Source organism: Myodes glareolus, chromosome 20, assembly GCF_982192425.1.
Source record: "Myodes glareolus chromosome 20, mMyoGla1.1, whole genome shotgun sequence".
NCBI lineage: Eukaryota > Metazoa > Chordata > Mammalia > Rodentia > Cricetidae > Myodes > Myodes glareolus.
Genome location: NC_142045.1, coordinates 4,179,808 through 4,251,896, shown reverse-complemented (window position 1 = coordinate 4,251,896; position 72,089 = coordinate 4,179,808). Strand labels below are relative to the sequence as shown.

The 72,089-nt window shown below is 38.7% G+C and overlaps 1 protein-coding gene, 1 long non-coding RNA gene and 1 other non-coding gene across 7 annotated transcripts; 1 reads left to right on the top strand and 2 right to left on the bottom strand.

The window, feature by feature from the left end:
• The first annotated feature begins 15,647 nt into the window (after positions 1-15,647).
• Positions 15,648-15,806, top strand: LOC125394251 (U1 spliceosomal RNA). The gene has a single exon (XR_007230155.2). It is a non-coding gene; the product is annotated as a U1 spliceosomal RNA (small nuclear RNA).
• A 20,475-nt stretch (positions 15,807-36,281) lies between these two features.
• LOC125394083 (uncharacterized) lies at positions 36,282-51,839 on the bottom strand. 3 transcript variants are annotated; one of them, XR_007230085.3, is made up of 6 exons: positions 51,536-51,839; positions 50,181-50,266; positions 48,758-48,851; positions 42,738-42,771; positions 42,423-42,513; positions 36,282-37,597 (listed from the first exon to the last, which is right to left on the bottom strand). It is a non-coding gene; the product is annotated as an uncharacterized LOC125394083 (long non-coding RNA). The 3 variants fall into 3 exon arrangements; XR_007230086.3 differs by having other exon boundaries at positions 36,282-36,704; XR_015735738.1 differs by lacking the exon at positions 50,181-50,266 and having other exon boundaries at positions 36,282-36,704.
• Positions 51,840-55,863: 4,024 nt separating this feature from the next.
• On the bottom strand, positions 55,864-64,935 carry Cd1d (CD1d molecule). 3 transcript variants are annotated; one of them, XR_007230052.3, is made up of 6 exons: positions 64,768-64,934; positions 64,237-64,506; positions 63,677-63,955; positions 62,961-63,239; positions 62,211-62,315; positions 55,864-62,122 (listed from the first exon to the last, which is right to left on the bottom strand). XR_007230052.3 is itself a non-coding variant. In XM_048424714.3 (6 exons), the coding sequence occupies exons 1-6, from the start codon at positions 64,826-64,828 to the stop codon at positions 62,101-62,103; spliced, it is 1,011 nt and encodes a 336-aa protein (XP_048280671.3). In that variant the 5' UTR covers positions 64,829-64,933; the 3' UTR covers positions 55,864-62,100. The 3 variants fall into 3 exon arrangements, 2 of the variants coding, with proteins under 2 accessions (XP_048280671.3, XP_048280672.3); XM_048424714.3 differs by having other exon boundaries at positions 62,211-62,310; positions 64,768-64,933; XM_048424715.3 differs by lacking the exon at positions 64,237-64,506 and having other exon boundaries at positions 62,211-62,310; positions 64,768-64,935.
• Positions 64,936-72,089: the final 7,154 nt, after the last annotated feature.

Sequence of the window (72,089 nt, the reverse complement as noted above, 5' to 3'; positions counted from 1 at the left end):
TCAATTTTCTGTAGCCCAGGATGTGCTTGAACTAACAGAGGTCCATCTGCTTCTGTCTCCTGAATCCTGGAATTAAAGGTGTGCCACCAATCCCAGCCTCTAATGGCTTAACTCTGCACCCTGATCTTCAGGCAAGGTTTATTTGTCAATTACAAACAAAATATCACTACATTTCCCCTTTTTTGTCTAAAGTTAAAAAGAAGACTATAACTAATAAAAAGAAAAACGATATACAATAAGTATAATAACTATATACAGGCAATAAATACATCTAGTCTAATAAATAAAAATAGACTAATAAATACAATTTCTAGTCCATTTGCATTTGAAAAATTCAGAGAAAATACTTCATTATCTATTCTATCTTTGTGAGTCCAAAGTCTTGTACCTAATTCACTATCTATCCTAATTTGCATTACCATCTGAAACTCTCTTTTGGTATCTCTCAAACTTATATACTTTATACCTCTTTAGTGAGTTTTGTTTCTGCATCTGGTAAACAAGGAAAGCTATAACTATCTAGTCTTCAACTCCCTCAGAGACCTGAGAAGAAAATAATAACTAAGTAAGCAGAAAGTGTGAGCAAGCGACTTCCAAAAAAATGTGAGAAATGACAGAAACAACTCACTGTCTAGACAGTTACCCCCAAAAGTTCCTCTGTAAAATTGGGAAATTTATGTTCAGCCCTTCAGACCTAGAATATTCATCAGACTTTTCTATGAAGCAGGATTTTTGAAGGACTGTCCCACCTCTTCTTGGCAAGGTTTTGTAGTTACTCACCTTGTGTCCTGCTCATCCAATTAGCACAGCATACCATCAGCAGTCAAGGCAAGAACACTTTCTTGCCCAGTGGCTTACTTTGGCCACAAAGAAAGTAAACTCCAAGTGGAGCATTGTCAATGCCCATCTCCTTTCTGAAGTAGATTGGTGCTGCCAGGAGCAGACATGTCTCATTGTCATAGAAAAGAAACTATGTTATTAAAACATCTTAAATATCATATTTTGTAGATCTCTGTAGTATTAAAGATGACTTGTCTATTTAAAATATATCTATTTGACCTTGAAAACATACCTAATATGACTATAAGTTTGAATATAATAGGTGACTTATTACTAACCTGCATTTTGTTATTATCCTAAATAGTTGGTAAAAATAACTTTCAAGAACTAGAAAATTGCATTACTCTGTTAAAAGACTTGTACAGTAAAATACCTTGAATTAGATTAGAAATGTAAATACTTTATGCTTTAACAAAGTTAATCTCAAATTTGTATTAATATACAAAACTTGGATACAATATACATAAGTCCAATCCAATCTAAAATAGTTAAAACTAGTAATTTCTTTTTATGAGCAAATCAATAATCTACCTTTATCTTATCATATGTGTGTATTCTCCCTTTTTCCAAGAATAGATTCAATTATTTAGCTTTTATCCAATCATATGTGTATCCCCTTTTTTGGTTTCAAAACAAGAACCCCGAATCTAATCTCTTTTGTTTAGTTTAGCTTTTTCCTGACCATTGGTAATAACAACTTGTAACTAATCCCCCTAAACAATGTCAAATATCCATAACCCAATGAAAAATAAAAAAAAACACCCACCCCACCTCTTGGGAATGTGGGTGTCCTGTTCTTAAATTTACTTACTGCTGCCTCAGAGAGAAGGCATATTTAGGAAATTCTGAAAAGAAAAATTTGGGTTAACTGTTAAGTCCCGGAAGAGGTAGCTGTATCATTTGTTGTCCAGTCTCTGTGTAATGGGAAAGTACATGGTTTTTCTCAAGTCCTGGCAAGAGTTGTCTGTTAGGCAGCATCAACTCAGCTCCATTTTTAAATTGTTCTGAGCAGTTTATAGTGCAAAGCCAATCTTTAGGTTCTGCTTTTCAGCTTAGTGGTGTTATCATACTCCTAGTGGAATTGTTGTGAGGCCTCATCCTCCTTTTGGAGACTTCAAAGGTCACTCTCAGGTACGTTTATGGTTCATTGCAGAAAACTTATAGAGACTCAAACCTGAAATCATTTATAGGAAGGTAGATGAAGCCTTTTTCTATAATTGATTGGTGCTCCATATGACCATCAATATCGTGGCAAAAAGTTTAATATATATAATATATAATGTAATATATATAATAACTTATGTTAGAGAACCTGTCAGACCCATATAGGATTAGATGTGTGTTGTGTATATGGGATGATTCCTATTCTTGGTTATTTCTTGTAACTGAATAGACAGTAAAGTCAATTCTGTATCATCTGGCATAAATTCATATATATATATAATATGTATGTTAAAATTTTTGAAATGATATTTATACATTAAGAAAAGTTTTAAAGAGTAAAAATAGGATTATGAGATTAGTGACAATATAATAGTCCTTAAATTTTTGTTTTTTTTCTGTTCCATATTAGGTGGCTTTTCTGACATGAGACAGAAATTAAGCATGCTTGGGTTTAGAGAAGGAGAGAGTCACACTCCAACTCCAAAGCCAGGTTTAATCTTTAATTGAACTAGGACACAAAAAGACCATTTTCATTATATGTCTGTAGAGAAAAGCAGAAACAAATATTTGGGAAGATTTATGAAATTTTATCCTGTTGGAAATGTGATATACCAACAGGCCAATTTACTCTTTTTCTTGGTATATATTTTCTGGATGATTTGTTCTTTTTCTCCAGATGTTCCATTTTTTTCAGAGGTCTTTAGATTCCTTAGCTGGATGTCCTCATTCTCCTGAAAAGACAGAAGCAAACCCTTCCCTAGCCCTAATTTTGGGGAGATTTCCTTTTGACAAGTTATATCTCATAAAATGAAAAGCATTTGTTAGTTGTATAGGTTAGTTTAGGTTAAACAGCCAACCTGGTTGATAAACTATCATCTCTTCCAATTAAGAGATCTCTATTTCAAATCAGACCTTTATCAATTTTGATGGTATCCATAGCTTTTCTTCTTCTGTGGAAACAAAAGTAAAACCCCTTCTCCAATGTTAACACATGGCCTGGTTGGCATTATGAGGTCAACATCTTTAAAGTATACCAACTGATTTAATTCCATAGTTTTTTCTATTATTCAGTGTCTCTCTGCAGCTGTTTTTCCCTTCTAATTAGCATTTAGAAAATTCAGAGTTAATGTAGGATTATGCAATTTATTTCTGGGAGGTCTTTATCATCCCTTTCTGCTTATTTAGCGTATGCTTTAGAGTTTGGTTCAATCTTTCTGTTACTGCCTGTCCTGTAGGATTGTGTGGTATACTTATAATATGCTTTATATTAAAATAAGCGAAAAACTGTTTCATTTTCTTAGAGGCATATGTTTGTCTTTATTTGTACAGGTATACCCAAGATGGCCATAACTTCTAGCAAATGTGTGATTACCAAATCAGTCTTTTCCAGACTCAAAGCTGCTGCCCATTAAAAACCTGAATAGGTATCAATGGTGAGGTGTACATATTTTAGTTTTCCAAACCATACAAAATGGAACACATCAATTTGCCAGATTTCATTCATTTGAGTACCATTTTGGTTATTTCCTGCAGGTAATGAAGTTTGGTTATATAAAGAACAAGTAGAACATTTCCTTAAAATTCCCTTGGCTTCTTGCCATGTGATAGAAAAGTTTTTTTTTAAAGCATTGCTATTGACATGGTGTTTTTAAAAATAAAATTTGGAGGCCTCAAGCACATTTCCAATCAATATTCCATCAATTTCATCATTAACATATGTTAGAGAACCTGTCAGACCCACATGGGATTGGATGTGTGTTATATATGTGGTATAATTCCGATTCTTGGTTATTTCTTTTAACTGACTAAATAGTAAAGTCAATTCTGTATCATCTTGTATAAATTTAGTGGTTTCAATATGCAAAACAACTCTTTCTGCATCTTTGTGAATCAGTAACTATGATGAGAGTTTCTTTAAAAATCCATTAGTATCATGTGAACAACATATAATTCTGACTTTTGAACAAAATCATAAGAGTTTATATTCATGCTAAATTTTCTGATTTGTATCCTGGCTTTGCTGACTTATTTGTATCAGTGTAGAATGTAGGAGCTCCAATTATTTTTATGTATCATACAGTGCAAGGAAGAATCCAGATAGTTCTCTTTATAAGTTGAATTCTCTTGCTTTGGGGATATTTGTTATTAATCTCTCCCAAAACATTACTGCAAACTCTTTGTCAGGGTTCACTTTCTCCACATAATTTGTAAAATTCATCATTATTAAAAGGTACTACAATTTATCCTGGATCTATTCCTCCTAATTGACTAAATCTCAATTTTCCTTTAAGAACTAACTCAGAGACCTTTTCCACATAAGTTTTTAATTTTTTATGTAGTTTATGTGATTAAAAAAAGATCCACTCTAAGATAATATCTTCTCTTTGCACTAAAATTCCTGTAGGGGAATGCTCAGAGGGTAATATGATCAAAATGTAGTTATGTAGTTCAGATCCACATAATCCACATGTGCATTCTGTAATTTCTCTTCAATCAAAGCCAATTCTCTCTCAACTTGATAATTTCTTGGGACTTTTAAAGTCCTTGTCCCCTTCTAAGATTCTGAGCAAATTTCTCAGTTCTTCAGGACTTACTCCAGTAGTGGGTCATAGATAAAAATGTCTCCTAGCAATCTTTGAAAGTCATTTAGAGTCTGCAATCAATCTCTCCTATTTTGTACCTTTGGGGTCTAATTTTATGTAAACCTATTTATAGCTTAAATAATTAACAGAATCTCCTCTTTGTATTTTTAGAAGTAATTTGTAACCCCAAGACAAATTTTTCTTTACTTCTTCAAACATTCTTTCTAAAGTGTATACATTTAAATCAGCTAGTGAGATGTCTATGTAACAGTAAACTATAGATTGATGAAATTGTTTACATATCATTTCCACTGGCTGACTTATGAAATATTGACACAGGGTGGGACTGTTTAACATCCCCTGTGGGCGAGTCTTCCACTGATATCTCTTAGCAGGCTGAGAATTATTGTAAGTAGGCACTGTGATGGCAAGTTTTTCTCTATCTTTTTCTTGTAAAAGCATGGAGAAGAAACAATTTTTTAAATCAAGGCCATCCTTTAGAATGGAGAAGGCAAAGGACTTCCAGATTGTAGAGAACTCATTGGCTGAATCACCTTATTAACAGCTCTAAGATCTGTTACCATTTTCCATTCTCCAGATTTCCTTCTAACAACAAATACAGGAAAATTCCAAGAGCTTGTTCATTTTTTTAATATGTTGAGCATTTAGCTGTATTTGTATCAACTGTTCTAAAGTCTGCAGTTTCTCTGTTGTTAAAGGTCATTGCACAACCTATATAGGTCTGTCTGTCAATTAATTTAAAGGTAGGACTGTTGGTGCCTTTGAAAGATCAGCAGCTCTTGTGCCTTGTTCTTGTATAATATGGTCAGTGACTGTTATTTATAATATCTTGTAATATTTTCCCAGAAACATATGTTAATCTATGTTTTATTTCTAAGATCAGGGGAATGTTGATTTGAGTCTTCCATTGTTATAATAAATCATATCCTCACAAATTTATTGCTATGTTAGCCACATATGGCTTTAAATTTCCTCTCTGTCCTTCTAGCCCTATACATTCAACCCACCTTATTTTTTGTTTTACGTAAGGTAAAGTTTCAATCCCTAAAATCTGAGCATTTACCCCCTGAAGAGGCTAATTTGGATGCCAATACTCTGATGAAATTATTGTTACATCCACACCTGTGTCTAATAGACCTTCAGTGAATAATAGATCTTTTATTCATATTTTAAATTTTGGTCTTTGTTCATTTATAGAAGCTTGTCAAAATATTTGCCTTATGATTTGTCATGAATTTTTTTGTTCTCTCTTCTATAGCTGTTCTATCATCCCGAGCTATACATTTCTTGCGTTAGGCATTTGGTTCTTTCATTGGGAAGGAGTTTCCTCCATGATCACAGGAAACGACTGTACCAGATTTTATATGGGTGCCTGAGAAAGGCCCCTTAAGGAATTTCCTTATGGCAAAGGTTTAATTTGAATGTCCCTTGCTGATCTACATTCATTAGTCCAATGCCTGCCTTTGCCACACCTTCTACATAATCCAGAAGTGAAGAGTGGTCTGAATGGATTATACTTAGAAAAAAACATTGTTTCTGGGAGTGCCCTATTTACAGTCTCTTTTAAAGATAACCATGTTTCCACAACTGAAACACTTGACATTCTTATTTTTCCTTAAATCTATGAAAATCACCTCTTTTATCTAAGAATCATCATGGTCATGAGATTCAATATTGATTGTATTTTAGAGCCATTCCTCCAAGGGTGCTGATCTTGCCTTTAAAGGCCTAATTATCCTTTTGAATTGAGAATTAGCATTTTCAAAATTCAGAGATTCAATAATTATTTGTCTAGCTTCTGAATTTGGTATCATTCTGATGTCAATATTTGTAATAAATTAGTGAAGGTTTCTTTTGGGTCCTGTATAACTTTAGTAAATAACTCAATCTTCTTTTCTATTTCTTCAATTCTGTGCCAAGCATTCAAAGCTGCTACATGCCATAAAGGCAGAAGGTGGCCATCATATAGGGGTTGCCTTTCTATATTAGCATAATCTTCGTCTCCAAAAAGTTGGTGTTGGGATATCCATACCTCTAACTCTACTGCATTTTTCAATGGTCTTAGTCCCTTCTTTCAGCCAGGTCCTCCATTGTGGACCAGGCTCCAAGACTGCTGTAATCAAGTATCTCTATTCTTTTGGGATAATTCTATTACAAGTTGGCCACGAGTTTAATATTTGCTTCACAAAAGGTAAATGCATGCTACATGAGACTATTGCTTCCTTGAATCACCTTTAATCTTACTTTGTCACAGGAGTCCAATCAGCTCTTACAGAGCCTTGGGAATATCTATCATTTGGAAATTCCCATAAGGTTACTGAATATATTAAAGTTGGTTGTTTGAAAATCTTAGGCTGTTCCTCTCTATTCTTATAATGAAACACGGAAATTGGTTCTCCATTAAATTCCTCTGTCTGGATTTTAATATCTCTGTGGTCTGTTTTATTAAGTTTTTCTAAGACCTGTTTCTTGGCACTCATAGCAAACAACTTTTTAAAAGATAAACCAAGAACTATCAAAATGACAACAAGGATTATCAAAACAATAATTAACAGTATGTCAATTCTAGTTAAGTTGATTATCTCTTCATTAATTGTTCCATTTTATCATGCATTGCACAATAATAGAGACCTAAATTTCTCTATCATAATTGTGTTTCCCAACTTTTAACTGTATGTGGGGAAAAACTCTCTCTTTTAACAAATTATTCTCTTTAAGAATTATTTAATTTTCTGCTGCTGATAACAATTAAGACGTGAGGCTTACTGCTGCTGTCTAGAACAGTAAAAGCCTGGTTAGATTTTAAGGTAGTTACCTAGTTTGGCAACAACCCAAGAAGTGGGGTTCAGGGAAAGTCCATCAGGAGAGGAAAAAGGAAAACCTTACCAGCGTGGTTATGACTCTGACTGTGTGTAGCTCCGGTCTATGTAGCACGAATTCTAATTGTTCTTAATTAAAACCCAGAGTCAGATATTGGGGGTAAAGGCTAAAAGATCAGAGAAGTAGTGTATCCAGCTACTAGAGAGACCCTTTACCTCTACCAAATCCTCAGACTGAAAGAGCAATCCTGTTCTTAGACTACTTCCTCAGACTGCATCTGAGCTCCTGTCTCCTCCCGCCTTATATTCCTCTCTCCACCCAGCCATATTGCTCCTGTCTCTACCTCCCTAGTGCTAGGATTAAAGGTATGTGATCCCAAATGCTGAGAACACCTTTGTGAGAGCTTTCTCTTAAAGACTGGATCAGTTTCATGTAGCCCAGGTTGGACGTGAACTAATAGAAATCTGCCTGCCTCTGTTTCCAGAGTCCTGGAATTAAAAGTGTGTGCCACCATTCCCTGGCCTTTAGTGGCTTAGCTCTTCACTCTGATCTTCAGACAAACTTTATTTGCTAAATTACAAACAAAATGTCACTACACCTTTTCACATCTGTTCTTGATAGATGTCATGGTTTGCTCTTTCTCATCTGCCTCTTCCAGACAGCTGCAGAGATTTACAGTTTGCCTGTCCTGGGGTTTTGCTGTTTGTTTCTCTTTTAAATGCTAATAAAATTGTCCTATAGTTTCTTTCTGAGTCCATTCTTAGATTATTTTATTAACAAAACTCACAACCTTAGACGGAGACTCAAAAAATTTCCCCAGTAACATAGGATACTCCCAACAAACATCCCCAAATTCCCAGTAACATTTATATTTTGGGCTTTATTAAAATCCAAAATAGAGTAACTTATTTTAAAATCAATCATTATTTGAGTGTTTTCCTCTTTTCAGTAGCACATTCATTGTTTCTGCAAATGCTGAAGCAGACCGACTGTTCATATCACTGTAGGTGTCACATTGAGATAGTGTTGGGACTACTTAAAGAATAATGATTTTATGATGATTAATTAGTAGCTATGTTTCGATTAAAGAAACAGATTAAGACAAGGAAATATTAAGCAGCAGAGACTGAATTGCCATGTTGAGCAACCTCTAGAAAATGTTCATTTCAAGCCTTCAAAGCCTATTAATCACAAGGTAGTCTGTCTTCATTAACTAGAATTTAAAATGAATGCGTTTTAAATTTATAGTATGTTTATATACACATTAGCTGATTATTTCAGTTCAAATATTCTATACTCCCTTTCCATATTTGAATTATCCAAATGTTAAAATAATATATTTATCTTACTTATGGAAACAAAAATACTGTTCAGTTTTGTTCAGTACTGTTTAATAAATCTAAATTTATTTTACTATGATATATATATTTTTTTTAAAAAAAATAGTGTTACATTTCCACAATTCTGTCAACCTATCTGAAACAACAGATGAAGGTCTTGATTTGCTATACGTATGAAAGATTTTCCACATACACTTGTGTGTGTATATATATGCATATGCACATACATGTATGATGATAGCTTAACATTTATGTAAAGAGATTGCTATGGTTTAAATCTTAAATGTCCCCTGATGTCTCAAGTCTTAAAAGCCTCATGACCAACCTATGGCATAATTAGGAGGTCATGCAGCTTTCAGGTGGTTGGGCCCAGAGGAAGGAAGCTAGGTCACCAGGTATGTACCCTTCAAAAGGATCTTTTTGCCTTTTTCCTCCTCTTTGCTTTGTGGCCAGTGTGAGGTGACAAGCTTTGCCACATACTTCCTCCTGTCCATGCTGTTCTGCCCCAACACAGACTAAAACAATGGCACCAAACAATCACAGATGGGATCCTCAAAAATGCAAAAGCCAATATAACGTTTCCCTCCTTTTCCACTGTTTACTCTGGTGATTTGTCATAGCAGTGGAAAACCTACGCTCGATTGGATTTATCTTGGTGTCGCTAGTACTTTCATCTCTTTAGTTGGTAACACTATAAAATTTTATTTCTCTGTAACATAATTTTATTTAATATTATTATTCTGCCTAGAATTCCTTTCTCTAGTGCTAAGTACATGAACTCCTGGGGTATTTCCTGGTTTAAACTTAATCCAAGTCAGACCAAATGGCACAACCTGTACTGGCTAATCAGGAAGCTAAGGCAGGAGAATCACAGATTCAAGGTCTGCTTGGCTTTTAAAGTATTGTACTGCGGCCCTACATAACAGATATGTGGAAAATGGAGTCTGTTGAAGTCATTACAAGTAACTCTCTTTTCCATTCTTGCTTGTTAAGGGCTTGCTTAATTTCGTTAGCCTTCTTAATTCCTTTAATGGGACTCTGAGTCAGGTTATGTAAATGATAGGTATTACCATAAGTCACTATTAATAGCTCCTTTGTTCTTCCATAATGGCACTGAAATCACTTACTTCCTTCTCTATGCGGTTTACCAGCTTTGGAATGTAATTCTGCAGGAATTTTTTTGCTACTCTGCTTTTATTATTAAATTTATTCATTTTATTTCATGAGTGCTCTGTCTATATGAATGAATGTGAACCACCTGCATGCTTGGTGTCCAGGAAGGTTGGAAGAGGGCATTGGATCTCCACAACTGAAGTAACAGACGGTTGTGAACTATCATGTGGGCACCAAGGATCAAACCCAGGTCTTCTGCAAGAACAACAAGTGCCCTTAACTGGTGAGCCTACTCTCTAGCCCAGCGAGAAATTCTTAAAATAACCTAGAATGATACAGGAAAGCACACAGAAAAATGCCTTGATACATTTCTATATACAATCACTTTATTTTAGACTTAATTCAAGTGGTTTCTTTGACATTAGACTGTTGTTTGAATTGGTAGATAACATTAGACACCTTTTCTATTTTTCTAATATGTTCACAGAATCCCTGAAGTACAAATTTTATACATTGTAGAATATTATTTTAACTATGTAAAGGTGTTATATTTGCTTATGCTGTGGAATATTACTTTAGCTGTGTAAAGGTGCCCTACCTTTGTTTGTGCTTCATTTACTTAATGATGTAACGATGTGTGTTTAACTACATAAATATGTGTCTCATTTGTTTCACCTGCCTGTCTGAGACACCTGATTGGTCTAATAACTGGCTAACATGTAGTCAGAGAAAGGAGAGGTGGGGCTGGCATCCAGAGAGAATGAATAGGAGGAAGAATCTAGGTGAGGGGGGGGGGTGCAGAGAGGGGAGAGAGAGAACAAGGGGAACAAGAAGGAGGGGGAGAATGAGTGAGATGCCCAGGGCCAGCAGTCAGGCAGGTACCAGCCAGTCAGACATGAGAAGCAGTGAAAGTAAGATATGCAGAAGGGAAAAAAGTAAAAGTCCCAAGGCAAAAGATAAAGAGAAACAGATTAATTTAAGTTAACAGAGCTAATCAGAAATGAACATAAGCTAGGCCAAGCATTCAAAACTAGTAAGCCTCCGTGTCATGATTCAGGAGCTGGTTAGTGGCCCCAAAAAGAAAAAGCGTGGTACATACCCCAACTTGGGTTTTGTTAGTAGAATAAAACCACAGATCTCTCAATCTGTGACCCAAAATGTCAAGATTTTCAAATATATGATGCATAAAGTTGGGGGGTGCTAAGGATATAGCTCAAGGTAGAGGGCTAGCCTAGCATAGACAAAGCTTTGGGTTTAGTTCCCAGTACCACAAATAAGAAGAAAGGACACAGTGGGGCAGGAGAAAAGGAAGGAAGGGGGAAATTCATCCATGTCTAATATGAAATAAAAGTACATTTTGGCATCTGGAAGAAGGAATTACTGAAAAGGTTGCTGGTGATTTATTTTTAAGCACAGTTTTACCCAGAGCAAATGACTAAGTAAAACAAAAGCCCTTTGCATTAGTTACTTAGTTAATTAGTCTGTTCCTGTGATAAAATGACCAAAGCAATTCATACGAAAGCTTATTTTGGCTTCTGGATCCAGAGGGTTAGAGTCCATAACAGCAAGGCAGAAGCAACAGGCAGCAGGCTTGGTGGCAGAAGGAGGCTGACAACTTTCCTCTTAAACTGCAATCTGGAAGCAGAAAGTGAACTGAAAGTAGCAAAGCTTTCAAGGCCCACTCCAGAAAAATACTTTCTCTGCCAGGGTCCACAGAGGTGAGTCCTGTTCCACTTTGACTAACGGTCAGAGGGTTTGAGCTTATTCTTGCTCTCTCAAAGTTGTTGACAACAGGTATGGCTCCAAATAAGAGGTCCTAACCTAGGGTGTGGTTAATTAGTATTTTGAATACAGAGGTGGATCTGCTTCACCTTCACCAAAGGTTGGAGAATTCAAATCTATTCCTGTTCCTTAAGGGGGACTGGCAGGACGTTCCAGGGAGTGGCTGCCTGTAGGACACTTGGTCTATTCCTTATATCCTGTTAATAAAGTCTCTTGCCTCCCCCTCCCCTTTTGGAGTGGAGTATATAAGCATGTGGAAAATAAATGTGGCAGAATCAGTATTCACTGAATTTCCCTCCCAGTGCTGTTCTGTGTTTTTGTCGTTTATTTCTCTCATATCTCTGTTCCTTTTGCTTAGTAGTTCTAATCCTCATGCCCCTACCCTGGAATGTGTGAACATCATCAAGGCTGGACCATGACAGATGTCACCCCAACGTGTGGCTTACAACATTCCACCAGCAAAACCACATCTCCTAACCCCTCCTGGTGCCAACAACTGCAGACCAAGTGTTCACATGTCTTAGCCTAAGGGAGATGTTTTTCATTCAGACCACCACACTCTTGAAATTCATACTAAATCACTAACAAATGCTATCAGTCAGCTACGAATATATTTTTCCTATCTCAGTTTGGTTTTACTCCTAACCAGTATACTCAAAGCTATTTTTATCACAAGTTTTGTTTCTTTAATTTTTTTTTCTAGCTGGATTTGTAGCTTAGTTGATAAGTGCTTGCTTACTCTACACAAAGCCCTGGGTTCAACTCACAACACCGCATAAACTGGTAGTGATATGTGTTGGGAAATACTATTTTAAGGCATGTTGCTTTGGTTTATGCTGCATTTGTTTAACTCTGTGAAGTTGTGATTCTTTGCCTGTATAAAATACTTGATGGTCTAATAAAGAGCTGAATGGCCAATAGTGAGGCAGGAGCAAGGATAGGTGGGGCTTGCAGATGGAGGGTATAAATAGAAAGAGAAATCTGGAAGAAGAGAAAGAGGAACAAAAGAGAACAAGGAGAGAAGGACACGAGAGGTCAGTCAGCCAAGAAATAAGAGTAAAAGTAAGATATACAGAAGAAAAGGGGAAAGGCCAGAGCAAAATGTAATCAGGATAATTGGTTAAGGAAAGCTGGCTAGACACAGGTCAAGCTAAAGCCAGGCATTCATAACTAAGAGTAAGTCTCCATGTGTGAATTTATTTGGGAGCTGGGTGGTAGGGTGCCCCAAAAGCCAAAAGAGTAAATCATACAACAGATACGTGTACCTGTAAACTATAGAGAGAGGGGATCAGAAGTTCAAGGTTTTCCTTTGAAACCAAATTTGAAGCCAGCCTGGGTTACATGAAACCTTGTCTCCAAAAACCAAAAACCAAAAACAAGCAAACAAACAAAAATCCAGAAACTCTTTTCCAATAAGCTCAAACCGATAGAGAAATAACAAAATAAATTTTTTTCTAAATCAATGGAGAATAAGTAGCCAATGTAATGTCTCATCCTTAAATAATTAACTATGTATTTTCTACAAGTAAAACCATTCCTGTACATAGCACAATGTTGGAGGAGGAGACTGCTTGTTAGTCCAGGCCACTGAGCCCCCAAAAAATCACAAAGAAACTGTATTAATTAAATCATTGCTTGGCCCATTAGCTCTAACTTCTTACTGGCTAACTCCTACATCTTAATTTAACCCATCTCTATTAATCTGTGTATCGCCACGTGACAATGACTTACAAAGTTCCCAGCATCTGTCTCCAGTGGCTCCAATGCTTCTCTCCGACTCCGCCTTTCTTTCTCCCAGCATTCAGCCTAGCTTTCCCTGCCTACCTAAGTTTTGCCTTGCTATAGGTCCAAAGCATTTTCTTTATTTCTTAATAGTAATCACAGCACACACACTCTCACATTAGCACAATGTAACTATCAAACCTAGAAATTGTAGCATTGGCAAGCTATTGCTAACTATTCTTCAGGACTCTAGAATTTTATCAGATGTTCTGCTGATGTCTTCTAAACAAAAGAACACGCTCCAATGGGTCACTCTATGCTTAGTGGCCATGTCCCTTTTGTAACCCTTAAGATAGAAGATGTCCTTGGTCTTTCTTAGCCTACAACAACCTTAGCACTTTTGAAAGATGACAGAACAATTATTTTTGTAGAATGCCTCTACTTGGGATTTGTCTGTTTTTTTTCCTGCATACTTGGGTTTAAGATGTTAAGATGTGTGTATTTAGCAGGAATTCTGCAGATGAATAAATTTGGCAGGAATTCTGCACTCTTCTTATAATTTGGGTTTTGAGACTCAATTTCAACTTGTCTCATCACATCTAAAGAGTAGCCATTATACATCATCTTTGTAGTCAATATCTGCTGTCTTAGTTAAGGTTTCTATTGCTGTAATGAAAAACCATGACCAACACAACTTGGGGAGAAAAGGGTTTATTTCACTCACAGTTCCATATAACATTTCATCATCAAAAGCAGTGAGGGCAGGAATCTGGAGGCAGGAGCTAATGCAGAAGCCATGGAAGGGGCACTTTTTACTGACTTGCTCTCTGTGGCTTGCCAAGTCTGCTTTCTTATAGAACTCAGGACCACCAACCCAGGGGTGGCACCATTGACAGTGACCTGGGTCCCCACATCAATCACTAATTAGGAAAATGCCCTATATCCAGATCTTACAGAAGCATTTTCTTAATTGAGGTTTCCTCCTTTCAGATAACTCTAGATTTTGTCAAGCTGACAAAAAACTAGTCAGCATACTTGCTTTGAAGGAAGGTAAGCTGTAAAACTTATATAAATACATTATTCATCCCCCAACTTGCAATTTACTCATTTACCTTATTAGTTTTTGACTCAGAATGTTATGGCTTAAATATAAAATCTCCACTACAGGATTAAACTCTGACTGCTTGGTCCCCAACTACGGGCCTGATTTTGAGAGGCTATGGAAACTTTAAGAGGGGGAGCCTAACTTGGGAAAGTAGACCACTGGGCCATGCCTTTTAAGTGATTAGGTTATGCCTAATCACCAGTTTCTGACTTGTGCTCTACTTCTGATCCACCAAGACGTGCAGAACACCTGTATCAACACATTTCACACCATGATATTCTGTCCAAAGACATGAGGCCAAGAAATCATGGATTTAACACCCAGAAAGCAGTGAGCAAAAGAAATATTCACTCCCTTAAACTATCTCCAGCAGGTATTTTGTCACAGTGGTGAGAAAATCAGTGTATACATATCCTACCTTGTTTCATTACTATCATTATTTACACTAATGTTCAAATAATCTCCAATTTAACTAACACATTTATGGTGACTGAAAAGTTTCTGCGCCCTGACAAACCTCTCTGTCAATGCAACAATCTGAACCAGATCAAAGCAAATGGAATTAGAAAAAGCCCAGGTTTAATGGATACCAATGCTCCCAGATGACTTTCAGCCCCCCAGAGAAGAGATGGGAAAGGAAGACTGGAAAACCACATTGTTTGTTTAATTACCCTTTGGGAGTGGTCTTGAGTATCTCTGGGGAGGGGTCATCATTTGGTGGGCTTTCTTGGTGGTGGAATCTGGACTGAGGCAACTCCTAGGGAAGGGAGCTTGGGATGAAACTTCCACCCGAACATTTCAGACTCTTTGGATGGATGCCAGGGACTGGGGTGAGGCTTTAACCCAAATAGTGATCCTCTGTGATTTTGTCCTATCACAGATCCATGCTGGACATTGCTCTAACCCAAGAATCTTCCATTTCTCTTACTTGGTGTTTGGAGGTCAGTGTCTGGACAATTGGTGTGTTCCCTGTTGTTGGGTTGCAGCTGCTCTGGGCTTTGCAGTGGATAATCAGGTGCTTTCTCCCTCCACCAGGGCAGAAGCCTATCTTGGTGGCCACAGTTAAGGGTTTTAGCACGTAATTGTCTAGGAAAAGAAAAAGAAAAAAGAAACTAAAGTTTATTCTGAAACTTTGTTGTAATTAATGTGACTTTTGAAATATTTACCTGGCTGGGGAGGTATCCTGATCACTAAGGTGGTTTTCCTAGGGTTGGTTCACCCATTGTGCTTGTGGATTTGCTGATTCCCACAATTTCCCCAAATATAGAAAATTCAACTGCTTAATTTCTGTTGTGGGGGACTTCATTCTCTCCCTCCCTTGCAAAAAAAATATATAATGAACAAAGGAATAATTCTAGAGGTATCACCATATTTTATCTCAAGACATTCTAAAGAGTCCTAGTAACGAAACCAGCATGGCACAGGCACAAACACATAGATTACCCGGAGCAGAACAGAAGACCCAGACATAAATCCATGAAACCACAGCTGCCTAATTTCTGATAAGAAAGCTAAAAATATCCATTAGGGAGCAGATAGCTTCTTTAATGAATGGTGCTGATAAAACTGTATGTCCACTAAGTAGAAGAACAAACTAGATCTTCAACTCACGCCCTACACAGCAGTCCACTCTAGTAGATGAAACACACCAAAGTAACACCCAAAACTCTGAAACTGCTCCGGAAGTGAGGCCAGTCTTTGAAAAAATTGGACACTGTAAATTAAAGAGCCTTCGGTGTAGCAAAAGAAGAAGTTATCTGAGTAAAGAGGCTGTCGGAGCCCACAGACGTGGATTCATTCCACCTTGAGCAAAGGTCAGAGAGTTCAGGCCTCTGTTTGCTTCTTCAAGGTTGACAGGAGGTTTGACCCAAGATGTGGTTACTAACAGGATGTTTTGACCCAGAGTGAGAATACTTGATGCTTTGGGTATTTGAGAAGGTGATAACTTTGTTCCTTGTATCACTGGTTAAGAAATCTTTTGTTCTCCCATTCTGATTGGGGTATAAAAGAACTTTGAAAAATAAAATTGAGACTTACTTTGGTATTGACTGAAGAACCTCCTGGTTTAGTCCCATGTCTCTGTCTATTTCTTTTGTATCTCTGTTCTTTCTGTCTAACATTTATTTTTATAAAAGGATTCTTTTAGCTTTTTAAAAATTTTATTATTTATTTATTTGTATTTTTTGTATGTTGGTATTTTGCCTGCATGTATATCTGTGTGAAGGTATCAGATCACCTGGAACAGAAGTTATAGACAGTTATGAGCTGCCATGTGGGTTCTGGAAATTGAACTCGGACCTCTGTAAGAACAGTCAGTGCTCTTAACATCTGAGCCATTTCTTCAGCCTCCTGCCTAACTTTTCTAATCCTCATACCCCTACCCTGAAAAATGTGAACCATTGAGGCTGAACCCTTACAGATGGCTCCTCAATGTGGGGCTTATGACAAGAGATAGGCTACAGGAGAAAATAATTTCCAGTTATACATCTGACAGAGGCTCAATATATAGAATATAAAAAGAACTTTAAAAATTAAAAAGCAAGGAAACTAATAACCCGGTCAAAAGGCAACAACCTTATCAGTAGGCCACAGCCTCATGGTAATACATAGATTAATAGAAATGGGTTAATTTAAGAGCTAGCTAGAAATATGCCTGAGCCATTGGCCAAACAGTGTTGTAATTAGTATAGTTTCTGTGTGATTATTTGGGTCTGGGCAGCCAGAAAATCAACATGCGGTCTCAGTCTAGAAATGGCGTCCACCATCTGGGGCATGGATCCACATAAGAACTAAAAAAAAAAAAAGCTTAATTTAAAAAAGAGGGCTTCTAGCGCCACAAAAACAGAAGCCAAGTGCAGCTTCTTGGTAGCTGTGTTTGTTTTCCAGATAAACTCTGTTTTCTGGCTGTAAGCAGAGGTACGGCTCCTTTAAGAAATGGCTTCCTGGTTCATACTGGCAGCATGAATGGCTCTGGCTCTTTCCAGAGATCCTTCTACAGAGCACTTAGGGTTTGTGAGCAGAGGGTTACAAGTTGCTTAATGGTAACATAAACCCTCCATGTCCCCGGAGCTGGGGTGGTGAGCATGGCTCACAGAGGTGGTGAGTGTACCTCTGCCATATTGACTGGAACGGATCCAACAGATAAAGCTACATAAAGATGGAAAATACACAGAGAGTCTAGATTATGTATATTATTGTGTTTTCTTTTAATTTTTTGACTATGAATGAGCTAGCTATAGAGAGACATCTCATTGTAAGGGCTGCTAAGATAAACCAACGTAAAAGTATCTTGATTTCAAAATTTGAGTCTAAGGATATGTTATTTTGGAAAAGAGGTTCTGCTTTTGTTTCCACTGACGATGGGAACCTGTGGATTCCTTCCAGGCTAATGTGGTTTGATGGAACAAGATTCCCCAAAAGGTCTCTGTGAACCCTAAATATACTTTGCCAAACAAACAACAAGAAGTAGTTTGGAGAAAACTATACCCAAATTCCAAAAATGATTGTTTATAAATGTTTGTTTTGATTTAAAGGAGGTTGATTTAAGTGGTTATTAAAGACTCAATCTCTTTCTAAAGAAGAAAAGAAGGGGGGGAATATGATATAACAATGAATACTTTACAATGGTAAGGACTTTTGTTTATTGATAAAAATTTAAGGTCACTTTTGTTATATGTATGTTTCTATTCTTGCTTAAGGTATTATCTTTCTACAGCTCATTTAAAAATGTAATGTATAATTAAAAATTATACTTTATTATATTTTGGTAATCATCTATACTAGTCAAACTATAGTCATGTTAGTTTTCCTAGATATACAGAGATATATTTCAGTTAGATAGATAATATTCAACAGTTCAAAGACCTACGGAATATGGCATTTAAAATGCTTTAAGAACTTAGACTTTTCTCAACAGTGAGACATGTCCGCTTCTGGCAGCACCAATCTACTTTAAGAGGAAGATGGGCATCGAAGAGGCTCCTTATGGAGTTTGCTAGCCATTTGGGCAAGAAACTGCTTTTTTCTGGACTGTCTGATGGTATACCGTATGACCTGAGCATGAAGGACCCACAGAAAAATGGCTGCTGAACTTCCCAAAAGATGAGATGCTCCTTCAGGGTTCCTGCTCCACAGAAGAAACTGCCAGACATTATGCAGGACACAGAAGAAAGTAACTGACAAACTTTGCCAGTACAAAGCAGAAGAGATCTTCAAATTTTCTGCTTCACTGAAAAGTTTGCCAGATATTATGGGCCTATAGACTGAAGATGCATGCCCCAACATTGCAAAAGAGCTTTGGTTGACTGTCTAGGTAGCAAGATATCTCTGTCCTTTCTAGAACTTTGGAAGTTGTTTACAATGCACTTAGGTAATATTATATCCCTCTGGGATCTTTGATGGAGTTAAAGACAGATAGTTATAATTGTAATTTTCCTTAGTTATGATAAAATATAAATTAGATATGAAACTTTAGATTCATAAAGATAAAACAGATGATAGAATATTTTCTTTGATTTTGCCAGGTACAAATAGACTAAATATTGTAACTGTATTCATTGTTTGATACTTGTTTTGTTATATATAATTTTACTATGTTAAAGTTAAAATCTTCCTTTTTATTTAGATAAAGGAAAATTTTTAGAAAAAGCAAGATGATGTGGGATTTCCCTCTGTGTGTTATAAATATGTTTTTATTACCATTGGTTAATAAAGAAACTACTTTGGCCTCTGACAGGGCAGAATAGAGCTAAGAAGGAAAACTAAACTGAATGCAGGTAGAAAGAAGGTGGAATCAGGCAGACACCATGTAGCTACTGAAGGAGAAAAGCACTAGAACCTTACCTGTAGGCCACAGCCTCCTGGTGATACATAGATTAATATAAAAGGGTTAATTTAAGATGTAAGAGTTATCGAGAAATATACCTGAGCCATTGACCAAACAGTGTTGTAATTAATATAGTTTCTGTGTGATTATTCAGGTCTGGTGGTGGGGAAATCAACGCACAATCTCAGTCTACAAATTGCCTTGGCTGTGGTGCTTTGTCACAGCAATTGAAAAGTAACTAAAAGGCAGAGTTTCCATAATATTGGCCATCTGGGCCACTACTTCAGGGGTTCTTGTTCTTGTTTTGTAGAAACAAAAGCAGAACCTCTTTTCCAAAGCAACATGTCCTTAGACCCAAATTTTGAAGTCAGGATACCTTTAAAACATACATCTTGGTTTAGCTTAGCAGTATGTACAATGAACTGTCTCTCTGTACTTATCCCATTTACAGTCAAAAATTCAAAGAAAACACAATAATATACATAATCTAGACTCTTCATGTTTTCCATCTTTACATGGCTTGTTTTTTTACTCCTTTAATCTATTACTGTCTGTACTCTGTCTCTTTAAAGACTTTGTTTTATTTTTTTAAACCATTTACTTTTTTTTAACAATCTGTAGTTGTTTTCTTTTCTCTCCTAAGCCTGTGTACATTTTTAAAAACACACTATGACCCATTTAGAGGTTTGTTTCTGTCTGAATCTGTCTTTATTGCATATCTGTAATCTTCTTTTACCAGGAGCACTTTTAAAATGGTAAGTAACTTGGTTGCAGTGGCCCTGGATGCTGGCTCCACCTCTCTTGGCCTTTTATATGCTGGAGATATCTTTGCTGCCAGCTCCTGCGCTCACCACTTTAACTCTGGGAAGTAGAGTACAACATATGAACCCTTTTAATCTGAGTAAAAGCTAAATCTGCCATGCAGTGCACTGTGTGACCTGGAAATATCTCTGTGTATGCCGGTGGAAATTCACCATGCTCTCCTACCTGTGAACTTCTAGCAGAACCAATCCCTGAGGTGGGGAATGTTGAACCTTGGTCATGGTCTTAGCTACTTTCCTCCCAACTACAAGAGGGCACACAAGCACCCATACCTGAAATAGGTTTGTTGAAATAAACATGCTAGCTAAAGATAAAACAATTATATTTTATTTATTATAAGGGGGAAACTCAAGAAACAGTAAATGAGAAATTCAAGCACAGCAATGTTCTGCGCAAAAAGGTGCAGAGAGAGTGCACACATTTTACCCTGGGGCTCAGCCAAGCCACGCCTTAACTAAGACCCACCTCTTAAATATGATTGTCTAATATGGTTCCCCATCATCTCTCCCTTTTGTCTAAACAAGAGTGATTCAAACCCAATACAAAACTATATATAATAGGAACAAATATTAAGTATAAAATTATAAACAATATTAAGCAAGGAACATATGACAAATATTTAATAAATATTTTATTTTAAGGAGTCTAAATCTTGCATCAGAAATAAGCTTGACTAAATCATAAGAGGAAGGTAACTATGACTATCTAATCTTCAACCCATCGAAGGCTTGAGAAGGGAGATAATAATACTGGATTGGACAGGAAGTGCAATCAAGCAGCTTCCAGAGCAAGCAGAACGTGGTGGAGTCAATTAACTACCTGAGCAATCACCCAAAGTCTCATTTAAAATGTTGAAGCAACCAACTTTGGCTAAGGCCTAGCTTAACTGACAGAACATTTTTAGAGGCAGGAAATTTTTTAGAATCGTCTTTAGAGACAGGAAATTTTTTTAGAACCATCTTATCCAGTCTTGTATCCTGTGTATCTATTTTTGGATGCCATGCACTTTGTCAGTGATTGAGGCATAAGAAGTTCCTTGCCCAAAGTCCAATTGTGCCAAGAAGAAAACAAACTCCGAGTGGAGTGTCTTTGGTGTTTAACATTCTCTTGGGAATAGATGGGTGCTGTCAGGAGCAATTGTGTCTCATAGCAACAGAACCCTAAGTTATTTCAATGCCATATTCTACAGCTCCTTGAAGTGGTTGACGATTACTTATCTAGGCAGAATACAATCTCTATGTATCTAAAGAACCTGATTAATCTGACGGTATGTATAACAAACATGAACAACTATTGACCTATAATATTTAATACCTGTATAACTGAAAGACTAAGGCTTCATGTCAGAATATTAAATAATCTGTAAACAAATGTGCAGCAAATGAGGACAAGGACTTCAAAATGTAAACAATGTATAAGTATCTTATTCAGAGGTAAGAGTAATATATAATACAATATGCAAATATATCCTAAAGGTTGTATCAATATACAAAATGTCCTAAATGGAGGTAGAAACATGCATGAATACAATCTGACAGAATAACTTTGCATAGGTGCACAAATATTATAAACAGAAATAACAAATATAATTTGAACTTGTATCAATATACAAAACTATACCAATGTAAATTATTTATAAATAATAACTCACAAGTATTTACTCTATTGCCCACTATTATTATGCCCCTTTTTTTAATAAACATAGTTTCCACCCCAACCCTCTACCTGATACAAGTAACAATCAACAATCCCTAAACAGTGTTCCCAACCCTGAGAACAAACTTTTTTGGGAGAGGAGGCATTGTCCTCTAGAATTGCTTTCTGCTGTCATGGGGGCAATGTTCTCTTAAGAGGATCCTTCAAAAGTAAACTGATGCTTAAGTTTCAAGATTACTGCCTAGTATAGTTGTAAACAATTTCTGAGCAGACGATAGGACTGGGAATTCTAGAAGAGCAGCTAGTTCTCTTAACTACTGAGTCATTCTCCAGCCCCAGGCTTAAAGACTTTTTTGTAATGTAAGTCTTTCACATGCTTGGTTAGAATTATCTCACTATTTATTTGTTTGTTTGTTTGTTTATCTGTTTATTTATCTATCTACCCATTCATTGATTCATTGATTCATTCATTTATAGGCTATTGTGAAAGGTATTGCTTCCCTGATTTCTTTCTTAGTCTGTTGGTCATTTGTATATAGGAAAGCTACTGAATTTTTTGTGTTAATTTTGTATCCTTCTATATTTTCTAAAAGTGTTTATAAGTTGTAGGCATTTTCTGGTGTTGTTTTTAGGGTCATGTATGTATTATATAATCTGCAAATAATAATATTTCTTCTTTTCCTATTTGAATCTCTTGATCTCTTTAAGTTGTTTTATTGCTCCAAGACTTCATGAACTACTATAGTTAAGAAGTATGGAGAGACTCTTTATTTCTGAAACTTCAATTATTTTAGCATTTCTCTTTCTCTGTATAACAGTGATGTCTTCTAAAACACCAGAGCTTCCCGAGCAAACGTCTCAAACTATTTCTTTTCCAACCATTATTTTCTTTCTTTTTTTTTTTTGAAAGTAATTTTATTAAATTATAAAAAGTTTCCATTTATGCCCATCTTCCCAACACCCTCCCACTCCCCCCCTCCCTCTTCTCCTCCCTCTTTGTCCCCAAGGGCAGTCAGGGTTTCCTGCCCTGTGGGAAGTCCAAGTTCCTCCCCCCTCCCTCCAGGTCCAGGAAGGTGAGTATCCAAACAGACTGGATCCCAAAAATCCAGTATATGCAGAGGAAACCAGTCCCAGTGTCATTGTCAATGGCTTCTCAGTAAGACTGCAGGCCAGCCACATTCAGAAAATACGGCCACATTCAGAGAATCTGGTTGGATCACATGCTCGTTCAGTCACGGTCCATCTGGCCTTGGTAAACTCTCATTAGATCCGACCCCTTGTATCAGTGGGTGATAGTATCCCTCGCAGTCCTTCGCCAGGCCAGGAATGTTCCAGGTAAGGGGCGGAGAGCCACAGAAGAAGGCGCTAACACGATAGTCACCCGGAGGAATGGCGTGCAATTGCACTAGCATTCCACACCACAGGGGTTGCTACAGTTACGAAGGACGACAGTGCCTCAACAGTTGGATGTTTTGCATATTACTAACAGGAAGAGATTTGTTTGAAACACCAATTTCCCTGATTTGATTATCATACACTATATTCATAAACCAGAATATCTCATAGTAGTCTATAAATATATACATTTATTATTTATCAATTAAATAGAAATACACTAACCAGGCACAGCAACCCCTTGTAATGTAACACTCAGGTGTTTCAGGCAAGGGATGACTGTTTGAAAGTCAAGCTGATTCACAGAATAAGACTGTCTCAAAAACCAAAACCACATCATTTTCATTAATTTCCAGTTGCTCTGATAACACTATGACCAAGACAACTTATTAAAAAATATATTTAATTTGGGGCTTATGGTTCCCAGGGTTAGTGTCCATGACCATCATGGCGGGGAAGAGAAAGCATAGCAGTAGGCAGGCAGGCATGGTGCTGGGCCAATAGCTAAAAGCTCACCTCTTGATCCACAAGCAAGAGACAGTGAGAACGAGATAACAGGGAAGAGTGTAGGCTAAAAAAAAAAAAAAAAGAAGAAGAAGTATGGAGAGAGTGCACAACCTTTTCTTGTTCCTGATTTTAGTGAAAATGTTTTGAGTTTATTTCTTTTAGGTTAATGTTGGGTGTGTCTTACTGTAAATTACCATTATAATGTTGAAGAATGTCCTTTGTATCTCTAGTCTCTCCATGACTTTTATCATGAATGGGTGTTGGATTTTGTCAAGTGCCTTAACTGCATCTAAAGAGGTAATGATGTGGTTTTTTTCTTTTCATCTGTTTATGTGGTGGGTTACATTTATTGATTGACATATGCTGAACCATCCCTGCACTTCAGGGATGAAGTTCACTTGATCAAGATGGGTGGTTTTTAAAAATGTTTTCTAGCATTTGGTTTGCAAGTATTTTATATTTTATTGAAAATTTTTGCATCTATATTTATGGTGGTTTGAAAAAAAATGGGCTCCAAAGGGAAACACTTTTAGATGGTGTGGCCTTGGTGGAGGAAGTATGTCATTGTGGTCACAGGTTTTGAGGTTTTTTATGCTCAGGATACTGTACAGTGAGTCAGTTGACTTCTTGTTGTCTGCAAGATACAGGATTCTTACTCTTTCTTCAATACCATACCTGCCTGCCACCATGCTCCCCATTGTGATGATAATGTACTGGACCTTTAAAACTGTAAGCAAGCTTCCAAAACTAAATGTTTTCTTAATAAAAGTTGTCATGGTCATGGTGTCCCTAGTAATCCTAACAAAGACAGTTTTAGTAATCCTAACTGAGACAGTGCCAATAGTAATCCTTACTAAGTCAATGTTCATAAGGGAAATTGGCCTAATTCTCTTCCTTTGTTGGGTCTTTGTGTGGTTAAGGTTTCAGGGTAATTATGGTGTCATAAAATGAATTATGTGTCTACTTTGTGGAATAATTTGAGGAGTATTGACATTATTTCTTTGAAAGTCTGGTAGAATTCTGCCTCTGGCTCTGGGAGTTTTGTTTGGGAGACTTAATTTTTCTAGATATTACAAGTATTTTTAAATTGCTTATCTGATCTTGATTTAACTTTTGTGAGTGCTATGTGTTGAGAAAATGATCCATTTCTTTTAGACTTTCCAATTTTGTGGATTGCAGGTTTTTAAAGTATTTTTTAAAAAAATTTTCCTTGGTTTCTGTTGTGATACCCTCTTTTTTAATCTCCAATTTTATTATTTTGGATCTACTCTATCTGTTTTTCAGTCAATATGGCTAAAGGTTTGACAATGTCATTGATTTTCTCAAAGAACCAACTCTTTGATTCATTGATTCTTTGTTTCTATTTTATTGATTTCTGTCCTGAATTTGTTTATTTCTTGCCATCTACTCCTTTTGGTGTCATTTCTTCCTTTTGTTCTAGAACTTCCAGGTGTGCTGTTAAGTTACTAGCATGAAATCTCTCCAATTTTTTCGTGTAGGCACCCAGTACTACAAACTCGCCTCTTAGAATCACCTTCTTTGTAGCTCATAAGTTTGGCTATGTTGTGTATTCATGTTCATTCAATCCTAAAAAGTTTTAAATTTTCTATTAATTTCTGTCTTGATCCATTTTTCGCTCAGTAGTGAGTTATCCAGTTTCCACGAGTTTGTAAACTTTCTGTTGTTGCTGACATCCGTCTTAATCTGTGATGTGTTTAATCTGCAGATAGGTTGCAGAGTGTTATTTCAATTTTTCTATATTGAGTGAGACTTGATTTGTATCCAAGTATGTGGTCAATTCCAGAGAAAGTTTCATGAAGTGCAGAGAAAGTGGTGTATTCTTTTGTGTGTGGGTGAAATGTGTTGTAGATACCTGTTAGGTACATGTGGTTTATGACATCATTTAATTCCAGCATTTCTTGGTTTAGTTTTTGTTAGGATGACCTGTGTATTGGAAAGAGGCAGGTACTGAAGCCACCTCTCTATCATCATGAGAATGTCAGTATATGAATTTAGCAGTAATAATGTTTTTCTTATGAACTTAGGTGTCTTGTGTTCTGGTGTATAAATGATTAGAATCACAATGTCCTCTTGGTGGATTTTTCCTTTAATGAGTATGCATACACTATCTTTTCCTTTCTTCCTGATTAGTTTTGGTTTGAAGTCTACTTTGTCAGATAATGACTACAGCAACTTGATTCTTGGATCCATTTACCTGGAATATTTTTTCCATCTTTTTATCCTGAGGTATGCCTATCCTTGATGAAAAGGTGTGTTTCTTAGATACAGTAGAAAGATATATCCTGTTTTCTAACCTAGTCTGTTAGCTGTTTCTTTTATTAGGGAATTATGAGTATTGATATTGAGAATCAGTAGAGTTTATTGATTGCTGTTATTTTGTTGTTATGCTTTGAATTTCTCCTCTTTTTGATTTACTATTTTAGGATTATTTACTCCTTGTGTGCTTGGGTGTGGTTAACCTCTTCTGACTGAATTCTTCTACTGTCTTCTATAAAGTTGAATTGGTAAATAGGGATTGCTTAAATTTGATTTTATTGTGGATTTTTTTCCTTTGTCTATTGTAATTGATAGTTTTGCTCTGTATTGTGGTCTGGACTGGTATCTGTTATCGCTTAGAGTTGTAAAACATCCATCGAGGCCCTTCTGACTTTTAGAATCTCCACTGAAAAATTAGGTGTTATTCTAATAGATCTGCTTTGCAGCTTTTAATATTCTTTTTTTCAGTACATTTAGTGTTTTGATTATTATGTGTTGTGGGGACTTTCTCTTCTATTTGGTGTTCTGTAAGCTTCTTTCATCTGGGCAGGCCCTTCTTTCTTTAGGATAGGGAAACTTTCCACCCTGATTTTTATAGAAAATATTTTCTTTGCCATTAGCTGGGTTTCTTCTCATTCTTCTGTTTCTATTATTTGTAGATTTGATATTTTCATAGTGTCCCAGATTTCCTATATGACTTTTATCTGGAGATTTTTAAATTTATCATTTTCTTTGACTGGGGTATCCATTTCTTCTACCTTGTCTTTAACCCCTGAGATTCTTTCTTTCCTATTTCTGTTGGTGAGATTTACCTCTGAAGTTTTGTTTGACTTCTTAATTTCAGTTTGAGTTTTCTTTAGTAATTCTGTTTCTATTTTCATGTCTTGAACTCTTTTTTTATTCCACTATTTGTTTTTGTCTTCATATATTTTCTTAGGATGAGAATGAATTATTCGAATAAATCATGATGGCTGTGAGTTGCCTGATAGAGTACTTCTGCAGGTCAGTGGGAAGCAGGGAGAAATAGAGATGGGCTGGGGGAAAAAGCCAAGGGGGGCTTCAGGAAAAGAGCTGAGAGGATCTTATTCAACCTGTGGGGGCCCCCACGGAGTTGGGGTGTTATAGGAAGAGAAGGTATTGCAAATTGGTTGTAGTAAGGCAATGGACTGTCTGGAGAGCCGGAGATGGAAGGGCTAGGGGCTGCTTTGATTTGAACCAAGAGTGGAGTCTCCAGTGAACAAAGTTGAGCTGAGAGAAGGGGCACTTCATAAGAAGGTTGTTATGGGCTGAGGGTAAAAACAGTGAGATAATGATGGAGGACAGGAAGGAAAGCATGATTCACCTATGTGAATCCCTTCACAGTGTGGCCACTGGGAGTCTTAAGTAGTTAGGTTTCTAGGTATAAATGGCTGACAGGAAGGAATGGAGATGGATAGAAGGGGAGAGGGTTGAAAGAGTTCACAGGAGGGAGGAGAGCTGGGCCCATACCAAGGTTTGATGGAATCCCCAGGAATGGAGGAAGGGTGGGAGAAGAGTCACCTGCAAACAGTGTGCTGCGGGGCTGGGAATGAGACTGGAGGGTCTGTGATGGAGGATGGAAGGAGAGGGAACATCACCTACCTGGTCCGTGCCTGTGATAGAGGATGGGAGGATGGAAGGAGAGGGAACGTCACCTACCTGGTCCATGCCAGTGATGGAGGATGGAAGGAGAGGGAACATCACCTACCTGGTCCGTGCCTGTGATGGAGGATGGAAGGAGAGGGAATATCGCCTACCTGGTCCATGCCTGTGATGGACGATGGAAGGAGAGGGAACGTCGCCTACCTGGTCCATGCCTGATATGGTGACTAGGGACTTGTGTTTCTTTCCCCCAGGGACTCAGTCTTCTTCCTGATGTCTCTCAACTTTAGATCCCAGATTCAGAAGAAGGTGAACATAACCTTTTCTTCTGGAGAGATTTCAAACTAGGTAAGGGTATCAGTATGGAGCAGAGAGATCCGTGTTCAAAATTTACCTCTGGTGTTTGCTTCCTTGCTTTGTGACCTTCAGCAAATTAGTACTCCAGATTCAAAATCACCTCTAATGCTAACACTAATGTTATCCTGAGCATAACCCCCAACCCCAAGCCTAACCCTAACTGTAACCCTAACATAATACTTTGTTTAAACCAAACAAATCCAAACCTAAATCCAAACCTTAGACTAATAATAACCTTTAAACAAATCCCAACACTTTAAATATAACCCTAACTTCAAATATTAGTCTTATCCTAACCCTGACAAATGACAAACATTAAAACCTCCACAGAATAAGACATAGGAACAAAGTGTTAAAGGTTTGTTTGAATATTGGAGGCAGCGAATACTTTATCAGTAGCTAATACTTCAACCCATCTATAACATCTCCTGAAAGGCACAGGACTCTGAGTGGGGCACCCCACCACAAGAGGTGACACTATTTTAGGATACCTAACAGAATATAAAATTTTCTTACATCTAAACCCAATCTTGTCTTGCATCATAGGCATAATTTATAATAAGGGATGTGGTAATTGGATGCTATGGCAAAAAATAGGACAAAACATGAAACCTATCGAATTTTGGTGTAAAAATTCCACATACTCTAAGAATAAATACCCAAATTTTGAGAAGCACATTTAGATCTTGTTTAAGAGATTAAAAAGGCTAAACCTGTTGAAAAACTCTTTGAACCTGGCGCAAAAGAGAGTCTACCCCCACCCCACCCCCAAGCAGAGCCTCCTGCTCTCTGTCTGGCCCTATCTGGAAACTGTCCCTAAGCCTGGATTCCTGACCTATCTCAAGCATGACCTTTGACACAGACCCAGGCGAATGCTCCCTCCCTCCCTGCTGCCTATGGAATAATTAGGTATTATACTCCAGCTGCACAGTACAATGGTGCTACCAAATGAGAATCAGGTGAGTCTCCTGTCTCTGTCTTCATCCTACATATTTCTCCTCATTCTGAAATAAAATTGAGCTGTAACATTGACATTGTCTTCTGGAAAGCTTCTTCTGTTGTATTCACAGCCCTTTGAGCCCTACTAGCTGCCTCTGCTCCCTCCTTCCTTGCCGACCAAGAACAATACCCAAGGAAGAAGGAGACCCACATAAACCCATGGCTACTGACTAGACATTCCATGGCTGTATGATGCTATACACCACTGTTTCTTTGAGTCGGAATAACTGAAGAAATGCTCTGTGCAGTACAAATGGAACAAAGCTAGCAACCTGGAAATGGCACATCCAAGAAAGAGAACTCAAACAGGATGGTGGAATAGCCAACCTGACTGAGCACCTTGCAGCCATAGAGGTCTCCCCACCAGATGTGGAGGCTCTTATTAACCCAGCTGCTTACACCCTAAACTCGAGACCCAGATCATACATGATACTTTGTTCCTTCCCAGCATCAAAGCCCTGATGGATGAGTCACCCCAAACTAAAAATTAAAAACCATGACTAATTTTAAAACATGTGTAAAAAATCTGAGAAATAATTCTATTCACAGATCAGAGATCTTGACAAATACAGATGGATGTTCTTTGTGGACAATAAGCACCAAGGGTGACCTCGATCTACACAGCAGGAGACAAGCAACACCTATTGTGCTATGGCACCATCAGTACTTTTACAGGTCACCATCAGCTGCGTTGTTCCTCTCCTTGTTGTCCCTGTCCTTGGCCATTTCTTGTTTGTCCACCTGGACCCTAGTAATCCCTGAATACATGAGACACTAATTACACTATTTGCTTCACTGACACCTTGATCAGGTGATAAAACTCTGGTATGTGTCACCCTCAAATGTAGTGCTCCAGCAACTCAACCAGAACATAGAATTAAACTAATTGCATAGACTGTAGATGGTCTATGGCACCTCAGAGCTACCTCTGACTTTACAACTGTTATTAAGCTTTATCAGTTCCTTGCATTTTATATGAAAAAAGATTTTAATTTGAGATTTGGCCCCCTTGATTCAACTTTCCTTGCTCCAACTGTAACATCCTTACAAGACATAGCAAGTGTGGCAGTTTGAAAGAAAATGGTCCCCAAAAGGAATGGCATGATTAGGAGGTGTGGCCTTGTTGGAGGATGTGTGTCACCGTGGGGGGAGGGCTTGGGGGTCTTTTTCTCAAGCTTCACTCGACGTGACAGTCAGTCAACTTCCTGTTGTCCGCAGCACTCTCAGCTCCAGCACCACATCTACCTACATACACCCCTTCATGAACATAATGGACTGAACCTCTGAAATTGTAAGAGAGACACCCCCAATTAAACATTTTGCTTTGTAAGAGTTGCTGTGGTCATGATGTCTCTTCACAGCAATAGAAAACCCTAACTAAGACAGCAAGCTTTCCAAAACTCAAAAAAGAACTTTATCACATAAGCTCATATTGGGGGTAGAATTTACTTTGGCTCTGGAAGCCAAAAATGAGACTAAATTCTAAGACTTAATGGCAAATACATACCTTATCGCTAGCCTAACACTTTGTATCTGTCTCTCCTCACACTTTCTATTTCCTTAATTGCAGTCCCACTAGCTTCTCCTTTGAATTGGCTTTATGTCAGACACTATGAATACCTCCATCCCGATGCCGCAAGCCTACTGGGACACCACACGGACCTGAGAATGAAAATGACCAACTTATACTGATGATATATTTAGGGCTGAAGGTACTACCACTGCTGTTACTGCAGTCACCTGGACTTGATCCACATCCTTTCCCCCAGTACTCCCCAGTCTTGTAGAAGGATGGGATGGACTTAATACAACCACCATACTTAATAATACCAGTGCAATAGCCATCTATTGGAATGCAATAGAATGGGCACATAAAGTCTGTTAGATTACACATGAAAATCATAAATGCAAATGAGTATGCAAAAAATGAATAATCATAACTAATGAGTTATAAGTTTACCAACCTAGACAAATAAAATAACCCTACTGAAACCTTCACTGATCCTAATTGTAGCTCAGCTATGGAAGTCAGCTTTATAACAGAATGATATCAGTTCTGGTACCAACCCAGGATGGAATCAGACACAGACTATGAATTAGAAACTGAGGGATCCAGCAACGAAGATGCACAGCAACAATAACAAGAGAACCACCTACTTCTCAGACATCATTTTAATCCACATACTGACAGTATGTGTCCCATTTTAAATAGGGAAAAACACACACATAATACATACATACATACATATATTCAAACCTACATGTAAACATACATTCATAGTGTTGTAAGCTTCCCTAACCTTCTATACTTCGGCCAACTCTACCTATCCACCCATAAGGTATAGAATTCTTCACAAATCACATCTTGGTACTGGTTGGTCTCTAATGTCTCTCAACCAGACATCCCATCATTATGGAATTCTGTTTTGTAATGTATTGGGACACATAGCAATACCCATTTGTGCTTACTGAACCTGGATCAAACCTTACGACCTTTCTTGTAAGCTCACAGCAAAGAAGTTTAAAGCAAAACCAAGTACTTACCCTTCTAAATTCTGCCTCATAGTTCACAGTATTGCAGACCAGACTTTGGGGGGCATGTATCAGTTTAATTCTACCACAATCCCAAACCATATTTATAGGCAGAGGCTGCTTATTTGTTTTCTGGCTGCCCTGACCCAAAATAATCACACAAAAACTGTATTAATCGCAATACTGTTTGGCCAATAGCTTACACATATTTCTAGTTAACCCTTACATCTTAAATTAACAGATTTGTATTATTCTGTGTATTACAACAAAGTCATGGCCTACCAGCACGGTTCCAGTGGGCTCCAGAACATCTTTCTCCTTTGGCAGCTACATGGTGCCTCCCTGACTCTGCCTTCTCTCTCCCTCTACATCCCAGATTTCCTGCCTGGATTTACTCTGTTAAGCCATTAGCCAAAAGCAGCTTCTTTATTAACCAAAGGTAATAAAATATATTCATAACATCTATCACCTCCCATATTACATACCTCTCTATATTGACTAACTTTGAATTGATATGGGTATGTTTAGAAGTAAAACCAAACTCCTCACACTTGTGGGTACAATTTAACATTATTTGGGGCAATTAACCTGCTGGAAACTGACTGATCGCTTATGCAGAAAACCCCAACTCTAAAATCACTTGCTAACATAGATGAGCTGTATCTGGAGTAAGTGCATCCCCTAGTGGCATGGGATGGTACTACAATGATATGAGAAATTGGCTCAACTAACCTGCCAATGGAAAAAAAAATAACAATAATCAAGATACTATCATAAGCATCTAGTGTAATGGATCAGGTATAAAAATATACAGTGATTAATGTTTATCAACAGTCAATCCTGAACTCAAAGAATAGGATTTCATTTATACAACCCAATTGTCTTGAAAGACACTTGATACATTCAGACTTAGGCTACATTCTGGGTCGCTACAATCACAAGAATGTACCAATCAGAATGGGGTTATATACCTATTATAAATACCCCCAAAGTACCCGATGTAGGACTGCATATTGAATGGACTTCTGATGGCTCTCTTATCATGCAAAGTAAGGATTGCATGCCCCTGATAGAGTAGAGAGCCTTGGCCAAGAGTTTATACATCAGGCATGTGGTTCTGTGACATTCACCATCTAAACCTGGGATTCTCAGATTCAGCACCTTTACGCATTGATCAGTGTGGTCAAAGTCAAAAGCTAACATCAAACTTCTTTGACTGTACTGTCATAGGGTAACATCCTGGTAGCTACTCCAAGTCACCACACAGGACTAGATTTGTCTTACTGCATTCTACAGATGAGCCTATAATAACTTATAAACAAAGACCTAGTGTGCCTAATAAAAAGAAAATGTCTTTGTAGAAGTCTTTTGGATAGGAATTTAACTATAATAATTTAATTACTAAAGTGATAACTGCATTTTGCAGAATGGTAGATTGAATTTCAGGAGATAAATTATGTTATATATAAGGTATATTAACTTATAATTCAAATATTTTTTGATAAAAATTGCTATTTGAAAATCTGTGGTACTGCTGAGGAGCTTTTCCCAGAGAGATCCTTCGTCTGGCAATGGATGGAGATAGGGACGGGGACCCACGTTGGAACACTGGACTTAACTCCCTAGGCCCAAGCGAGAAGCAGAAGGAAGAAGAACGTGAGCAGGGAGGGCAAGATCAGAGGGAACCTTCATCCGGCGATGGATGGCGATGCAGACGGAGACCCACATTGGAGCACCGGACTGAGCCCCCCAAGGTCCAAAGGAGGAGCAGAAGGAGGAAGAACATGAAAAAGAAAATCAGAACCGCAAGGGGAGCGATCACCCACTGATACAAGGGGACTGATCTAATGAGAGTTCACCAAGGCCAATTGACTGGGACTGAAGGAGCATGTGATCCAACCAGATTCTCTGGAAGAGGCTGGATTCCCTGAATGTGGCTGGCCCGAAGTCTTTCTAAAAAGCCATTGACAATGACTCTGGGACTTGTTTCCTCTGCATGTTCTGGATTTTTGGAGATTCAGTCTGTTTGGATACTCACCTTCCTGGTCCTGGAGGGAGCGGGGAGGAACTTGAACTTCCCACAGGGCAGGAAACCCTGACTGCTCTTAGGGATGGAGAGGGAAGACGAGAGGGAGTGGGGGGAGTGGGAGGGTGTTGGGAGGAGGGGCAAAAATGGAAACTTTTATATTTTAATAAAAAAAAGAAAATCTGTTATAGATATTGGTAACCAGTTTACTATCATTAAAACAGATCATAAGGATAATAAGGAATTAACAAGAATAGAAGGAATAAGTCAGGATTGAGAATGCATACAAGCAGTCTGCATACATATCAAATTGTGGGATTAGAGACCCCAGTGCCACTGATGATTACTCTCACATGATATCCCATAATGAATAATAGTAATGAACTTAGTACTACTAATTTTAGGACACATAACTCCCAATCAAAAAGAAAAAAAAAGACAATGTTTTACAAGGCACTCTCATGACAGCTTTTAAAACAGGAAGCTGTGGAATCCCATGGTGCTCCTCCTAGCTTTGCCAAGCAATGTCCTATAAAAGGAGCACATGAAGACATAACTGAAGAGATGAATGAATTACCAAGGGAAACCATGAGACTGTCCATCTCAGATAATTATCACTCACCAGTACGGCTAATCATGAAACCATGAGGAGACTACAGGTTTACATTAGACTTTACAAAATTAACAAAATTTCTTCCACCATACCTGGAGCATCACCTAACTCTAAGGAATGTGTAAATAAAATACCAGCTGTAAATGCCTAATAATTTCGAACTATAGATGTGGACAATGTGTTTCCATAAAGATGATCTGTAAACTCTAAAATGTCTCTGTAAGTCTCAAAGTAGGTTTTCAAAATGACAATTTAAAAATACTTAGGGTTTTCTTGCTGGGCGCTGGTGGTGCACGCCTTTAATCCCAGTACTTGGGAGGCAGAGGCAGGTGCAACTCTGTGAGATCGAGGTCAGCTTGGTCTACAAGAGCTAGTTCTAGGACAGGCTCTGAAACTACAGCGAAATCCTGTCTTGAAAAAACCAAACCAAACCAAACCAAACCAAACCAAACCAAACCAAACCAAAAAAATACTTAGGATTTTCTCTTGCATAGACCTGGTTTAATAAGAATCCTGAAAAACCTGCCTGTTTACTTGTTTTTATTTTTATTTTTTTGCTTGTTTTAAAGGGATAGTAGTTACCTGGGACTCTTGTCTCTTTCCTACCTCCTGGCGGATAGCTAAATAATCTTCATCAGGTTCATCTTCTTATTTAGCTTCTCTAGGATCACGAATAATAGGCTCAAAGACCTTTAATTATGGTTAGAATCCACTTATGAGTGAATACATACCGTGTTCCTCTTTTTGGGTCTGGCTTACCTCACTCAGTAAAGCGTTTTCTATTTCCATTCATTTGCATGCAGAATTCAAGATGTCATTGTTTTTTACCGCTGAGTAAAACTCTAATGTGTATATGTTCCACACCTTTTTTAACCATTCTTCTATTGAGGGCTGTTTCCAGGTTCTGGCTATTACAAATAGTGCTGCTATGAACATAGTTGAACAAATGCTTTTGTAGTATGTTCGGGAATCTCTAGGGTATATTCCCAAGAGAGGAATTGCTGGGTCCTGAGGGAGGTTGACTCCCAGTTTCCTGAGAAACCGCCACACTGATTTCCACAGTGGCTGCACAAGTTTGCATTCCCACCAACAATGGATGAGTGTTCCCCTCGGGTGCATGGGGGAGGGAGGGTTGTTGGAAGGGGAGAGGGTTAGAGAGAAGGGAGTAGGGGAGGAATGGGGGAAGCTCGGTGGACCGGGATGGGGGGGGAGGGAGGAAGGATGAATATGGGATTAGGGAAGAATATATTTCAACTAAGGGAGTCATTTTAGGGTTTACAGGAGACTTGATTATATATGGGATCCCAGGTCCAAGGAGAGATCCCCAGATTGTTCTCTGGACAGAGGAGAGGGTGCCTGAACTGGCCTTGGCCCATAACCATACTGACGAATATTTTGCTTATCACCATAGATCCTTCATCTGGCGAAGGATGGCGATACAGACGGAGACCCACATTGGAGCACCGGACTGAGCCCCCCAAGGTCCAAATGAGGAGCAGAAGGACGAAGAAAATGAAAAAGGAAATAAGGACTGCGAGGGATGCTATCACCCACTGATACAAGGGGACGGATCTAATGAGAGTTTACCAAGGCCAGCTGGATTGGGACTGAACGAGGACGTGATCTAACCAGATTCTCTGAATTTGGCCGGATTCTCTGAATGTGGCTGGCCTGAAGTCTTTCTGAAAAGCCATTGACTATGACACTGGGACTTGTTTCCTCTGCATACACTGGATTTTGGGGATCCAGTCTGTTTGGATACTCACCTTCCTGGACCTGGAGGGAGGGGGGAGGAACTTGAACTTCCCACAGGGCAGGAAACCCTGACTGCCCTAAGGGACGAAGAGGGAGGAGGGGAGGGAGTGGGGGGAGTGGGAGGGTGTTGGGAAGAGAGGCGGAAATGGAAACTTTTATAATTTAATAAAATTACTTTCAAAAAAAAATAAAGGGATAGTAGTGGTTTAAAAGATCCTTAAAATGTTAGTATTTATAAACCAGAAGATGGTGGTGCACACCTTTAATCCCAGAACTTGGGAGGCAGAGACAGGCAGGTCTTTGTGAGTTCAAAGCCAGCCTGGTCTACCAAGCAAGTTCCAGGGCAGCTAGAGCTGTTACACAGAGAAACCCTGTTTCACAAAACCAAAGAAAAAATAAAGCCAAAAAAGCAAAACAAAAAAGTTTGCCTTTATATATACAAACATTATATACATAACAATATATATATTACAAACTACATATACATACATATTACATATCTAAGGCACAGGCATAAATTATTCTCTTAATCTTTGGAATAAAGAGTTTAATATCTCGAGGAAGGGCAATCGTCAATAGAAAAAAAAACATATCTTGCAGTGTAGTAATCGTCTCTTAAGGTTAATTTATTCCTTCAAGCAATAGGAGCCATACTGTGGGACCACAATTGGGATAAGGAAGAAGAAGATATCGTGACCAAGACTGTAGGAGTCTGCCTAGTTTCATGTGGTGCTGGGTATCAAACTTGTGTCTTCCTCACTTGTTGAGTGACCTCTAGCTGCTGGTTCACTTCCAGAAGCTGTGTTCTTTGTATGATCCAGGTTATCAGGGCTACAAAGCAAGTTTGGAAGCAATGCAAATTTCTTAAGGGTCTCATAAAAAGAAAAGTCCAAGCTTGTTTGTGGTACTACCTTCTACTCCAAATATCACTGAGAATAAAATTGTCTGTGTGCATGTGTAAATGCATTTAAATGTCTGTGTGTGTGGAGGCCAGGGGACAACCTAGTGTGCTGTCTCCTAGGTACTCTGCTTATTTTATTTTAGAGACAGACTCTCTTACTGGCCTTGCTTATCAAGCAGATTAGGTTAGCTGGCTAAATAATGAATCCCGGAACCTACCTCTTTCTACCTATCCAGATTACAAGTGCGTCCAATAAGACTGGGTCTCTCTGTCTCTCTGTCTCTCTAAGATAAAATAAAAATAAACAAAAATATAACAAGCCAAACAAACAAACAGAAGAAAAAGAGCCAAAGAAATCACACACATATAGACACAGAGATATACATGTTTGTACAAACAGGAATCCCATAAAAACACAAATCCGGAAGCCATAATACACACATAAGGGACCACTAATATATATTTAAAAGTCCTGATAAAGCATAATGAGATAAACAATCTCCAAAAACGTCATTGAGTTCTTTTGTGTTGGTCATCTACCGCTGGGCATGTCTGGCTGTAGGTCTCTGTGTTTGTTTCCATGCTGCGAGAGGACATTTCTCTGATGATGGCTGAGCAAGGCCCTGATCTGTGAGTACAGCAGGAAGCCATCAGCAGCCGTTTGATTTGAACTAGTAGAGTTTCACCCTATGTCCCAGGGCTATTTAGTCTCAGGTTCTGGGTCATTCAAGCAGTGTCAGTTTTGGGTTCCAAGACTTTGGAGGCCAAGGCAGGATGATCAAAAGTTCAGGGCCAGTCTGAATACACAGAAAAGCTCTGGTTCCTAGAAGTCGTGAAGAGAAGGGGTGGATTGTGTGGCTGGATGCTGAATTGTATAGTCATATCACACAGCACAGAACAATAGAGTTCACTTAATTTAGGTTCTGTTTAGTTTATAAAGGATTTGCATTGTTTTAATAGTCTTTCAATCTTTCGCCTTACAGATGAAGACTTTTAAAATTCAGATGATTCTTTTATGAATTTTTATAATAGAAAACTAACGGTCTTGGGATTACAGCCCACCATGCCTGCCTCCAACGAGGAGACGTCCGAAAGCGAAAGGATACTAATACTTACTTTATAACACAAAACATAAAATTCAGAGAACCAAGCACAGTGGTGAACACACACCCATAGTCCCAGTACTCAGGGAAGGAGGAAGAAGTCATCTGAGCACAAATGTTTGAGGCCAACCTTGTTAATACAAGAACTCCTTTACCTCACTACCCACCAAAGGGAGACACAGCTATGTTATGGGTCCCATGGATAAGATAATGTGGGGATCTGCACTCTCTGGGGTGCCTTGCCTCCTCAAAGTCAACAAATCTGACTGGCACAAGCACCCTGGGACTGTTGAACATTTCTTTAAGTGTTTTTCAGTCATTTGTGAATCATCTTTTGTCAGCTCTTTCTGTTTGCATACGTACCCCACTTTTAATTGGGTTGTTTTATTGATATCTAACTTTTTTAGTTCTTCATATATTTTAGATATTAACCCTCTGTCAAATGTATAGTGGGTAAAAATCTTTTTCTATTCTGTAGCCTGTAAACAGACACTGCAATTTTGATTCATGACCATCCAGACCCAAATAATCACACAGAAACTATATTAATTTCAACACTGTTTGACCAATGACTCTGGCATATTTCTAGCAGTTATTACATCTTAAATTAACCTCATCTTCTACACGTCTTGTTCCCAAGGCTGCTGGCTTGTGTCTACTTGACTCCACCTACTCTCTCTCTGTATCTCTGGATTTTCTTCCTGGCTTTACTCTGCTAAGTCATTGGTCAAAACAGCTTTATTCATCAGCCGGTAAAAGTAACACATATACAGAAGGACATCCCACATCATCTTTTCTTTTCTATCTAATTAAAAGGAAGGTTTTAATTTTAGCATAGTAAAATTACATATATAAAACAGTTACCAACTAAGAATTATAGTTACAGTATTTATATTTGGCAAATTAAGGAAAATATGCTATCATCTATCCTATCTTTGTAAGTCTAAAGTTTTATATCTAATTTATCTTTTATCATAACTAAGGAAAACTTTAATTATAACTATCTAGTCTTCAACTCCATCAATGACCCAAAAAGGAAATAATATTAACCAAGCAAGCAGCTTCCAAAAGATGTGAGAAATGACAGAAACAGCTGGCTGCCTGAACAGTCACCCAAAGTTCCTCTGCAAAAACGGGGTTCCCATCTTTGGCCTATAGGCCTAGCATATCTGACAGACGTTTCTGTGAAGAAAGGCATTTTGTGTCCTGCTTCTCTAATTAAGACAGATTACTACCAGCAATTGAGACAGGGACATTTTCTTGTCCAGTGGCTTACTTTTGCCACAAAGAAAGTAAACTCCATGTGGAGTTTCTTCTATGCCCATTATTTTTCCTGAAGCAGATTGATGCTGCCAAGAGCAGACATGTCTCATTGTCATAAAAAAGAGCCTATATTATTAAAACAGTTTAAATGTCATATTCTGTAGATCTCTGAGTGTTTGAAAATGGCCTGTCTACCTAAAATATGTCTTTGCTTAAAAACATTTGCTATGTTAAGTCCTGAGAGAGGTAGCTGTATCATTCAATCTATGCATCACAGGAAAATGCAGGGTTGTCTCAAGTCCTGGCTTGAGTGGTTTGTGAGGCTGGATCATATCAGCTAGCCACCTCGAAACTGTTCTGAGAAGTTTGCAGTTCAAAGTCAATCTTTAAGTGGTGCTATCAGTTAAATTACATGATATGAACCAGGTGGAATTGTTGTTGTGGAGCCCCATCTTCTTCCTAGCAACTTCAAAGATTACTGTAGGAAAATTTATTGTTCACCGTGGAAAACTTAAGCATTATTTATACTAAATGGAAAGTTTAAATTTCAATAGACATATATTCAAAGAATATTCAAAATATATTCAAAGAATATATGTATGTAACAGAAAGATTAATCCTGTTTTTTAATCGACTGTTAGTCTGTGTCTTTTATTGGAGAATTGAGACCACTGATTTTGAAAGCTATCAATGAGCAGCAGTGTTTGTTGACTCCCATGATTTTGTTGACTCCCATGATTTTGTTGTGTGGTATGGATCTCCACACCATCTTTTGATTTACTGTTCTGGGATTATTTATTTCTTTGTTTTCTTGAGTGTGGCTAATTCAACTGAAGTTTTCCTTCTAGTGCCTTCTTTGTGCTGGATTTGTAGATATATGGTGCTTAAATATGCTTTTATCATGGAATGGTTTTCCTTCTTCATCTATTGTGATTGAAAGTTTTGCTCTGTAAAGCATTCTAGACTGGCATCTGTGGTTTCTTAGAGTTTGTAAAACATCTATCAAGACCCTTCCGGCTCTTAGAGTCTCCATTGAAAAGTAGGATGTTATTCTAATAGGTATGCCTTTTTTTTTTTTTAACGGTTCTTTGTCTTTTACCCTTGCAGCTTTTAAAATTTATTTTTTGTTCTGTACATTTATTGTTTTGTTATTATGTGTCATGGGGACTTTCTTTTCTGATCTGGATAAGCATTTCTTTAGAATAGGGAAATTTTCCTCTGTAATTTTGTTGGAAATATTTTCTGTGTCTTTGCCATGGGTTTCTTGTTCTTATTCTGTGTAGATTTGGTCCTTTAATAGTGTTCCAGATTTCCTGTATGTTTTCTGGCCTGGGATTTTTTAGATTTAACATTTTTCTTTGACTAGGGTATCCATTTCTTCTATCTTGTCTTCAGCACTTGAGATTCTCTTTGTCATCTCTCATGTTCTGTTGGTGAAACTTGCCTCTGAGGTTCCTTTTCAAGTTCTTAAAATTTTCATTTCCAGTTTCATCTCAGTTTAGGTTTTCTTTAACGATTCCTTTTTACTTTCATGCCTTGAATTATTTTCTTCATTTTGCTCCACGGTTTGTATGTGTTTTCACAGACTTCCTTAAGGGATTCATTCATATCGTCTTTAAGGTTTGTGGGTAGTTTGAATAGGAATGGCCCCCATAGGCTCATCAGGGATTAGTACTACATGGAAGGATTAGGAGGTGTGGCCCTATTGGGGTAAGTGTGGCCTTATTGGAGGAAGTGTGTCACTAGGAGTGGGCTTTGAGGTTTCACATGCCCAAGTAAGCCCCAGAGGCTCTTCCTGCTGTCTGTGGATCTAAATGTAGAACTTTCAGCTCCCTTTTCAGCACTATATCTGCCTGCTTCCTGCCATGTTGATAGTGAACTAGACCTCTGAAAATGTAAGTAAGCCCCAGTTAAATGTTTTCCATATAAGATTTGTTATGGTCATGGTGTCTCTTCTCAGTAGTAGAATACTGACTAAGACAAGACCCTTGAACATATTCATAATTGTTATTTTGAAGTCCTTGTCTTTTGCTTCAGCTATATTGCATTTCCTGGGGCATATTATGTTTTCTGGTCTTAGTGGAGACATACTGTCCTTGTTGTTATTGATTGTGTTTTCATAATGCTGCCTAGGCATCTGGGTTTGAGATGATTACAGTTCTAGCTGTTGATATCTGGTCTTCTTTCTGTTGGATGGGTTTTCCATTCCTTGATTTCTGTGGTCCTTCCTGGATCTTAGAAGAGTGTGGTGGATGTGGGTTGCCTAGTAGGGAATGTTTCTAAGTTCTTGTTAGGCATGGATTCTGGGGATCCTTTGTGGAATATTTTTCTAGGTATTGGGGGCTGTCATGAAGCAATGTGGATGGGCTATAAGGGTGGAGCTGAAAGGGTCCATGCGAGGGAGAAAAGTTGGGTCTGCCAAGAGGACCTATGGAGTCTCCAGGGAATGAAGAAGAGAGAGAGATGACAGACCTCTGTATATGGTCTGCTCCACAGCTGGAGATGAGTCTAGGGAATTTGCAATTGAGAGTAAGAAGGAGAGTGAGAATCGTTGACCTGACTGTCAGGTTGGCATGGCTAGGGTATCTAGGAAGAGCGTGCCTCTGGAGCTGGGGGCTAAGACAAAGGAATAGGGTGAGGGAGGAAGGCTGTGGGAGAAGGGACTATGCAGTCCCTGGGGATGGATCAGTCACTACATAGACCTAGGTGGCTTAGAAATGACTATGTAGACCAGGCTAGGCTTGGACTATTTAACCAACAGAGATATACCTGCCTCTGCAGGGATGAAAGTGTGCACAACCTCTTGAAAAAATAAAACAAACAAACAATAAATAAAAAGTGAACAGTGTGCACCACTGTACCCTAGCCATGCCTAGGTTTTTAAAAAAGTGTCTGGGAATCAAACTCAGGTTGCAGTACTTTATTAACTGAATTATTGCTCCTTAAATGGGGTTTTAAGGCTTTACATGTTTCTTTCATTAATATTTAGACATTTTATAGAATACCATCCTAATATAAGTATATTATAATGTCTCCAGTGCAGCCCCCCCCATGATGGGCAGGAAGTGTTACAGACGCAGTGAAGTGATTAACAATTTAAGTTTGTAGACTGTTCTGTCATTTGAACCTCTCATGGCCTACAAGTTCTGCAGCAGGTGACACTACTCAGTGGATAAACATGAACAAGGTATATGTGGTTGAATTAATTTGTTGGGAAAAAATATTCTGAAAAATATAGTCACACTCAAAACCCCAGAATAACAATGAGTCTTGGGATCTTACATTGTTCCAGGGCTGTAATGAAATTTCCTTGAGGAAAGCTGGACCACGTCAGAGTCTTTTCTCCATTATGTAGAAGTTATCACCGGAAGCCCTGTAGAGAGAGCCACATGTCTGAGGTTGCATGATGGTTAAAATCATGTACTGGACAGCAAGAAACACCAGCACATGTGACTTCATTATGTCTTCTTTACAATATAAAACTAAAAAACAAAATAAAACCCCCACAATTTATAATGTTCATTAATACTGAAAAAAATCTGTTTGCTATTATTGCATTAATTGAAACTTGGGAATATGCTTATAAATAATACTTACATATTTATGAAAACATACTATCTTTCTATTTGGCCTACAAAGAAAAAACATAAAAACAAAATTATTTCATTAGTTTATAAATATTTTATAAGACAAATTTATTCTTCACCTTGTAAAATATACAGAATAACCTTGGTACTTACAACATTTAAAGTAAACAGTTAGTGTACAATTTAATTATGATGCAGAGAGGGTATGTTCAGAAAGTTGTTCATGGAAAGCTTCAACTTCTTACACATAGATTTTCTAACTACCCTCTGTGTACACTTGATTCAGAAGGGATGGGAAGCTGCAAGGGCTAACATCCTCTATCAGCATCTCTTGCTTTGGACTTACCATGCTCTTTCAGCTTTCGGGTTTAGGCATGCTTAGTTTGATTCTGCAAGCCTCACCACCTTCTTCCTGACACACAATACTTCTCAGTAAGGCAGTTCAGTCATTGAAGCTGGCCCCAGAAAAGACTGCCATTTTTTAGGTTGTATATCACTGATTATACAATCAGAATAAAAGAGGTAGGTTTTAAATTTAAAAAATTATTTTATGCTGTATATGGTGTTCTTCCTGGGTGTGTTCCTGTGCACCATGTATGTGCAGGAGTCTATACAGGTCAGAAAAGGCAACAAAACCCACAGAACTGGAGTTACAGATGGCCGTGTCCTGCCATGTTGGTGCTGAGACTTGAACCCAGTCCTCTGAAAGAATAGCCAGTGCTCTTAACTATTGAGCCATCTCTACAGCTTCAACAGGTGGATTTTAAAATCATATTATGGGAAGAAAAAGAAAAAAGGTGAAATTTTTGTCCTGACCAACCCCTAGCTTATCTGTTGAATTTCCTTATAAAAATGGGTGTAGTGTACACCATTAATCCCAGCACTTGAGAGGCAGAGATAGGTGGGTCTCTGTGAATTTGAGACCAACCTGGTCTACAGAGTGAGTTCTAGGATGGCCAGAACATTAAACAGAGAGACCCTGCTTCAAAAACTGAAAAAAGTAAAAAGCAAAACCAAACAAAATCCTGGTCCCTCTTGCATTCAACTCTTCTGCACAAAAGATATAAATGAAAATTAAGACAAACAAACAAAAATCCACAAAATATTGAAAAAATTCAAGTTATAATTATTAATGGGAACATCAAATTTATTATGACACAGAGAAAACAAACCCCCAAGGCCTAGGGAGGTGTGGAGGAATGGGGAGTACATCAGTCGTTAAAACCTTTCTTACTATTCTCCTCTGGAAGGGAAAAACCAACACTGCTCTGAAAGCTGCTGTGATCAGTTGGAACTCAAACTGGTGCTGTGCCTCTCTCCAGCCTGACAGACTTGAAGACAGCAGGGGTTAATTTGTACTTCCGACTTTCCCACGAACACCTTCAAATGTTGTCCACAGTCTAGACATACACAAACTGAAGCCAAAGATAACACAATCTTTAAAACTGACTGCTTGACACAGTACCTCTGAAACTAGGGACTCAACCAAATTATTCAGAATGAAACAGAAACAAAGAGAGTGAAAAGCTGCACAGGAACTGCACTGGACGTCCTGAGTAGAGAGGCCCTAACAACTGTGCAGCATGCTAACATATGTTCTATGGAATTATATTTTGTGTGTTCATTCTACAGTGACAGCTGTTTAACCCTAGACTAATCAGAACTAATACCAAGCTCAGACTTTAAAGGTTAATTCTCATTGAAACATTTAAAAGGCTAAGAGAGGAATCCTGAAGTCAAGACCAGTCTGTGCAAAACAGTACAACACTGTCAAAAAAAGAAAGAAAGGAAGAAAGAAAGAAAGAAAGAAAGGAAGGAAGGAAGGAAGGAAGAAAGAAAGAAAGAAAGAAAGAAAGAAAGAAAGAAAGAAAGAAAGAAAGAAACCAAACAGGAATGCAAGAATGACAAAAACAATAAGAAACTTAAGAATGGATCCAGGTGTGGTGACAGTCACACTTAATCTCAGCACAGAGGCAGAGGCAAGTAGATCTCTCTAAGTTCAGACCAACCTTGTCTACATGGTGAGCTCCAGGTAACCAGGGTTACACAGTGAGATCTGATCTCAAAACAAAAAACGGAACCAAACAAACATAAGAATGAAGTCACAGGACATTTAACTGACTGAGTTCAAGACACCTAAAAGGCACAAACAACTTGATCTCACCTGTTACAGAGGATCTCCCTGATAGCTTAAGGTAATAAATGGCAGCCAAGAACCAAAGAAGTAGACTGAATACATAGACTGAGCTAATATGGCCGATTCTCGCTTTTAAACTGCCCTTTGGCTGTCACTGGGAAGCTGGACCAACAAACTGTTCCTTCCACTAACTGATAAGGCTGGTTCTTGGTGCCGATGTTGGATTAAGTACTAAGACTGATACCACTTACCCACTTTCCTTCTGGAAAACTGAACATATGCCATAAAATGGTAATTGAATGCCTGAATTGATGCTAAATCTATAACAATTTTCTCAGACAAACACGTGTCTGACAGAGTGATGTCACTGGGGGGGCCACTGTGTGCTCTGTGTGACTCCCTTCTGGGAAGGATATAGCGTGATGTTTTAACCACTCATTTAAAAAATTTAAGATAATTTTGACTTAAGTGTTACATAAATAGCAGAATTCATGTATATCCTTCATTCTTCCTCCACTTAAAATAACTTGACAGAGTATCATCTACATAAAACTTTGCTTGTTTGTTTATAATTAAAGACAGGAAAAAGGGACCAAAATATTTTTTCATATAATTTTTTGACTTTTAGAGATTATAACATAATTACATAATGCTTCCTTCGCTTCCCCTCTCTAACCCCCAATGTACCTCTTCTCTTTGCACTTTTAAATTCATAGTTTTTTCTTTAATTATTGTTAGATTCTCTCTCTCTCTCTCTCTCTCTCTCTCTCTCTCTCTCTCTCTCTCTCTCATGTGTGTGTGTCCCTGTCCCCAACCATATAAATATAACCAACTCAGTCTGGATAATATTACTTGTGTGTGTGGTTTCCAGGCTGAATATTTGGTGTTGGATAATCAATTGGTGTGCTCTTTCCTGAAGAAGACCATTTCTCCTGCTCTCGGGATTCCTTAGTCATCTATGGTTCTTTGTCTTGTGAAATTTCCATCACTAAATTGCTTTTAAGAGAACTGAGCACTTAGAAATCTTACCTTCCACAGAGAGCACCCAGAAATTACCTTGTCTGATGCTGGCCCATGTATCCTTTTCCTCCCCTAACGTGAGCTAAACTGTATCCATTTTTCATGATGCCTCACTGAGTTTTCTTTGGGCCAAAAAAAGTCTTCTTGTATGGGGATATTTTTATTTTCTTTCTCCAGCTCTCCTTACTTCTACCAAAGGAGACAAGATTAGCATTTAAAAAAAATCAGATTTCCAATATGCTCTTTGGTTTTATTCTTACAACGTTCTGGTCAAAACTCTAAGTAAAAACTTCAGAAAAACCCTACTGATTACTCAGAGAATATTTGTAATGATACCAGACAGCAATCTTGAAACTTAACCATCATTTTAGTTTTACAGGATCTCATAGGAAGAACATCGCCCCCATGACAGCTGAAAGTAATTCTAGAAGACGACATCCCCTCTTCCAACAAGCTTTGTCCTCAGGGTTAGGGACATCAATTAGGGGCTAATTATATAGGGTTGGGGGTTGGGGTGGAAATTATATAGGCTTAGGGATCTTCTTTTTTAAAAACGGAGATTGAATGGTGTAATAGGTAGATTAGTGTGAGCTTACTCACACTCATAATAACAGTGAGTAATAGAGTGAATACTTGTGAGCTACTATTTATAGATAATTCACATTGGTATAGATTCTTGTATATTGATACAAATTCAAATTATATTTGTTATATTTAATATGATCCTATTTTGTTTATAATATTTGTATACTGTGCAAAGTTATTTTGTCATATTGTATGAATGCATGCTTCTACTTCTACTTTAGACATTTTTGTATACTGATACAATTTTAGGATATATTTATCATAGTGCACTGTACATTTCTACCTCTGATTAAGATACTTACACATTGTTTACATTTTGAGGTCATTTTCCTCATTTACTGCACAGTTGTTTAAAGATTGTTTAATATTCTAATATGAAGTCCTCATCTTTAAGTTATATAGGTATTAAATACTATAGGTCAATAGTTATCCATGTCAGCCATACTTGTAGTTAGACTAATCATATTCTTTAGATACATAGAGTTTGTATTCCACATAGATAGGTAATCTTCAACTACTTCAAAGAATTAAATATGGCATTTAAATAACTGAGGGTTCTGTTGATGTGAGATCAGTGCTCCTGGCAGCACCAATCTATTCCTGAGAGAATGTTGAGCACCAAAGACACTCCACCTGGAGCTTGTTTTCTTCTTGGCAAAACTGGCCTTTGGGCAAAAAACTTCTCAGGCCTCGACCACTGACAAAATGTACAGTTTGTATTGGACAAACAGAATACAATAACAACAACAACAACAACAAAAGACTGCCAAACCTTGGCAGGATAGGATAAAATTAAATTTTCCTGCCTCTGAAAATGGTCTGTCAGTTACTCTAGGCCTTAGCCAAAGTTGGTTGCTCCAACTTTGCAAATGAGACTTTGGGTGATTGCCTAGGTAGCCTGCTGTCTCTGTTATTTATTGCACCTTTTGGAAACTGCTTGGTTGCACTTCCTGCCTATTCAAGTAATATTATCTTCCTTCTCAGGTCTTTGATGTGGTTGAAGACTAGATACTTTCCTCTCATGACTTAAGCAAGACAGTGCTCGCTTCGGCAGCACATATACTAAAATTGGAACGATGACTTAAGCAAGACATTTCTAATACAAGACTTAGACTTCTTAGGATAAAATAATTATTGAAACATTTAGCACATGTTTCTTGCTTAATGTTATTTATGCTAGTTATAATTTCAATTCTTATACTTTATATCTGTTCTTTGTGTATATAGTTTTATATTGGGTTTGAAACTCTATTATTTAGATAAAAGAGGGAGGTGCTAGGGAAAATCCTTAGTCCTTCAGCCAATGACCTTTGAAATGCTGGACCATTTTGGGTGTGGCCTTGAGTACCAAAAATGCACGTGTTTGCTCGCTCTCTTGGATTTGGATTCGGTTCTTGTTCCCTGATCATGCAGAGGACTGTGATCTGTGAGTGTACCTCTAAATAAAGAACCCTTTATTATACTCAATTCTGAGCTAGCATGGGACTGTTCTGTTTGCATTCACCTACACATTGTCCTTATAATACACACACTCTCTTGTTGAAACTTCTTGTCATTCCGGGTGGTGGTGGTGCAAACCTTTAATCCTGCACTGGGGAGAAAGAGGCAGGTGGATCTCTGAATTTGAGGCCAGCCTGGTCTACAGAACGAGTTTCAGGACAGCCAGAGCTACACAGAGAAAGCCTGTCTCAAAACAAGAAAACTAAGTCAAACAAAAAACAAACAAAAATTTCTTTCACACATGCTTATCCTGGCACAGTCCCATGCAGAGCATAACTAGAAATGTGGTGCGAAGACAACGGGATGGAGTGCTCACCCTCAGGAACACAGCATGAACATCCGTGGCAATTTGGAGACAAGAGCTACAGTGCTGCTTTCTGGAAAGTTCCAGTAAGGAACACAAAGAGAGGAGACCTCTACCAAATGACATGCTACACTGACAATAGACAGCCAATGATGAGTCTTCACAGATAGATGTGTCCAGCACAGGGGACTTCTGCTCTGATGAGTGAATAGGACTCAGACAGAACTAAACCCTGGGAAGAACTGGAGGGGAGACTAAGAACTACTTCTGTACATTTCCTAAAACAATACCCTGTGTCTTCTTTACCTAAATTCAAAACAATTTTCTATAATATGAATTTGAAGAACACAGAGTTTTACCTTGTCCTGTGTACTTGTCTCTCACTCTAAGACTTTTGTCTTAGTCACCATTCTATTGTTAAGAAGAGACACCATGACGAAGGCAACTCTTATAAAAGAAGGCATTTAACTGGGGGCTTGCTTACAGCTTCAGAGAGTTAATCCATGATTATCACGGCAGAACACAACACAGACAGTCATGGCGCTGAAGTGGGAGCTGAGAATTTTGCATCTGGATCCCTGTCATCAGGAAAAGGGAGAGAGAGGAGAGAAAGAGAGAGAGAGAAACTGGGTTTGACATGGGCTTTTGAAATCTCAAAGCCCACCCACAGTGACATACTCAAACAGTTCCACTTTGTGAAGACTAAGCATTCAAATATATGAGCCAATGGGGGTAATTTTCATTCCCTGTGCATCCCTTCAAGAGTCATCTCAAAGGGTACCTCTTCTAGGAAGCTTTCTCTTTATCCCTTGAAAGAGAAAGGATCTCTCTCTCTCTCTCTCATATCTATAATAAAAGAAAAAAACCCACTGCTTAACTATACCTTGGAGCAGTTCACACATCTGGTGCTGAGACTCTCCTGCCTCCAGAAACTATTTCTAGAATAAGATATTAAATGAAAGCCAAGAGTGGTGTTGCCTGTAACCTCAGCACACAGGGAGAAAGGGGTGAGGCAGAAGGACTGTAAATTCAAGGCCGGTTTGGGCCTAAAGACCTCAAATATAAAACAAGTTGATATAGCTTGATGATAGTCCTATGTCTGAACTGAAGGTTACATTTTCCTTTTAATTATGTATTTTGGAAGAGCTTGATTTTTTTTGATACCTGAGCAGCCTGCTTCTGAATGACCAACCACTGACAACTTGAGTTAGTTCTTTCTAGCCATTTTTAAAACTGGGCCCTCTAGGTCAGCTAGAGGGAAATGGATGTGGGTTCCCTCTGTTGTTACGCATACCAAGACTTACTCATGAAAAAATGACTCTTTCTTTAGTGGATTTTGAAGGATTTTAATTTTTTGTTGTTTTCTTAGACAGGGCGTAGATACATAGTCCAAAATGGCCTGGAATCCATGCTCTTCTCTGCTTTAGTCCACCTAATGCTGGAATTCTAGGCAGGTACCAGCATCTAAGGCTAAGAATCCAATTATTTTGAGACTTTATAGGCTGAAAAGGAACTATAATTCTTCCCTGTGGATTGTTTTGCAGTACTCAACATAGACTAGGGAGAATTTGGTACCTCACCATCTCCTTATCACTCAACAAATCTCAGACAGGTAGAAAGAGGCAAAGGAATCTTGTTCTTATTGAACAGACCTTGTGAATTTACCTAAACTCTCTGTGTAAAGATCACTCTATAAAAAAAAAAAAAAAAAAAAAAAAAACAAGGAAAAAGAACTCACCACTGGCTTAGCCTGGAAAACTAAAAACCTAGTTCTTGATCTGCTTCTTATACTCCAACATAACAATCTGTTCACTGACAGATCCAAATTATGATGTTTAAACAAAAGGAAGCATTCCTCAGAAACTTGTGAAACTATTTCACCTTTACCAAAAAAACAACCTCCTTACCTCGGGCAGAAGGGACAAGTGGTAGTGTGGAAAGTCCTGTATATGTGTTGTTTTTGTTGGTTAACGAATGAAGAAGCTGGATTGGCCTGTGATAGGGCAGAGGAGAGCAAGGTGGGAAAAACTAAACTAAATACTGGTAGAAAAAAGACAGAGTAAGGAGACTCCATGTAGCTGCCAGAGGGGAAATATGCAATCTGCCAACTAGAACCTTGCCAGTAGGCCACAAATCTCATGGTAAAATATAAAATAGTAGAAATGGGTTAACCAAAGATATAAGAGCTGGTTAGCAATACATTTAAGTGATTGGCCAAGCAGTGATTTAAATAATATAGTTTCTGAGTAGTTATTTTGAGTCTGAGAAGCAGGAGTAAACAAGCAGCTTCCTACAACAAAGTGGTTATCTGTGGTGCCCTGTGTATACCAAAACACATGCTGGCCTCCATGAACTCTCAGTAGCATAAGTACACATTTCAGGGTCCATGCTGGCATCCTGGCTCTTCTCACCCTCCACTCCAAACTTCTCCAGCTCATGGGCTTCTATGCCTACCCCCTACTCATTTCTCCTTATAATCCTGCTATAATGGCTGTATGTACTCTTTCTTTGGCCCACACTTTCTTTCTCTTCTCTCCTTCCTTTCTCACTCTACTGCTCTTGCTTGCTCCTGACCAGGCCCAGTCTACTACTTCCTTTTTCTACTCTGGATTCCTCCAGATGTTTCTGACTGTTCCCTCCCTCACATCTACAGTAAAAACCATCTGCTTCACTACACCTTGGAGCAGTCATGTCTTTAGTGTATACATCTGAGATTGAGACTCTCAGTTTACACACTTACAAGTTTGCCTCTGTTGTGACCCCACGCCAATGACACAGGGGCAATGTTTTCTATTGTACAATACATACAGTATTATCTTTCTATTACCCCTCATATAAGTCAATGACATTAATTTCATTTAAATATCATTTAATTTCAAATATTATCTATTAAAATAATAGATATTAACAACCACCAAGCTTTCATTACATGCCAGATACTGTTTTGAGCTCTACACATACCATGCTATTTAATTTCCAAATAAACTTCACAGGTTGGCTGTGTAATTATCCTTGTTTTACAGCCAACAGAACTGGAGTACAGAATGGTGAAGTAGCTTGTTCTTTCCTTCTATCTATCCATCTCACCCAGAAGGGACTTGAAGGGCTCCCAGAGTTATTGTGTTAATGTGGCATGGTGACTCACAGTAGTTTTGGAAGAAATGACCAATTGTAGACATTTCCCCCTTAATTATATTGAAGACACAGTAGTTCTATTGCTCAGAGTAAAATTCTACTGAAGTTGGATGGTCGTGGCACATACCTTTAATCCCAGTACTCGGGAGGCAGAGACATGCAGATCTCTGTAAGTTTGAAGTCAGCCTGGTCTACAGAGCGAGTTCCAGGACAGGCTCCAAAGCTACAGAGAAACCGTATCTGGAAAAAAAACAATAAACAAAACAGAAAAAAGTTAAAAAAATTTCTTTACTAGAAACAGCTGCCTTGGTTTCACTTCTGCGACTGTGATAACAAATCCCCGTGAAAGCGAAAGCAGCTCTCTGCTCTGCTCTCGGGAACGGGTGTGGTACGACCAGTGCCGAGAGGCTGCTGCTGCCTCTTGTCATGAGAACATGATCTTGTCTGATGTCATGAGAACCCTAGAACTTCAAGACAAGGAAACCCTGCTGAGAAAAAGTACAACGTTACTACTGAAGAGTCCAGGAATAGATATAGAAACAAAGGGTCTGGTCCAGGAATATAGAAATATAAAGTTGTAAGCCCAAACACATTTTGGGAGGAAAAAAAATAAAGCTGGCAGCCACTGTTAACCTTTAACAAACATTTTCTGCCTTAAGAGCAGACATCCTGGCAGTCACTGTGTACAGAGGTCAACTTTTAACAATTGTGTCCTGCCTCCCAGCTTCCCAGCTAGGCAGGTACTGCAAAGGTTATTCTAACTATTGCCTCTATGGGGCCCTCTGCTTATATTTCATTAATTTTTAACTGTCCACCTATGTGACTCTACTCTCTGCCTTGCATTTTTTCAGGGACAATGAAAAGTGACTGTGTCAGCCACAGACTTTCACAAACATCATAAGATAACATCCTATAACCAAAGGTAGTAAAACTTAAAATGTAATGTAACTTTAAGCCTGACCTCGAGGTTGTAAAAGCTCTTTGATCCACAGCTGGTGCTTGATTTTACTATAAGAGGAGGTTCAAAACCAGCCCCCCTGGCCACAGCGAAGAAGCCTGATCTCTGGCTGTGGTCACAGCTCTAGCTGATAAGCTTTGTGTGCCCCATGGTGATTTTTTTCCTCTGGAATAAAGCTTGATTCTTCTTTAATAGACTTTGGCAGTCTGTCATTCCATCATTGCACAATCCCTGCACCCAACAAGGGGTGAGTACTAATTAAACAGTTCAACAAGAGTTTTAGCCTGTTTACTTTCAATTCTGGTTCTTGAGTGGAATTTTCCAAATGGAACTGGCAGAACTTCAATCCATACTTTATAAACCATAAAATATGCAGGCAAGCTAAGGGGAACTGTAAGCATGCCGTCACGTAGTCGCTTGACGCTCTTTTGTTGTTGTTCTGGAGCTCAAGGGCCAAAATGGAGTCAATACGGGAGATGATGTTGATATTTATCCCTTATAGAACTTTATATATTTATCCTTTATACCTCCTATATATAAAACTGCACTAATAAAATAGCATTTTGTCCATACATGCTACACCATGAACACACATTGATAAGAGTTTTCAGTATTACTTTAGCAATAAAATTGTGGTATTGTATTGAAAGACCTGAGAAAAGGGAATGACATTTTAGCTCATATGTTTACCTAATAAGGCTTCTTACACTACGTTTTAAGTATTTTCAAGATCATACCACATTTTACCATAGCAGCTTCAGTTTAAATATGAAATTAATATCACACACAACAAAAGGAAGGTATTATCTTTCTGTGAGCAATCAGCTCAGTCTGCAGTTATAAAAACCCTTTAGGTGTTTGTCAAGATAACAAATGTCTACATATTTTGGTAAGCTCTGCTAAGAATTTGTTAAACTTGTTAAATGAGTTCATATTTGTAAAGTGCTTAAAATAGTGTTTAATAATAATTAGCAGTTTATAAGCTTTTTAATGTAAATTTTATATTGTTCATGAATTGGAGACACAACTTGCTTCATCTGCTTCTTTTTGATAAAGTGCTGATTATTTTCAGTTTTAGAATTTAGTTTTTTGTTCCCCAGTAGAGAGTCCTTCTATGTTCCCCAAAAGAGTTGCCCGAGCAATCCTCCTGCCTCAGCTCCCCTCTCCCTCCATGTTACCACAGAAACTCCTGTCCTAGAATTTAACACAGATGTCTCTGAAGAACTGAGCAAGGTGGCCAAGCTCAAGGCTCACATTGCTTTGTACCTTTCACACTTGCTTTATCAGGATTAAGGGGGTAAATCCATTAGCATGAGTCTTAATATCTCTAATGCTAAATACTAATGAGCTATAGTCCTTTCAAAGAGCTGTTTTGGGAGGCATTGGTGTTAGGAATATTTCCTAACACGAGCTCATTGCCAATGCAAAATTCCCAATCAAGCCGAATCAAAACAAGCCGAATTAAGAAATATCCAGGTTTAATGGGAGTTCTGCGCTCTCAGGTGGTCCTGAGGGGGAACTGGGAAGCCGTGGGAACGCGACCACCACTGGGAGGAAGGAAAAGGGACCACATGTTTCTCCTTTGGGGATCACTTAAATACCCTGGGGAAAGTGGTCCTGATCCCTGGTCTGCTGGGATTTGGAGCCCAGAGCAGGCCTGGGGGCTGGGATAGATGCGAGGGGCAGGGGCCTATGCTCCCAACTTGACATCCCAGACTCTCTGGATATAGGGGTGATAGAAAATTGGAATGGTGATTATGACAAACACTTAGGCTCTCTTTGGGAACAAAGGGCGTAGGCTCAAATCTGCCTACTTCCTGCAGGCATAGGGCGGTGTGGGGAAGGGAAGGGCTAGGTGTCCATGTTTAGTGAGAGGTGTGGCTGGAAAGGCATCCCATGACCTGTCATCCAGGAGAAGGCATCTATCTGTTCCTTGGGGGATATGAGAAGGCAGGTGTCTAGGAAAAAAATTGTTATCGCTAAAGATGAGTGTGTCAGAATGAGGAGCAGGTAGGCCCTTCATTGTGGCATCCTGGAAAACCGGAGGGTGTAAGGTCCTGTCTGCTGAACAGACCAAGTGTCCTGAGTAGGTGCCCGCTTGAGTCTGGAGAGATGGTACCAGCATGTGTGTCCCAGGAGTTTGGCAGCGGAGGGGGTGGTGAGGATTACCGTGTGAGGTCCTGTCCATCGAGGTTCGAGAGACCTACGAGTTAACTGTTTGAGGAGTACTCTGTCTCCTGGGGAGAGCGGGGCAGGTTTAGGGGCATTAGGGTCCACTGGTGTGGTGGCAGGAAGACAACTGTCTTCAAAAAACAACCTCACCAAACAAATTTCAGATCAAATTTCTCTCTCATAATGCTTTTCATAATTTTAAATATACATTTCATTGTTCAAATATATGTCACAGTCATTATACAATGTATGTATCTAAAATTTCTGTTTTCACAAACCTAAAGAATTCTTGTGAGTTCCAGGGAGCCAAATGAAAGGATCCACCTTAAATAGGTCAGATACATCCCCCTCAATTCCCTGGTCCTAAAATTTTTTTTCCTTAATTTAACTTGGTCCTCAGGTGGCCAAGTGCATGGCAGGGGAGACAGGGCAGCAGGGAGTCCATGCAGACCCAAAAATCACGTGTTTGTCCTCTGGTAGCCTACTTAAATACCCTGTGGGAGTGGTCCTGAACCCCTCACCCCCGGTCAGGACTTGGCATGCTGGGATTCGAAGTTCAGACCAAAGCAACTCCCATGTCAGGGAGGCTGGAATAGATGCCAGGGGCTGGGGTTACGCTCCCAACTTAACAGTACCATCATTTAAAGACAACAAAATATATATATTCTCCAATGAGGTGCAAAGGTAGTCACTAAATATACAAGAGTTGTAAAAATTTAGAAACATTAACTCTTAATTAAATTAAGATTTATTTTATTTTAAATTATGCATATACATGGAGTTGGTCTCTGTGCACTTGTGTACTATCTTGAAGCAGGAGGGGTTGTGATCCCCTGGAGCTGGAGTTACAGTGTGAGCAATCTGATACGGGAGCTAGGACCTGAGCTCCATTTCTCCGCAGCACCAGTGTGTGCTTTAAACCACGTCTCCAGAACCTCCCTAGATCCACCTTCAGTGTCTTTGGAAGAAACGAATGTACTACAGTAAGAAAAAAAGCTATGAAGTATGAGTTTTAGTTGTTTATTAAATCTATGATTCTGAGACTGTAAAGTAACTATTTTGGACAAAATTTCTAAAATAGTAACTATGCTACTTTCTAGTCACTTGTCTGTAAGAATAAAATCATGTGAACTTGTTTCCTGGGAACAGTATTTTTTTTTTATCTTATTTACTGATTTTGCTTTTTTTTCAAGATAAGGTTTCTCTGTGTCGCTCTGATTGTCCTGGAACTCACTCTGTATATCAGACTTTTCTTGAACTCAGAAATCCACCTGTCTCTGTCTCCTAAGTGCTGGGATTAAAGGCATATGTCACCAACACCGTGCTAAAGCAAGGGCTATTTTATTTCTTTTTTTAAAAAAATTTTCTCTGGTAACATTAAAAATGGAAAATTAACACAATAAAATGGTGTCACGTGAAGGGATTTGATGAAATTACAAATAACCACATTGCCTCCCTATTATAATCTTTCAAATGGGCAGTAAAATATCCCATGAGGTCCTCTATTCAGCTTTTATAAATGAAAAGAGCAGAACACTATATTTCATATGCACTACAATGAAATTTTTAAAGAAGATGGTTTTTTCACAAATGAAGATTGATATTAATTAACCTACCTATGTAGAGCTAAAGCTATAAAAAATTTACATAAAGTTTTAAGATAATTTTTTAAAAATATCAATAGGTATCTAACTGAGTTTGTAATTTGTTTGTTATTTTTGATTTTTGAGAGAAGATTTCTCTGTTTAACAGTTCTGGCTGTTCCAGAACTCACTCTGTAGACCAGAGACTTGTAATTCTGTTTTAAGAATCCAGAACCTTCACTATACAATAATATCAAAAGATCTTTCAATTAAAAAAGTATCAGCTCTGTGTCTTAATATTCCTAATATTTCAGTAAAATTTAGTCTACAAGAACAATAACATTTCCTCTTTGATTTGTTTAAAATGTCATATAACATATGATAGCATATGGGTGTTTCTTTCCCATGTTCCTTACCCTCTCTTCTTTGTGGGACTTTTGTTTATTTGTTTTTCCATATGAGGAAAAACTTAAGATCTCTAGATAGGGTTTCATTTTGAAGATTTAATATCATAGAAAGTATTTTTTCACAAGCTTTTAGAAAATCACCACTAGTGGAAATTCCTAACATATTATGTTTTCATAAATATATTATGTTTTTATAAAACTAACATATGCATGGAGTACAGAGTTAAACAAAGAACTCTCAACAGAGGAATCTAAAACGGCTGAAAGACACTTAAGGAAATGTTCAACATCCTTAGTCATCAGAGAAATGCAAATCAAAACAACTCTGAGATTCCATCTTACACCTGTAAGAATGGCCAAGATCAAAAAAAAAATGACAACTTATGCTGGAGAGGTTGTGGGGTAAAGGAAACACTTCTGCATTGCTGGTGGGAATGCAAGCTGGTACAGTCCCTTTGGATGTCAGTGTGGCGATTTCTCAGAAAATTAGGAAACTACCTTCCTCAAGACCCAGTAATACCATTTTTGGGCATATATCCAAAGAATACTCAATTGTGCCACAAGGACATGTGCTTAACTATGTTCATAGCAGCTTGTTTGTCATAGCCAAAACCTGGAAACAACCTAAATGCCCCTCAACCAAAGAATGGATAGGGAAAATGTGGTACGTTTACACAAGGGAGTACTACACAGCAGAAAAAATAACAACATTTTGAATTTTGAAGGAAAATGGATGGAGCTAGAAAACGTCATTTTGAGTGATGTAACCCAGACACAGAAAGACAATTATCACACGTATGCATTCACAGGTAGCTTTTAAACATAAAGCAAAGAAAACCAGCCTACAAACCACAATCTCAGAGAAATTAGACAACAATGAGGACACTAAGAGAGACATACATAGATCTAATCTACATGGGAAGTAGAAAAAGACAAGGTCTCCTGAGTAAATTGGGAGCATGGGGACCTTAGGGGAGGATTGAAGACGGGAGGGGAGAGGCAGGGACGGGAGAGGCAGGGAGGGGAGAGGCAGGGAGGGGAGAGGCAGGGAGGGGAGCAGGGAAAAATGATGAGCTCAGTAAAAATCAATAAAAAACAAAAAACAAGAAAAAGCAACAAGTGCTCTTAACTGCTGAAAAACAAAAAGACTCCATCCTTCTACTGCATACAAGAAACACACCTGAACATTAAAGACAGACATCACCTCAGAGTAAAGGGTTGGGAAAACAAATTCCAATCAAATGGACCTAAGAAACAATCTGGTATAGCTCTCCTATTATCTAACAAAAGAGACTTCAAACTAAAATCAATCAAAAGAGAAAAAGAAGGACATTTCATATTAGGAAAAGTACTTTAAGAGGAAATCTCAGTACTGAACATCTATGCCTCAAAGGCAAGGGCACCCTCGTATGTAAAAGACATGCTACTAAAGCTTAAATCACATATTAAACTTCACACACCTATAGTGGGGGATTTCAACATCCCACTCTCACCACTGAACACGTCTGCCAGACAGAAACTTAACAGAGAAATAAGAGAAATAAAAGATGTTATAACTCAAATAGAATTAACAGATATCTGTAGACCATTCCATCCAAACATAAAAGAATATAGCTTCTTCTTGGCACCTCAAGAAACCTCAAAAATTACCACATGCTCGGCAACAAAGCAAATCCTCAACAGATACAATAAAAATTTGGAAAAACTCTATGAATCTTATCAGATCACTATGGCTTAAAATTAGAATTCAACAGCAAAACTAATTTCAGAAAGCCCACAAACACGTGGAAATTAAACAATGCTCACCTGAGCAATCAATGGGTCAAGGAAGAAATTAAAGACTTTCTAAAATTCAACAAAATAGAAATAAAGAAAACAATACAAAGAATCAATGAGACCAAGAGTTAGTTCTTTGAGAAAAATCAACAAAATAGACAAACTTTATGCAAACTAACCAAAAGGCAGAGAGAGAATATCCAAATTAACAAAATCAGAAATGAAAAGGGGACATAACTATAGATGTGGAGGAAATACAGAGAATCATCAGGTCATATTTCGAAAACCTGTACTCCACAAAATTGGAAAACTTAAAGGAAATGGACAACTTTCTGAATAAATATTATTTACCAAAATTAAATCAAGACCAGATAAGCAAATTAAACAAATATAACTACTGAAGAAATAGAAACAGTCATCAAAAGTCTCCCAACCAAAAAAAGCCCAGGACCAGAAATCTTCTACAAGATTTTCAAAGAAGAGCTAATACCAATACTCCTCAAATTGTGCCACAAAATTGAAATAGAAGGAACATTGCCAAACTCTTTTCATGAGGCTGCAATTACCCAGATACCCAAACCACACAAAGACATTACTAAGAAAGAAAATTACAGATCAATCTCATTAATGAACATTGATGCAAAAATATCCAAAAAAATGCTGACAAACCAAATCCAAGACACATCAGAAAAATCAACCACCATGACCCATTAGGCTCCATCCCAGAGATGCAGAGATAGTTCAATATATGAAAATATGTCAAGGTAATCTACTATGTAAACAAACTGAAAAAGAAAGTGCACGAACACCTCATTAGATGTTGAAAAAGCTTTTGACAAAATACAACATCACTTCATGATGAAGGTCTTGGAGAGAGCAGGGATACAAGGAGCGTACCTAAACATAATAATATACAGCTAGTCAACAGCCAACATCAAACTATATGAAGAAAAACTCAAAGCAATCCCACTGAAATCAGGAACAAGACAAGGTTGTCCACTATCTCCAAATCTATTCAGCATAGTACTTGAGGTTCTAGCCAGAACAATAGGGAAAAGAGGAAATCAAGGGGATACAAATCGGAAAAGAAGAAATCAAACCCTCACTATTTGCTAATGATATGACAGTTTACAAAAGTGACCCCAAAAATTCCACCAAGAAACTTTTACAACTCATAAATACCTTCAGTAATGTAGCAGGATACAAGATTAACTCAAAAATGAATCAGTGGCCCTCCTTATACAGATGATAAATGGACTGAGAAAGCAACTAGAGAAACATCGCCTTTCACAATAGCCACAAATAACAAAAAATATCTTGGTGTAACTCTAACCAAACAAGTAAAAAACCTGTAAGACTCGAACTTTAAGTCTGTGAAGAAAGAAATTGAAGAAGACACCAGAAAATGGAAAGATCCCCCCTGCTCTTGGGTAGGTAAAATTAACACAGTAAATGGCAATCTTACCTAAAGCAATCTACAAATTTAATGCAAAGTCCATTAAAATCCCAGCAAAATCTTCACAGACCTTGAAAGAACAATACTCAACTTCTTATGGAAAATCAAAAACATCCAAGATAGCAAAAACAATTCTATACAATAAAGGAACTTCTGGAGGCATCACAATCTCTGACTTCAAACTCTACTACAGAGCTACAGTACTGAAAACAGCCTGGTATTGACATAAAAACCAACAGTAGGACCGATGGAACTGAATCGAAGACCGGATATCAATCTAAACACCTACAAATACCTGATTTTTGACAAAGAAGCAAAAAACATAAAATGGGAAAAAAAGCATATTTAGCAAATGGTGCTAGCATAACTAGATATCAACATGTAGAAAAATGAAAATAGATTCATATCTATCATCATGCACAAATCTCAAGCCCAAATGGATCAAAGACCTCTACCTAAAACCAATCACACTGAACCTCACAGAAGAGAAAGTGGGAAGTACACTTCAATGCATTGGCACGGGAGACCCCTTCCTAAATATAACTGCAGAAGTACTGACCCTGAGAGCAACAATTAATAAATGGGACCTCCTGAAATTGAGAAACTTTTGCAAAGCAAAGGACACAGTCAACAGGACAAAACAGCAGCCTATAGCATACGAAAAGATCTTCACCAACCCCATATCGGATTGAGGACTGATCACCAAAATATACAATGAACTCAAGAAAGTTGACTTCAAAAGAACAAATAATTCAATAAAAAATGGGGTACAGGTCTAAACAGAGAACTCTCAACAGAGGAATCTAAAATGGCTGAAAGATACTTAAGGGAATGCTCAACGTCCTTAGCCATAAGAGAAATGCAAATGAAAACAACGTTGAGATTCCATTTTACACCTGTAAGAATGTCCAAGATTATAAACACTGATGACAGCTTATGCTGGAGAGGCTGTGGGGTAAAGGGAGCACTCCTGCATTGCTGGTGGGAGTGCAAACTTGTACAGCTGCTTTGGAAATCAGTATGATGTTTCCCAGAAAATTAGAAAACAACCTACCTCAAGATCAGCAATATCACTTTTGGGTATATACCCAAAGGATGTTTTATCATACCACAGGGCATGTGCTAAACTATGTTCATAGCAGTGTTATTTGTCATAGCTAGAACCTGGAAATAACCTAGATGCCCGTCAACTGAAGAATGAATAAAGAAGATGTGGTACATTTACACAATGGAGTACTACACATTGGAAAAAAATAATGACATCTTGAAATTTGTGGGCAAATGGATGGATCAAGCAAACATATTGAGTGTGGTAACACAGACCAAGAAAAGCAAAGATAAGATGTACTCACAAGTGGCTTTTAGACATAAAGCAAAGACTGCCCTACTGTTTCCTTCTCAGACAGGAAAAAAAGAAAAGAAAAAAAGCCTTGAGTTCCCTTCTAAATCTATGAATTACATTACTGCAAAAGAGACATTGTGTCCCACTATGACTGTATGAACTCATTACGTCAACTCTTTTCTACTCACCTGCTAATGCAATTCCAGATAGTGCCATGGGCTTGTAACTTGACCTTCACTAAATGGGATGTTGGGGTACATTTCAAATGCAAATTATAGCAGTGTTTGAGGGAAATATCTTAAGGTAAGAAGGTATATACTATGACTTCTTTTTAAAATACAGTGATTCCAAGTAAAACCCCAGGAGACCTCATAAATTTTGTTTTAAAGAGAATACACCTGTCAGTCATAAATGCATGTTTACCATAGAGGCTCTGTCCTAAGATTGTCATTATGACATTTAGGACAAATATTTTCTTTAAAAAAGCCACAACTGGAAGCCCTTGCGTTGTCATTAGGTGTACATCCAGCACGTGTGGATCTAAGATATCAAACAGTGCTGATATTTGCAAAATTTGAGTTTACTTTAAAATCTGTATGTCGCCTCTCCTCTCAAATAAGTACGTCTAGGTTTCTTGAAACCTGCAGAGTTCAGCCATGTTGGCATTGGACTTTACACTTTTCAACAAACTTGGAACCATTGGTTTGGGCAGGATCTGTGCTTTCCAGTTCAGTGCAAATCCCATAAAATACTGCCCACAGCTCGTTCTTGGCAGGTATGTGTATTTGCAATTGTGTTTGTTCCAAACCACCTGGGCTTTTATAAACTTGTAACACAATGAAAAAGAAATTAATTTTTAAAGTACATGTTGAAAGGTGCGCGGGTTGCTCTTCACTTTCTTCAAGGCTCTTTTATTCTCCTCGGTTCCTCAGCAACCAGGACTGAAGTCCGAGAAGCTGGATGGTCTGAGTCTCAGGAAAGGCAGGTGTAAGGAAGACCTACAGGACGTCTTGATAGGAGCTGAGAGAAAAGAGAGGCCATTAGGAAAGAAAAGGAGGTAACAAAGCAGAGATGTTGAGGAAAGGAACACATGAAAGAGGAGACTTACCAGCGCTTCTTGGTGTAGAACACATAATAGATTATAGCACATATTAGTACTGCTAGTAATACTAGACCGACGATCAAACCCGTGGATAAATTTCTGCCATCTGCTCTGGAAGAATACAAGGTATCACTAAACGAAGAACCCAGACCTATTTCAAGTTCCCTATTCTGAGCACATGTGAGGAAGCCATGCCATTGTTTTTTCTTTATTTAAACTCTATCCTTTTAGTTTTCGTGAGTTTAGACTGACCATCTATTGTCAGGATCTGACTGTATGCTATTGAGACAGATGTGAATCTGTCTACCCACAGCTCTTGAATTTCATGAATGACTTTCGGTGGTTTCCTTATCCTAGCACTGACCTCTTTATCTATAAAGTCAGAAAAGTATTTGCTTCAAAGCTAAGTGATGAAATGATATGTTGGTAACAGAGTGGTCAGTGCTCACACAGGAGGCATTCAATAACCTACAGCTATGCCTAGGGCCCTGGATCTTCTATCCTGGGGAATGTTTCTGGCTGAAATTCTTTATTTGCCCTTTGATCTTCTGAGATTCTGGGTCTACTTTCTTCTTACATATAGAACATCTTACCTCAAATTTACTGGGATTGATTTCTGTATCTAGAATTCCCTCCTTCTCTCTCTCCTATAATAGTTATGGGTTTCATACCTGAAACTCAGGTTGTTCAGTTCTTACTCCATGCTTGAATGGTACCTCTACTTGCTCTCAACCTAGGCTACAGGTTTTTTCTTACCCCAATAGCGGATGATATCCTGTCCTCGTAGACTGCTGTGTTTCACCCAGCAGGCCAGGCCAGCCTCCTTTCCAGCCTCCACATCCAGGGTTGCTCGGAGATACCATGTCTCATCAGCATTGGGCAGGTAGTCACTCCTCTGAGTACTATTTTGCTCCTGCTCATCCTTTATCCACATCACCCACACAGGCTTTGGGTAGAATCCAGAGACATGACACACCAACTGTAGATGACCATGCTTAGGACTGAGGCCACTGGACAACGAGACCACAGGCTTCTCTATACCCAGAAAGAGAATATAAATATTTTTAAAGCAAGAACATTTATATTAGAGGCTCAGGAAATCCTATCAAGTTCATGCTTTCCACAGGTCCACTTCTGGAGATTATGTTGCCTATTAGGTTAAATCCATTTGTATCACTGTGACTAGGGAAACCATCCCTGATACTCCTACCCTTTCCCTGAACCAAGTGTTCCAGAAACAGTAGTGCTCTGTACCCTAGAACACCCTGAGTTCAGCTGATATAGCATGTTTCATAGACCACCTGGCTCATTTCTAATCTCCAGTGTTTTTTTTTAACTCAATAAGAGTGAGTGCCAGTGAAAAGAATAAACGCCACATGTCTTATTCACCTCCTTCTAGGCCTTGCCCTTTCTCTAAAGCTTGCAGTGATGGGAAAACATAGGGGGAGCTGGGGTGAGGCTAGCAGGCTGACCTTGCTTCTCTAGCTCTGACTTCCCTGCCTCCAGGAGGCCATGGACAAACTGGGGGCAGAGGTCGTACAGAAGCCATTGCAGCGTTTCCAATGTCCCACGATCACCGTTGAGCACTTCAATGACAAACGCTGTCCAAGGTGGGGCATCTGGGGCCTTCTGAAAGGAAGTTCCATGAAAACTCAGGATATATTCCCCTTGATATGCTGCATAGAAAAAGCTTTCCGAAACGTTCTCAGAGTACACGTCACACCCAGCAGACAACTGGATCTCAACAGGATCTGTAAAGGGGAGCATGTAGAGATCTAAGAATGGTTAAGAAGTTTGGAAGAGCGAAGAAATTGGCATGGAGATAACAGTTATGTCCCAGTTGAGGGAAATGATTACGGTATCCTGGAGCAGAGACAGGGATTATTTTCAGAAGAGACAAGGATCTCTCTAGACAGAAGTGAAAATCTTAAGGGTGGAGAAAAAAGAGAATCTCATCAAGTTATCCAGTTAGGGGTTTGGGGTTCTGTCTCACCCACTAGGTACCTTTTCAGGGCTCCATCCCTCCACTCACAGTGTATATTAGGCACCATTTTGACAAATTCCCGTATGTCCCTGGTAAAGCTTAATCGATAAATTTGAAATATACGCTGCAAGTTCTTCCACTGTTGGTCACTGAATTTGCCCGGGGACCAGGGCTTCACGAAGTCAATGGTGTCTGAGGCATTGCTCCACCGGTGCGTTTGCAGATCCCCCAGCCAGGCCAAGCCATCTGTGCTTGAGCAACTACTGTTTGGGAAGGAAGAGATCTGCAGGCAGCGGAAGGGGAAATTCTTTTGCTGGGCTGAAAACAATGATAACCAAATAAGCACAGTAAGCAACCAAGTTGGCAGGCAGGTTGTTAGAAAACAGCCTTAGCTGGGCTTGTGAAGGGAGGGTAGGGTTCAGAACTGCATTTAGCTCTGAGCCAGATCAGCATACTTTCTTCCCATCAGTGTGCTTCAAGCCCGCCAAGGTCCACCTCCACCCACCCAGGACCACAGCACTGCTAGCCCAGCACTCTCTTCCTTCTTCTCCAGACGCGTCTGTGCGCACTTCTACTCACCTTCAGATTGTACCCAGACCCACGGAAACACCCAAAACAGCAGGCACGTTAGGTACCGCATGGCGCGAGAGGTTTACACAACCGTAGGCTGGGACTTCTGCACTTTTCTCTTTGCACTGCCTGAGGAAAACAGCTCTGGGCTTTTGGCAAAGAGCCCGCCAAATCCGGAAGAGCAGGCTCTGGTAAATTAGTCTTTAACAAAGTCGCCCCCTCGTGGTTGAGTGTTGGAATGCAGCTTTAATAGGCACCTCTGAGCAATCAAATTTTCTCAGCCTTCTTCCCTTACACTAAGGAAAGAGGTTGAAACCGACTTGCCATCTCAATGTTAAAAGTGAGACGTAATGCCGTATTTGTGTTACAACTCCGATGATATTAAAAATGCAAGGGGAGAGAGAAAAGGAGAAAAGTTTCAACCTGGCTGGCAGTGGCTATCTGCAGGCACTATTTTGTTTTACAGTTCTGACTCCTTCCAGTTCTCCACACGTTTAGAATAAATGAGGATAGACATGATTCTCACAGCGGTACACTGAGAGGATAAGACCGGGTGGGCTAAGTTTCTTCACAGCATTTGTAACCCCAAGTCTCTTGTATCAGTGTTCCCCAGACTCTTCCCCCTTAGCCTGGTCTGTTCTCAGCTTGCCTTGTGTCTTTGTCTTCCCTGGCTGCATTTCAGGAGAGTACAGGTGTGTTTTATTTTATTGCACTATATCATGATTTGTGCAAATTGAAGACTTGTGGCAATCTGATGTGAAGAAAAGCTAAGAGTGACAAGATGTGCACACTCATTGGGCCATAGCACAGGGGAAACGTGCTGTGTATCTGCACACAAGAATCTTTCCTTCAGGTTCCCTGCCCTCTGGCCTACCTTGCCTACTGGCTTCTTCCTCTGCCTTCCCACCCACTCTCAATGATCTCAAGTTTGTGAGAATGGAGATAGGATTACAAGGTGTGCCCGTGATTTGGTCACTCCCTATTTCTCACGCTGGAAAGAAGCAGTGACAAAACAGTTACTCAGAACTATGAGCTACCCCAAGAGAGAAGTCATCACTGGTAAAGCAGACTCCCACAGCCACCAGATACCGTCTTCCCCATTCCTTTTTATTCTCTCCTTTGTCAGCTTGCTCTGTCTCTTTGTCCTGTCTCTTAAGTGGGTCTTCTTCTCTTCATCTCCACCTTCATCGTCCCCCTAACCTCCTGTTTCGTCTGTATGGAAACAACCTTCTTGGGAAGAAAACGTCATCATCAGGATGGCCTAGAGGAGCATCCTGGTCCTGGTCCTGTGTGCCTTTGAGGGTCAGCTGGGACCCTTCTCTCAGCCTCACATGCTCCAGTATCTTAGATGCAACTTCTTCCTGACTAAGATCTCTGCACAAATAGGTACCTTAGGGAACTCATGCTTCCAAGCCCATGCCTAGCTGTTTGCACTCTGACTAAACCCCAATGTTGTTTTCTCGGAAGAGCCTTCTCAAGCTTCCCAGGCGGCGTGAGCGAAGACAGAAGAGCTAGAACAGCCCCATCTCCACACCCTGCACAGAGGCTAGCTTTATGGGCCTTTCTTCCTAACACATAGGCCTTGTAATTACAGAAGTGTTAGTTCATCTGCTTCTTTGTTCTTTCTATAATCACTTTTAGGGATATCAGAACATAAGGTTCACATCTCCTGACCAGGACTCCTTCCATTCTGCTTTCGTTAATTTTACTCCTGCTGTATCCCATTGTTGTAAGAGTCCTGAGGGTAGGTTTTCTCTTCTAGGCTGGGGCCTTGAGGGTGGCTCTAATCAACTAGACCTTATTTTACTGGATATTGCTCCCAGAACAGTCTGAAATGACAATGAAAAGTTTTGTTTACAAATAAAAGGTTAGTTGGGTGTGGTGGTACATGTTTGTAATCCCAGCACTTGGGAGGTGGAAACAGGCAACTCTCTGCTGCAGTTCCTGCTCCCTCAATGATGTAAATTTAAACAAACCCTTTCCTCTCTAAGCTGCTTTTGGCCATGGTACTTTAATATCAGTAGTGGAAACTTTAAGTCAGCCTGTCATAATCCCTTTTCACCTTTGTAGTTTCTGCAGTTATTCTGGGTTATATGCTCACATCTGAAGTTTGGGAGCCTTGAAATAGAGGAGCAAGATCATGCAGTCTTTTGGGATCTGATTTACCTCACTGAATACAATGCTTTCTATGTCCATCCATTTACCTGCAAATGTCACGATTTCGTTTTTTAAAAAAATATTTATTATTTATTATGTATACAATATTCTGTCTGTGTATATGCCTGCAGACCAGAAGAGGGCACCAGACCCTGTTACAGATGGTTGTGAGCCACCATGTGGTTGCTGGGAATTGAACTCAGGACCTTTGAAAGAGCATGCAATGCTCTTAACCTCTGAGTCATCTCTCCAGCCCAACGATCTTGGTTTTTTATAGTTGAATAGGATTGTATAGTGTTTATGTCCCACATCTCCATTATCCCTTGTCAGCTGAGAAAACATTTAGGTTGTTTCCATTTCTTTTTTTTTCCACTTCAGAACAACATTTAATTTTATTTTAGTAAATCATGGCATTTTTTTCTGTGAAAAGAAAAACTATTAAAGTTATTTCTTGCGAATAAGACTTTATTTTTAAATTAAACCAAATTTAGGTGACATTTTATATTCTGTCAATTCACTCTTAAGATTTATATTTTCAATCCAAGAGTCATAGAAATTAAAATACATTGAGGCAAGTCACTAGTGATAAGATGCTATCTTATTCAAACACCATTCCCTTCTTTTCTCAGTTTCTAGAGGGGTCTCTTTATTTAATATTTCCCCTAAGAGCAGCAATGGTATAATTCTGGTTCTTCTCACATGTGTTACTCTGACCTATTTATTTTATTTTTTATTAAAAATTTTCACCTCCTGCCCTCCTCCCATTTCCCTGCCCCTCCCTCCATTCCCCCTCTCCCTTCCTCTCCAGTCCAAAGAGCAATCTGGGTTCCCTGCCCTGTGGGAAGTCCAAGGACCTCCCCACTCCATCCAGGTCTAGGAAGGTGAGCATCCAAAACAAACCAGGCTCCCACAAAGACAGTCCATGCAGTAGAATCAAAACCCAGTGGCATTGTCCTTGGCGTCTCAGTCAGCCCTCATTGTCAGCCATATTCAAAGAGTCCAGTTTGATCAGGTTGTTTCCGTTTCGTAGTTATTATGAGGAGTAACAAACACGGCAGAGGAAATATCAGTGGGGTAGGATGCCGTGTCCTCTGAACATGTGCCAAGCAGTGGTATAGCCGGGTCATGTGCTGCGTTTATTTTTAGCCTTTTGAGAATTCTCCAAACTGTATTCTAGAGTGAATGCACCAGTTTACAAAGCCACCAGGAGTGAATGAGGGTTTCCATTCACCACATTTTCTCCAGCTTTATGTGTGTGTGTGTGTGTGTGTTTTATCATTGCCTTTAGATTGGGGTGAGATGAAACCCCAAAGTTGTTTCTATTTGTATTTTCCTAAATGCTAAAGATGATGAACATTTACCAAAATATTAGCCATTCTTATTTCTCTGTCTGAGAATTCTTCTTCTGGGTCTTTAATGTTTTGAGGGGTTATATATATATATATATATATATATATATATATATATATATATTCTCTTGCTCTTAAAGCTCTATTAAATGAATAGCTGGAAAGATTTTTCCCCACTCTACTGGCCTCCTCTTTACTGATTTTTTTTTTATTGGGCAGAAGCCTTTTGGTTTTATGAGGATCCCACTTGTCATTTTTGGCTTAATTCCTGGGCATTAGAGCTCTATTTGGAAGGCCCTTTCCTACACCTGTATCCTGTAATCTTGCCTTGGCAGTCCTTCAGCTGTTTCAGTGTTTCAGGTTTTACCCTGAGTTCTTGAGTGCATTTGGAATTAGCTTTTGTGCAAGATGGAAGATGTGGGCATTATTTCATTCTTCTACATGTCGACATTCAGTTTTTCCAGAATCATTTGTTGAGGGTGCTATCCTTTCTCCAGTGTGTGTTTTTGGTGTCTTTGTCGATTATCCAGATTACTGTAGTTTGTGTATACTTATGTTTGGGTTTTCTATTTAGTGTAATTGACCTATATGCCTATTTCTGTGCCGGTTCCATCTTATTTTATCACGTTGGCTCTGTAATGTGTTTTGAGCTGGAATGGTAATTGCTCTAGCACTTCTGCTGTTACCCTTGTGCTCTTTTGTTTCTGTCAAGGATTACCTTGGTTATCAGGTGATTCCGTATGAATTTCAATTTCTTTGGGGAAATGAGATGGGAATTTTTATGCAGATGGTAATGGACCTTTAATAGGTTTGGGTAAGGTGATCATTTCTACAGCATTAGGTCTATTGATCCTTGAGCATGAGGTGCGAGGCTCCAGTGTCTCAGCCAATTTCTTTCTCAATCTCTTTCTCCAGAGTTTTTATTACGGGCACCTTTTTATCTCCTTACTTAGGTTTATTCCTAGATATTTCATTGTCTTTGAGACTATTGTGAATGGGAGTATGTCTGTGATATCTTTCTCTGCAAGTTAATTGTTGTTGCCATATAGAAAGGCTGTTAATTTTAATAGGTTTGTTTTGTATTTTGCCACTTTGCTGAAATCGAAGGTTTTTTTTGGTGGAATTTTTGGAGTATCACATTATCTGCAAACAGGGATAGTTTTACTTCTTTTCCTATTTCTACCCCTTTACTTTCCTTCTCTTGTCTTGTTGTTCCAGCTTTGTGCTTCAGATACTATATTGAAGAGGAGTGGGGATAGTGGGCAGCCTTGTCTCATTCCTGATTTTAATGGTATTGCTTTGAATTTCCCCCATTTAGGATGTTGACTGTGGATTTGTCATATATCAGCTTTATGATATTGAGATACATTCCCTCCCACCCTCTCTAGCACTTTATCATGAAGGCATGTTGGACTTTGACAAAAACATTTTCTGCATCTATTGAAATGACCATGTGATTTTTGTCATTAATTCCATTTGTGTGACTTATTACCCTGATAGTGATTTTCATGTGCTGAACTGTCGCTGAATGTCTGTGATAAATTCAACTTGGTCTTGGTAGATAATATTTCTTTTATTTGCCTGTATTCAGTTTGCAATGATTTTATTAAGGATATTTGATTTTATGTTCATTGTCTTGGCTTGTAGTTTTTGCTTTTTCATATTATCTTTACCTAATTTGGATATTGGAGTGATACTGGTTTCATAGAAAGTGTTTGGAAGTGTTTCAACTGCTTTTTTAAAAAAACATTTGTAACTGGGTGGTGGTAATGGTGCATACCTTTAATCCCAGCACTAAGGAGGCAGAGGCAGGAAGATCTCTGTGAGTTCAAGGCCAGCCTGGTCTACAAAGCGAGTTCTAGAACAGCTAGGGCTATTACATAGAAAAAAACCTGTCTGAAAAATCAAATTAAAATAATAATAATTTAAGAAGAATTGGATATAGATCTTTTATGTAAGTCTGTCAGAATTATGCTAGTTTCTTTTTTAGTTGGAAGACTTTTTATTACTGTTTCAATCTCCTCATTTGTTATGGGTCTTTTACGTTATTAACCTTTTCTTGGTTTAACTTTGCTGGTTTGGTTGAATGTAGAAATATATCCATTTATTTTAGATTTTCCAAATTAATGGAGTACATGGTGTCAAAGTATTCCCATCTATATTCTGAATTTCTTTCATGTCCATTGTTTTTGGTTTATTTCTGATTCTGATAATTTGGGTCCTCTTTTTCTTTGGACTAGTTGGGCCAAGTTTCTGTTGATTTTCTTGTTTATCATCTCGAGAATCTGCTCTTAGATCCACTGATTCTTTTATTGTTCTCTTTGCTTCTATTTCTGCTTTGATATTTATTTCTTGCTATCTAATGTATTTTGGATTGGTTTATTCTTGTTTTTCCAGCTCTTTGGGTTGTGTTAGTAAGTCTTTTCTTTGCTCTTTCTGATGTCTTTAAAAATAGGACAGAGGGTTCTTTTTGCTGTATTTTCATTTTTGTTTAGTTCCAGGATATTTTTTCTCTTCTTATTTCTTCTATTTTCTATTCATCATTCAGTGATGCATTGTTTAATCTCCATTAATTTGTGTACTTATTAGAGACTTGTTTGCTGTCCATTTTAATTTTTATTGCATATGATGCCATTTATTTGTTACTTTTTATTCAGATGACCTTTGTGTGCATTAGAGAAAGTGGGGGTATTACAATCAATTCTTATTAATGGGTTGATATTAGCTGTGTCTTTAATTCAGCAGAATGCCCTTTATGAAACTGTGCCCTCCATATGTTTGGTGCATATGTTCTTAGGGCTATACATCATGTCTTCTTTGTTAACTGTTCCCTTAATTACAATGAAATAGCCTTCTTTGCTTCCTCTGATTAGTTTTAGTTTGAAGTCTATTTTTGCTCGGTATTAGGAAAGAGAACCCTGCTTGCTTCCTGATGTCATTTAATTGATTGGAATGATTTTTCCAAGCTTTCAAGTGGCATTTCTTTTTCATTCTAAGATGAGATTCTGGTAATCAGCAGAAAATGGATCTTTTACATTCTATTTTATGTGCACGCTGTGAAGGTGCCAAATCCCCTAGAACTGGAGTTACAGTGGTTGTGAGCTGCCATATGTGTGATGAGAATAGAACTTACTCCTCTTGTAGAGCAGTCAGTGCTCACTGAGCCATCCCTCCAGCCCCCTAAAATGAATTTCTTAATCTATTCAGCTAATCTGTGCTTTTTTTTTAATTGAAAAACTAAGGTGGCAGAGCTCTCCCGAATCCCATCCCAGCCTTCATCCAGGTACACCTTCCTCTCTTCCCCCCTTCCCCCTGGGGCCACAAGATCTCCCCAGAGCAGCTCCCTTGCGCTCTGGGCCTGGGCTGTGGACACAACCAGGCAGGGGCAGTTCTTGTTGTTTTGATAGCCTGCCTAAGGACAGGCAGGCCCTGTGTCAGCTCAGCCACATTCCTGGTCAGCAAGAGGCAATGATCTTCTAGCAGACATCCATTGGAGGAGGGGTGAGTGTGCTCCTGGCCCGAGGGCTTCGGCTAGGAGGAATTCAGACTTTCCCCGCCCCCCTCGACTTCCTGGTCACCCTGCAGTGGTGGCTCCACCCTGCGGAGCTCTCCCAAATCCCATCCCAGCCTTCATCCAGGTACACCTTCCTCTATTCCCCCCTTTCCCCTGGGGCCACAAGCTCTCCCCAGAGCAGCTCCCTTGCACGCTGGGCCTGGGCTGTGGGCACAACCCGGCAGGGGCAGTTCCTGTGCTTTGATAGCCTGCCTGAGGACAGGCGGGCCCCGTGTCAGCTCAGCCACATTCCTGGCCAGCAAGAGGCAGTG

Bases quoted from the DNA above. Each gene is read 5' to 3' on its own strand.
- Cd1d (XM_048424714.3), bottom strand. From the start codon at position 64,828: ATGCGGTACCTAACGTGCCTGCTGTTTTGGGTGTTTCCGTGGGTCTGG. The intron at 62,311-62,960 runs GTAAGAAAAAAC...CTTCCAGAGCAG, and splicing joins GGATATCATCCGCTATTGGG to ATGGCAGAAATTTATCCACG. The intron at 62,123-62,210 runs GTAAGTCTCCTC...CTTTTCTCTCAG, and splicing joins TTCTACACCAAGAAGCGCTG to CTCCTATCAAGACGTCCTGT.